General features: G+C 46.8%; 1 long non-coding RNA gene across 1 annotated transcript; it reads left to right on the top strand.

Annotated features, from left to right (window-relative positions):
• The first annotated feature begins 39,370 nt into the window (after positions 1 to 39,370).
• Positions 39,371 to 57,915, top strand: LOC122680034. The gene is made up of 3 exons (XR_006336586.1): positions 39,371 to 39,381; positions 51,122 to 51,124; positions 57,820 to 57,915. It is a non-coding gene; the product is annotated as an uncharacterized LOC122680034 (long non-coding RNA).
• The last annotated feature ends 14,174 nt before the right edge of the window (positions 57,916 to 72,089 follow it).

The raw sequence follows: 72,089 nt of genomic DNA, 5'->3' as shown, positions 1-72,089 counted from the left end.
TGAGGGTGCAGTTAATAGAAGCTCTCTCTAAGGAGCCCAGACATGAGGCTTTTTAGACAGACTTTAAATTAGCTATCACAAGAAAAGAAAACTGCTTATCAGTATCCCTTATGACTATAAGGGCAAGTCTTCTCAGTGAAATACTAGCAAACCTGATCCACTAACATCCAAAATGGATTTTATACCACTACCAAATGGGATTTCAATATTAGTTAAATGCCCAAAAACCAATCTATATAATACATCACATCCACAGAATAAAGGACACGACAACATGACGTTTCAATGTGTGAAGAGAAAACACTTGACAAATCCTAACACACTTTCATAAGAAAGACACACTCAAGAATCTAGGAACAGGAGGACATTTCTTCATCTTGATGAAATTTATATATATATATCTCACAGCTGACATCATACTTAATGGTAAAATACTGCTTGAGATCAGGAACAAGATGGTGATTCTTTTCCCACTAGTTCTATTAGACATTTTACTGGAGGCCTAGTCAGGGCAATTAGGCAAGAAAAAGCAATAAAAAGCATTCAAATTGGAATAGAAGAATTAAAACTGTCTCTATTCACAGATAACATAATCACGCATATTGAAAATCCTAAGGAACACTCACACACACACAGAAACTATGAAAACTAATAAAGGAGTTCAGCAAGGCTGCAGGGTTCATGATCAATAGACAAAATCAATTGTATTTCTATACACTGAGAGTAAACAATGCCCTCAAATTAAAAACAAGTCCATTTACAGCAGCATTTTAAAAGAAAAAAATACTTAGGATTGTATTTAATAAAGGAAGTGTAAAATGTTTGCTGAAAGTCACAAAATATTGCTGGAAAAATTAGGAAAGATCTAAATAAATGGAAAAACATCCTGTATTTATGGATCAAAACACTTAATATTGCTAAGATGATAACATTCCCAGAGTGGATATGTCGATTTAATATGATCCCTATCAAAATCCCAGGCTTCTCTGGTGGCTCAGATGGTGAAGAATATGCCTGCAAAGCACGAGACCTGGTTTCGATCCCTGGGTCAGGAAGATCCCCTGGAGAAGGGAATGGCTACCCACTCCAGTATTCTTGCCTGGAGAATTCCATGGACAGAGAAGCCTGGCAGATTACAGTCCATGGAGTTGCAAAGAGTTGGACACGACTTTTCACTTTCTATCAAAATCCCAAATTCTTTTTTTTTTTTTTTGAGAAACTTAAAAACTGACCATTAAATTCATATGAATATGTGATAGACCCAAAATAGTAAAAACAACCTTGAAGAAAAGAACAAAGTTATAAGACTTACACTTTTAAAAATTCAAAACTTGCTTCAAAGCTACAGCAATCAATGTACTATGATACTTGTGTAAGGATAGAAACATGAATAAATTGAATAGACTTGAGAGTTCAAAAACGACCCTTTGTAGTTATGGTCAGCTGATTCTTTATAAAGGTGCCCAGGTCACCCACTAGGGAAGAAATAGTCATTTCAATCAGCAGTGATGGAACAAATATGTTCATGTGTTGAGGAACACTGTGAAACTCCTTACCTCACACTGTATACAAAAATTAACTTATTATTAACCCTAGATTATGAACCTTCTAAGTAAGAGTATCAGTTTTTCCTAGAGACAAAGCTAACAATCTCAGAAGGAAAAAAGTGGCGGTTGCTTGCTCAGTCGTGTCTGACTCTTTGCAACCCATGTATAGTCCATGGAATTCTCCAGGCCAGAATACTGGAGTGGGTAGCCTTTCCCTTCTCCAGGGGGTCTTCCCAACCCAGGGATTGAACCCAGGTCTCCCGCATTGCGGGGCAAATTCTTTACCAGCTGATCCACAAGGGAAGTCCAAGAATACTGGAGTGAGTAGCTTATCCCTTCTCTGGGGATCTTCCCAACCCAGGAATCAAACTGGGCCTTCTGCATTGCAGGCAGATTTTTTACCACCTGAGCTATCAGGGAAGCCTTAGAAGAAAACATCACTATAAAACATTGGGGTTTTATTTTAGGCAATTGTTTCTTAGATAAAACACCAAATTGGGTTGCATCAAAATTTAAAACTTTTGTGGTTCAAAGGTAAGTTAAGCGAAAACCTATGGAATAGGAAAAAATATTTGCAAATTATATATCAGCTAAAATACTTGTATTCAAAGTATGTAAACAACTACTATAACCGAACAACAAAAATATAATTAAATTGATTTAAAGATAGAAACATAATTTGAATAGCTATTTCTCCACGGAAGATATATGGATGGTGGGTGAGCATGTGAAAAGAGACTCCACTTCATCAGCCATTAGAGAAATGCAATTCCAAACCACAATGGGAGACTACTTCATACCCACCAGGTTGGCTAAAATTAAAAAAAAAAAAAAAGATAGGCAATAGCAAATGTTGGCAAGGATGTGAAGAAACGGTAATACTTATACATTGCTGGAGAGATTTTGAAGTGATGAAGTCAGTTCAGGAAAGCGTTGGCCTGTTTCTCAAAATACTTGGTAGCATAGGGTCACCATACGACTCTGCAGTGCCACTGTTTGGTAAAAACTGCCCCAGATTGAAAACACGTGTTTGCACAGAAGCTTATGTATGAATGGTCGTAGCAGCATTATTCCTAACAACCAAAGTTTGCAAAACAACCAAACATGCATCAATCAGATAAAGAGCATGTAAAAAGGAACATATGCATAAAATATATTTTTCAGCCATAAGCAGTATTGATATATGCTTCAGCATGTAAGAACCACAAGCATGTTATGTTCATTGAGAGAAGCCAATCACCAAAGATTCTGCTTACATAGGATGTCTAGAGTAGGTAACTCCATAGAGACAGAGTGTGGATTAGGGATTTCCAGGGGCTCCAGGAGAGAACAGATGACCGCCAGTGGGTACAGGACACAGATTTCCTTTTCAGAGCTATGAAGGTGTCCTCTGATGACCAGTGTGGTCACTGAAACCCACTGAATTTATATATCAAAAGAGTGATTTTTGTGGTATGTGAATTATAACTGGATTACACTATGTTATCTTACATAAATTACATTATGAAATGAAACTAGATCTTCAACATGCTATAAACTACACAAATAACGTTTGCATGTGTGGGTGAGGGGAAAGTTGAAGGAAGCTGTTATTCTATCAGTGAGGCTGTCCAGCATCTGTTTTTATCTGTGACGTCTGTCATCCTCTGACATCCGAGTATAGGAAAACCCATCACGGGTGAAATCCAGCAGCTCCAGTTGTGTGCTGTGATGTCCTGGCGTTACTAGGTAACTGGTGGGCCCATTCAGACAGCCGTCTTGGCCTCTGGGGGTCCAACTGCACAACTCATGTGCTTCCAGACCCCACCCAAGTTTGGTGTCACCTGGCGTGTCTGTGTGTTTAGCCACTCGTTCGAGTCCAGCTCTTTGTGGCCCCGTGGACTGTAGCCCACCAGGGTCCTCTGTCCATGGGGTTTCTCAGGCAAGAACACTGGAGTGGGTTGCCATTTCTTCCTCCAGGGGATCTTCCCACCCCAGGGATCAAACCCACATCTCCTGCATTGCAGGAGGATTCTTTACCGCTGAACCACCAGTGAAGCCGGCCTGGTGGCATCAAAATCAGTGGAGATGATCCTGGACCCTGTAGTGTGTTCTCAGGGCCATCCAGGGAAACAGAGCCAATAGGATATGAAAATATGAATTCCTGTAGGAAATTGGCTCACAGGGTCATAGGAAGCAGTATCCCCAAGACCTTCAGAGAGTGTAGAAAGGTGAACACCCAGGGCGACGGGTGTGTGATCCCAGTCTGAGTCCAGGACAGACCTGAGAATCAGGACAGGCAATGGTGTAGTTCAAGGCTGAAGGTGGGACAACCCATGCCCAAATTCAAAGGCCCTGGGCAGAAAGGATTCCATCTTCCTTGGGGGAAGGTTAGCCTTTTTTGTTCTCTTCAGGCCTTCATAGGATTGGGTGAAGCCCACCCACATCTGGAAAAGTCTACTGACTCAAATGTTAATCCCAACCAACCCAAATTACCCTCACAGAAACACCCAGAGTCACCCCTGACCTGATACCTGGGCCCCCTGTGACCCAGACAAGTTGCACACACAATGGACCACTGCACGTGATCACCGGCTTTCCTGCCCCGCCGCAGCCATCCTGGGAGTGTTCCGGTTAGGTGGCAATGTCCCCGCTGCTCAAACAGGGACCTCAGACCCAGAGAAGACTGCTCTGCTCCACCACCTGGACGGGGTGCCATCCACGTCCCCACCTGGCTGGTCCATGTCTCCCCGCCTGTGGAAGCTAAGAAAGTCAGCTCCTTTCCACTTGGGATCAGAAGCTGGGAGGAGGTGGAGCCAGTTTCTACTCCTATTACTTGTGTCCAACGTGACTGCAGTTGTGAGTGAGGAGTTTTACAAGTTTACCTGCGTTTGGTTTGTGTCGTTTTCTTCCCAACATCTAAGTTCTATGCGGGAAGACTGCCATTCCTTCTCTTTTTCTTTTCTTTATTTTTTTTCACTATTTTACCTACTTTATTTTCTTTTTTTAGCTTATTTTACTTTATTTAACTTATTTTACTTTATTTGCTAACAAAGGTCCATCTAGTTAAAGCTATGGTTTTTCCAGTAGTCATGTATGGATATGAGAGTTGGACTATAAAGAAAGCTGAGCCCCAAAGAATGGATGCTTTCGAACTGTGGTGTTGGAGAAGACTCTTGAGAGTCCCTTGGACTGCAAGGAGATCCAACCAGTCCATCCTAAAGGAGATCAGTCCTGAGTGTTCATTGGAAGGACTGATGCTGAAACTGAAACTCCAATATTTTGGCCACCTGATGTGAAGAGCTGACTCATTTGAAAAGACCCTGATGATGGGAGGGATTGGGGGCAGGAGGAGAAGGGGACGACAGAGGCTGAGATGGTTGGATGGAATCACCGACTCAGTGGACACAAATTTGAGTAAACTCCGGGAGTTGGTGATGGACAGGAAGGCCTGACGTGTTGCAGTCCATGGGGTCGCAAAGGGTTGGACACGACTGAGCAACTAAATTGAACTGAATTGTTTTTTCTGCTTGGGGTAGGGCATGGTATAAGTTGATGTTTAATAATATTTTGATTAAATAGAAATAATAAACCAAGCTGCATATGGAGAACAACTAAAAATACAGTAAGTCACTTCCCTCTGGTTGAATTTGGGTTTCCACTGTGATCAGTGTATGCAGTGCTGTTCCTGCTAGCACCCATCAAAGCCCAACTCATCGCCTCTGAGACACTCAGCCTCTCCTAGAGCGGCTGTCAATGCCAGGGCCGCTTCTCGGTCCTGGGTTCTGGCCTCCCAACCTCCGACCCACTGAGCCCTCTCTGCCCCCGCATGTCAAGACCCTGCTGGCAGCTGAAGGTGCCTGGGGGCCAGGGGGTGCACAGAACAGGGGGTCATCGGTCCCCACTGGCTCACCCTTCCCTCTGCCTTCTGTCCAGCTCTCCACTCCTACACGAGCTCCTAGAACATTCCGATCCTTCTCCTTCTGCCCAGAACAGCACGGCTCTCCCACCTACCAGCCCCACCCCAACCCAGCCTGGCCTCAGCAGAGAAAGAACCTTTATGTAACAGGACCTGCTCTCTGTGGGAGACGCTTAGACTCGGCACTTGGCATTCTTGTTTTTTTTCCTGTCACTGTATATTCGGTCCATTTCTGTATTTCCCAATTTATTCACAATGGGTGCATGTTACTTTGTGTTTGAGAAAAAATCAGCATTTTTAAAAAATCTCCCCAAAACTCTCTATGATTTGAGTAATTTGCCCAGGTCTAGTAAGTGATGGGGGGGATGGGAAGGAGGCAGCTGGACCCCGACCAAAGCCTCGCCTGACAGAGCCCACCGCCCCCATGTGACTTTTCCTTCCAGCAGGCATTTGCCACAGCACACTGGCTCCTTCTCAAAGTCATCATTTTCTTAGCCAGTCAAGATTTAGCATTTCCACCCTCCCTGCTCCTCCCCGTGGATCACCTTACACAGTCTCCATCCCGGCTCTCTCACGTGGGACCATGTGCCGCCCCCTTGGACTGGAGCCTCCCTGCTTCCAGGGCCTTCATTCACCTGTTGCCAAGAAAAGCCAATTCTGACTCCATGTTGCATCTCTTACTTTAACCTTTGCTTCTTGTTGCTTTTGTTCACTGAAAGGGTACTGTCCATACAGAATGGCCTGCCTTGGGGACCTGTGGCCCTCTGCCTGAATGTTAATCCAGAGTGTCTTTTTGCAGGACCCTGTCTACCTGTGGGTGGCTATGGGAAGGAAGAAATTGACATGTCCCCTCCTTGAGCCTGGCCATTCCAGGTGACATTTGCAAGATGAATGACTTTTTACTTTACTTCCTCACCTCATTCCCCCACCTCTGTTCTATGAAAGAACCTGGCATCCAGACCCCATAAGATGGTTGTTTTGAGACAGTAGTCTGCCATCTTTTCTGTCAGCGGGCTCTCTGAATGAAGGTGTGTCCCTTGCCTCAACACTTTGTCTGTTGGATTTATTGGCCTGACACGCAGCAGGCAGAGAGAGCTTGGACTTGACAACACACTTGCCCATCACTGTGGAGGTCTCGTCTTCCTTCAAAGCCTGTGATGGATCCCTTTTCCCTTGAGAAGGCCTCCAACCCCACCCTGCCCCATGGCCCCAAGCCCTCTACCTGCACCATTCATCTCTGCTGAGTCCTTTGACCTGAATCCAGGAGCATCCATCGAAGTCTGGTGCTCTCAAGCCAGGACACCCCTGCGGTGATGCATCCTCCCTTCCACTTTGGTGCATTCACATCTGCAAGCGGTCTCTTGCCTGGAAAGCTCCTCTCACACTTCTCCACGTTCCAAAACATAAACCATTTTTAAGACCAAGCTGAAACTTGGTCAGAGCTTCTACAAGCATCTGTTTGTCCTCCACCTGGAAGGAATCTGTATACACTTTGCAATTTATGCCTGGCATAGTGGCCCTGCCCTTGGCCCTGGAGTCTCTCTCTTTTTTTTTTTTTTTTCCTTGGGCTGTCCTGCTCTCAGGCCTCCCCTCCTGGCCAGTCCAGGCCTGGCACAAACACAAGTGAGGGAGGCTCAGGGCAGTGGGGCCAAGACTCCCTCCAGGAGGGGCTCACCAGGGTGCTGGCTTAGCTGCCCCACAAGCCCTTCCTTCCTCCCATGGACTGAAGGGCAAAGCCAGATGCCACAACTCCTGAGAACGCCAGCCTGCAGCCCGCCCCCTCCTGACTCCTCTGCAGCCCTGATCAGGACCTCCCCCCATCCCTCGGGGGCCTCCCTCCCCCTTCGGCGTTCACACCTGCAACTTAATCAGATTCCACCCGTTCTTCCTCATCCCCTGCCTCTCAGCACACTTCTAGGAATATTAAGCATAGGTGCTTAATAGATGCTCTCTGATAAAAAGGATTAGATAATTTATGGCCAAAGATAGAGAATAATTGCCCATGACAATTACACACTAATAACACAAATAGCTCCGAGTTCATCTTGAAGTTTCTCTCTTGACCTGTTCTCAACAAGGGGGACATAAAATCAAAGGTCGGCCTAGTTAGCTGGATGGCACTGAACCGCGAAGCTTCAGTTGGCAGCCGGGGAAGCCTGGTTACATCGATTAGAAATGCGCTTCTCCTGGGCGCCTTTATCCAGCCCGGAGGAAGGTGGGAAGGGAGCTCATGAATCCTTTGAAGTCTCTGTGTCTTTCCTTCCCATCTCCACCCAGCACGGCTGGGCAGCTGCCCTTCTCATATGAGCTGAGTTTCAGTATTTGAGCATGGGCTCTGCCTCCTCGGAGATGCCTGGTCTCTCTTCTCATAGGTGGTCCTCGGACCCTTCAGAGGGGCTGCTGTTGGCTGAGGTTGCCTTCCACATGATTGGGAAACACACGTGTCACCACCTACATGCTGACAGGAAGCTTCAAGGGAGGGTTGAGCCTGTGATTCTGGTCTGCGTCCAAATACAGGATGATGTGAGGTTGGCTGTTTTCTCCCCTAAGTCATAAGGAAACAGAGCAGGATGCTGTGGTCCATGCCCCTTCACCTCCACCGTGATCTCTGCCTGCCTTCTGTCTGGAAAACTAGCCAAAGAATGAGTTTAATGAGAGACGTGAGAAATGCGGAAGCAAAGGAGAACTGACAAAAGGAGACTAAATAATAGTAAGGCAGTCATTGAACATAGTCAAGGACCCTCAGCTCTTTCTCAAGAGCTGTAGACAGTATTCTGAGCCACATCCTGTGGGCTGTCTTACAGATATTAAAACACCAGGTGGAGAAATTAACTACATGATGACTAGACTGTACCCAGGACATGAGCTGCCACAATGCTGAGGTCTGACCACAGGGACGAACGGACCCTGCAACTGAAGAGTCACTGAGCCCAAAACGATCAGGATGCCTCTGGCCAGACCACTGAAGACCGATTTGAAGATGACTGTCAGAGCTGACTGTGCTGGTTTTGCATGTAAGCACCCCCACCCCCGCCCACTCTGTCTATAAAAGCTCTCACCCCCTGCTTGTTAGTGATGGTGAGGAGTCAGCCTGTGGACAGATGTCCTCCCCCATCCCCGCCCGGTTGCCGGCATCCGAAATACAGCAAACTTTCCTTTCCACCAACCTGGCCTGTTTATCGGCTTTTGAGCAGTGAGTAGCCAGACCCAACAGACACCCCATCAGTGACAATAACTCTGTGTTTCTCAATCATTTACACGAAATCCCTGCTGCCCAGACACCTGCTCCAGTCCCTTCGTAGGAACACTCCACTCGCTGTGCTCTCGAAGCTCCCAGCCTGGCTTGGAGGCACAGCCTCCAGCTCCCCCTGCACGTTCTAGGCCCACTAATTGTGACAATTAGTGGCACGGACATTTGGTGCCAGCATAATTCATGAATAAACAAAAATGCCCTGGGAATCCATCACTGTTTGGCTGGGAGCTCTGGACAGTCTCTGGGATCCATTTTAGCATCCCAAGCCCTTGGCAGGGTGTCTCATCACCCCTTCACCAGGTAAGTTTGTTTATGGAAGGAAGGGGAGCAGAGGGGAGGAGGAAGGTGGGGGCAGGAGTGAGGAGGGGAGGGGACTTGCGGGGCAACCCTTCCAATAACTGAAACTGGACGGCCTTTCCTGGAGCCATGAGGAGCCAAGGACCCCAACTCCAGAGAACAGTCATTGATGAGAAGTGTGTGCTACCAACTGTGCAGAAGTAATTATATGTTCTTAATCATGCACACTAGTTGTGTTCACACATGTGGACATATTATATGTTCTTAATCACACACTCTGTGCACACAGGTGTGTACATATTACATATTTTTAATCATATACACTAATTGTGTTCATGCATGTGTATATATTATATGTTCTTAATCATATACACTAATTGTGTTCACACGTGTACATATTATACGTTCTTAATCACACATGCTAATTGTGCACACACGTGTGTGCATATTACATGTTTTTAATCATATACACTAGTTGTGTTCATGCATGTGCACATATTATATGTTCTTAATCATATACACTAATTGTGTACACACATGTGTACATATTATATGTTCTTAGTCATACACTCTAATTGTGTACATGTATGTGTACATATTACCTGTTTTTAATCATATACACTAATTGTGTGCACACATGTGTACATATTATATGTTCTTAATTGTACACACTAATTGTGTACACACATGTGTACATATTACATGTTCTTAATCATGCACACTAATTGTATGCACACATGTGCACATATATGTTCTTAATCATACACACTAATTGTGTACACATGTGCACATATTATATATTCTTAATCATGCACACTAATTGTGTACACACATGTGTACATATTATATGTTCTTAATCATGCACACTAATTGTGTACACATGTGCACATATTATATGTTCTTAATCATACACGCTAATTGTGTACACACGTGTACACATTACATGATCTTAATCATACACATTGTGTACACACATGTGTACATTTGCACATAAACGTGGCACCTGGCGAGCACCATTTCTGATGAGACCAGCTCCCCCGCCTCAGGAAGCCACACTGTAGCCCTGAGGGGTCGGAAGGGAGGGGTGAGGCGGGTAGCTGATGCCCTCGCCTATGCAGCATTCCAGAAGACCTGGTCCTTTATTACAGAGGATCAATATTTGTCCAGTTGGTTCGTCGTAAAAGTTTATAGTTGTGAGGTGACACAATTTCCTAACAGGTCCCCAAAGGGATGTAAAACCCAATGGCTAAAGTTACTTGATGATTGACAGCCATAGGAGGCAACTATGAAGTGCTTAGGACCCACAGGGCCGTGTCCCACATGGCCCCACAGATGGCACGAGCCGCCAGCCAACTCACAGAGGAGGAGAGGGAGGGCAGGGGCTGAGGACTTTCCCCGAGGGGCGTGCTCCCGAGTCTGGCCCCTGAGCGGCTGGACCTACGCTCTCAGACACCATCTTCCTGACGTCCCAGAAAGACATGCTCTAGAAACCAGAGGCTTCCTCCCACCACCTGGGTGATTGTGGATGGGCACTAATAGGACTGAACATTGCACAGTCCTAATTTGAACGTTTTCTCTCCCCAGACTTCACTCCATATGTGGAGACGCTGACGTTCCAGGGCACTGAGGGTTGGTCCACCGCCGCAAAGCTGGAGCCAGGGCCTGGTCAGCAGCCCTCCACGCCTCACAGCAGCAAGCCTCCCCGTCCAGGGGCCCCTGGGCCTTTGCATACCCTCCCTGGACCCTGCCACCCACCCTCTCCTACTTCATCTGCCTGAATTAGCCCCCCACTAGACGAGGCTCCAGTTCTCAACTCAGAGGTCACTTTTCACTTCTAGTTTTAAAAGACATATTTTAGAGAGAGTAATCTTTTCTAGAATAGTGAGAAGGACAAACCAAAACCCCAAACATGGGGTCATACATAGTCCCAGGTCAAGCCTGAGACAGGGTAGCCAGCCAAGCACAGTGGAAGTCAGAGAAGGCTAGGGGGCGTCCTGAGAGGACACCCACAACCCCCAGAAAGCTGGTGGCCCCACAGGGACAGGCAGCTCCAAAGGGGCAGGTGGAGAGAGGGACCAGCTCTGAGTCAGGACCCCCAGGATGCAGCATCAGCCACCGGCGGTCCCACCGGCTTCTCTGCCTGTTCCGAGCAGACCCAGGGGAGCGCCTTACTGGAGAAAACTCGGAGGGCCTCCCCGAGTGGGCACTGGCGGGGCCAGCCCTGGCTGGGGGGGATGACTCCCACTCTTGCTCCACCGGGAAGCTCAGATAAAGAACCCAGAAGGAAACCATGGAAACACGCTTGTTCCCTTAAGACACTGAAAAATGCTACCAGAGGCTGTAAGTTCCAGAGAGCAGAGAGTAATAATAAGGACAGCGGCCTCCTATGGCCCCTCCTCCCTGGGGCCCCAAGGAGGCAGTCGGCCTTCACTGTCAGATCACCTGTGTCTGGGGCATCCCACCCCGGGGTTCACTCACCACCCCATCCTCAGAGCTTCCTGAGCTAATAAGGACAGGGCCTGACCTTTCCTCTGGGGGAAATGAGCTGAAATAACAAGGCATCTGAGTACAACTATTTCAGAGAAAAAAGAAAATGTAGAAAATGGATTTCAGATGACATTAGAAATAAAAATATGTGAACTGATCACAAATTTAAAATTCATCTAATAAATGTATTTCCTGCACCCAGGGTTACTTTTGAAAAATCTATTAATCTTATTCTTGTTTCTTTGTAAGTGATCTGTTCTTTACTTTTGTAAGCTTTTAAAATTTCCTCTTTATCCTCTTTATGCATTAATGTAACTATAATACATGAATGTATAAGATGATGACAGGGTAGTGTGCTGAAAGCATTAAAGGAAAGCACTTCAAATTTGGAAAATAGTAGTTTTCTCCAAACAGGTTGTCATTCAACTATGAGGGCATGATAAGATATTCTCAAGAATTCAAGCACTCAGAAGCTTTGCCACACAAAGAACCACAATGAAAAGAGTCTGGTATTTTTTAATAAATGAGGAGATGTTAAAGGAGCTATCTGAAGTAAAGGTTCAGTTCAGCTCAGTCGATGAGTTGTGTCTGACTCTTTGCGACCCCGTGGACTGCAGAACTGCAGGCCTCACTGTCCATCACAAACTCCCAGAGTTTACTCAAACTCAGGTTCACTGAGTCAGTATTGCCATCCAACCATCTCATCCTCTGTCATCCCCTTCTTCTCCCACCTTCAACCTTTCCCAGCATCAGAGTCTTTTCCAACGAGTCAGTTCTTCACATCAGGTGGCCAGAGCATTGGAGTTTCAGCTTCAGCATCAGTCCTTTCAATGAATATTCAGGACTGACTTCCCTTAGAATGGATTGGTTTGACCTCCTTGAAGTCCGAGGGACTCTCAAGAGTCTTCTCCAACACCACAGTTCAAAAACATCAATTCTTCTGCACTCAGCTTTCTTTATAGTCCAACTCTCACATCCATACACGACTACTGGAAAAACCATAGCCTTGACTAGACAGACCTTTGTTGGCAAAGTAATGTCTCTGCTTTTTAATATGCTGTCTAGGTTGGTCATAACTTTCCTTCCAAGGAGCAAATGTCTTTTAATTTCGTGGCTGCAGTCACCATCTGATTTTGGAGCCCCCCAAAATAAAATCTGTCACTTTTCCCACTGTTTCCCCATCTTTTTGCCATGAATTGATGGGACCGGATACCATGATCTTAGTTTTCTGAATGTTGAGCTTTAAGCCAACTTTTTCACTCTCTTCTTTCACTTTCATCAAGAGGCTCTTTAGTTCTTCTTCACTTTCTGCCATAAGGGTGGTGTCATCTGCATATCTGAAGTTACTAATATTTCTCCCCAATCTTTATTCTAGCTTGTGCTTCCTCCAACCCAGCATTTCTCATGATGTACTCTGCATATACATTAAGTAAGCAGGGTGACAATATATAGCCTTGAAGTACTCCTTTTCCTATTTGGGACCAGTCTGTTGATCCATGTCCAGTTCTAACTGTTGCTTCCTGACCTGCATACAGATTTCTCGAGAGACAGGTCAGGTGGTCTGGTATTCCCATCTCTTTCAGAATTTTCCACAGTTTATTGTGATCCACACAGTCAAAGGCTTTGGCATAGTCAATAAAGCAGAAATAGATGATTTTATGGAACTGTCTTGCTTTTTTTGATGATCCAGCAGATGTTGGCAATTTGATCTCTGGTTCCTCTGTCTTTTCTAAATCCAGCTTGAACATCTGGAAGTTTGTGGTTCATGTATTGCTGAAGCCTGGCTTGGAGAATTTTGAGCATTACTTTACTAGCGTGTGAGATGAGTGCAATTGTGCGGTCGTTTGAACATTCTTTGGGATTGCCTTTCTTAGGGATTGGAATGAAAGCTAACCTTTTCCAGCCCTGTGGCCACTGCTGAGTTTTCCAAATTTGCTGGCATGTTGAGTGCAGCACTTTCACAGCATCATCTTTCAGGATCTGAAATAGCTCAGCTGGAATTCCATCCCCTCCACTAGCTTTGTTCATAGTGATGCTTCCTAAGGCCCACTGCACATTACAGGACATCTGGCTCCAGATGAGTGGTTACACCATCGTGATTATTCTTAGCCATGCTCAGTAAATCTTTAATCCAATTTCCTGTTGATGGGTGGAGCTGTGTTCCCTCCTTCTATTTACCTGAGGCCAAACTATGGAAATAGACTTAAGGGACTAGATCTGATAGACAGCCTGATGAACTATGGACGGAGGTTCATGACATTGTACAGGAGACAGGGATCAAGATCATCCCCATGGAAAAGAAATGCAAAAAAGCAAGATGGCTGTCTGAGGAGGCCTTACAAATAGCTGTGAAAAGAAGAGAAGCTAAAAGCAAAGGAGAAAAGGAAAGATATTCCCATTCGAATGCAGAGTCCCAAAGAATAGCAAGAAGAGATAAGAAAGCTTTCCTCAGCAATCAATGCAAAGAAATAGAGGAAAACAATAGGATGGGAAAGAATGGAGATCTCTTCAAGAAAATTAGAGATACCAAGGGAACATTTCATGCAAAGATGAGCTCAATAAAGGACAGATATGGTATGGACCAGACAGAAGCAGAAGATATTAAGAGGTGGCAAGAATACACAGAAGAACTGTACAAAAAACATCTTCACAACCCAGATAATCATGATGGCGTGATCACTCACCTAAAGCCAGACATCCTGAAATGTGAAGTCAAGTGGGCCTTAGGAAGCATCACTATGAACAAAGCTAGTGAAGGTGATGGAATTTCAGTTGAGCTATTTCAAATCCTAAAAGATGATGCTGTGAAAGTGCTGCACTCATTATACCAGCAAATTTGAAAAACTCAGCAGTGGCCACGGGGCTGGAAAAGGTCAGTTTTCATTCCAATCCCAAAGAAAGGCAATCCCAAAGAATGCTCAAACTACCGCACAATTGCACTCATCTCACACGCTAGTAAAGTAATGCTCAAAATTCTCCAAGCCAGGCTTCAGCAATACGTGAACCACAAACTTCCAGATGTTCAAGCTGGATTTAGAAAAGACAGAGGAACCAGAGATCAAATTGCCAACATCTGCTGGATCATCAAAAAAAGCAAGACAGTTCCATAAAATCATCTATTTCTGCTTTATTGACTATGCCAAAGCCTTTGACTGTGTGGATCACAATAAACTGTGGAAAATTCTGAAAGAGATGGGAATACCAGACCACCTGACCTGTCTCTCGAGAAATCTGTATGCAGGTCAGGAAGCAACAGTTAGAACTGGACATGGATCAACAGACTGGTCCCAAATAGGAAAAGGAGTACTTCAAGGCTATATATTGTCACCCTGCTTACTTAACTTGTATGCAGAGTACATCATGAGAAACGCTGGGCTGGATGAAGCACAAGCAGGAATCAAGATTGCTGGAAAAAATATCAATAATATCAGATATGCAGATGGGACCACCCTATTGGCAGAAAGTGAAGAACTAAAGAGCCTCTTGATGAAAGTGAAAGAAGAGAGTGAAAAAGTTGGCTTAAAGCTCAACATTCAGAAAACTAAGATCATGGTATCCGGTCCCATCAATTCATGGCAAAAAGATGGGGAGACAGTGGAAACAGTGGCTGACTTTATCTGTGGGAGCTCCAAAATCACTGCAGATGGTGACTGCAGCCACGAAATTAAAAGACATTTGCTCCTTGGAAGGAAAGTTATGACCAACCTAGACAGCATATTAAAAAGCAGAGACATTACTTTGCCAACAAAGGTCTGTCTAGTCAAGGCTATGGTTTTTCCAGTAGTCGTGTATGGATGTGAGAGTTGGACTATAAAGAAAGCTGAGTGCAGAAGAATTGATGTTTTTGAACTGTGGTGTTGGAGAAGACTCTTGAGAGTCCCTTGGACTGCAAGAAGATCCAACCAGTCCATCCTGAAGGAGATCAGTCCTGGGTGTTCATTGGAGGGACTGAGGTTGAAGCTGAATCTCCAGTATTTTGGCCACCTGATGGGAAGAGCTGACTCATTGGAAAAGACCCTGATGCTGGGAAAGATTGAAGGCGGGAGGAGAAGGGGATGACAGAGGATGAGATGGTTGGATGGCATCACCGACTCAATGGACATGAGTTTGAGTAGGCTCCGAGAGCTGCTGATGGACAGGGAGGCCTGGCGTGTGGCATTCCATGGGGTCACAGAGAGTCTGACATGACTGAGCGACTGAACTGAACTGAAACTATGGCAGAGGTAATGAAGTCAAGGTAGTCCAATATCTTAGAAAACTTTGATGGTCTTATCAAAATAAGAGAGAACTAAGACCAATCAAAAAGAGAAAACATATCTAAAATAACATGGACTTAGGTATAGATACATCAACATGATCAGGGTTTTGACAGAGCCTCAGACATAAGGACTTGCTGAAGCCCATGTCTGTGATAAAATAAAAAATAAGAAATGTTGGTCTCCCCATCCCCCATCCAGCTCTTTAAAAACCTTGGCCCCTGTATAGGCTCAGGATGGGAGTTTGCTCCCGGAAAGACTAAAGCCTGGTTAGAGTGTGGAATTTTCAGCCCAAACCTTAACCCCAGGGTGGGAAGCAGAGCTGGAGATAGAGTTCAATCACCAAAACCCAGTGATTGAATCACTCCTGTGGACACATTGATGTCTCCATAAAAGCCCTAGTGACAGGGCTCAGGTCCTGGGCAGGTGGTTTGTGGAGGTGCTGGGGGGGGGAGGGTGCTGTCCAGAGCAGAAGTGGGGCTCCACACACCCTCCCCCTCCTCCCACCGGGGTCCTCCCCATGTGGCTGTTCCTGACCCCTTATGCCCTTTGTAATAGCCCAGTAACAGTAAGTGAAGTGCTTTCCTGAGTTCTGTGGGATGGGAACCACAAATCTGTAGCTGGCTGAGTGGAATTGGGGGTATCCTGGGCACCCATTTTCAGCTGGCACTTGAAGTGGGGCAGTCTCTTGGGTCTGAGCCCTTCACCTATGGGGTCTGCAATGACTCTAGCTGGTTAGTGTCACAAATGAATTCTAAGGCGCACAACTGGTAACAGAGAGTTGAAGTGATGTTGGAAAGGACACCATGTATTTGGCATCAGGAGGAAAAAATCTTACTGTCTTATTAGAAAATGCTAAATATGTTAATTTTTAAAAGAAGAACAAAGGGAAATGTATAAATAATGGACAGATTTTAATTAATTATGATCAATGGAAATGATCAAATATGTCAACAAAGCATAATAAATGTAAGTAAACTCATTGCACCAATTATGAAATGACAAATTGTCTTAGAAACAGAAATCCATCCATATGTATGTTATTAATATTAATAAACCTTAAATATGACTGAGGTCTGAGAATAGAAAGAACTTTTTCTGGCAAATATTAGCCCAATAAATTTGGCATGGCAACATTAATATATGATAAAGTAAACCTCCATGGAAAAAATGTGTCACTGGAAATGGTGTTTCCTACACAGCTTTGGACAGCCTTACTTCACCAAGAAAACTCACATTATTATTTTACTAGATGTATGAGGAACTTCAACACCTATTCATGTTAAAGAAAAAAAAATACAAGAAAGAAAAAAACACTCAGCAGACTAGGTATAGAAGAGAACTTCTCTAATCAAATAAGGCATATTTGCAAATATTATTTAAATACTATACTTCAGGCTTCCCACTGAGATAAAAATTGAGAATGGGCCAAATTTTACATTAAATAGTGGCCACAGCTAGAGCAATATGGCAAGAAAAATAAATAAAATTCACATGAACTGAAAAGGAAGAAAGAACTGTTGTTTTAGATGAAATGATTAAGTATTTGGAACAGACTCTGAGCTATTAGAACTAAGAAGTAAATTTTACAAAAATTCTGGAAAAGAATTTATAAATCCAATTCAATATATTTTGCATATCAGGAACAAAGAAATAAATAAATGTTAAAAGATATTTTTTAAAAGACAAAACAGAAAACTAGTTCTTCACTACCAAGAGTTTGAGAATCATTGTTGCATATTAAAACCTATAATTTTTTGAGAATAATTAAAAGTCTGCATAGAGAAGTACTCCATGTTGGTTAATGAGAAGACTCAATCAAGTGAACATGACCATCCTCCTAAATCAATCAATCAATGTGCTCAGTCACATCCCACTCTTTGTGATCCCATGGACTGTAGCCCACCAGGCTCCTCTGTCCATGGAATTTTTCAGACAAGAATACTGGAGTAGGTTAACATTTCCTACTCTAGGGGATCTTTCCAATCCAAGGATTGAACCCATGTCTCTTGTGTCTCATGCATTGGCAGTTGTATTCTTTACCACTGCCCCACATGGGAAGCCCAAATCAATCAATAGGTTTACTGCAACTTCAATAAAAAATTCCAGGATAATTTTGAGTGTGCAGAGAAATTGATACATTGAATCTGAAGTTTGTATGGAAATACAAAAGCTCGAGAATATGGCTACTAGAAGGACTAGGACCAAACTGGATCCCTTGAAATTCTACATGAGAAATTTTATTATAAAACTATATTAATTGAGACAGTGTGGCACCAGTGCAAAGGTGGATAAACACACCAATGGGACCAAACACAGCCCATAAAGCAATGCACACACTTACAGTCCCCTGATCAAAGTCCTACTGCAGCGACATAGGGAAAAAGCATAGGATTTGTAATAAATAATGCTTGGCAAACTGGATATCCATGAGGAAGTAAATCTTACATCATATGCAAATATCAATTAGAGAAGATTTTTAATGCTAAATATAAAAGGTTAAAACAATAAGGCTTTTGGAAAAAAGCATAGGACATCCGTATGACCTTAGAGCAGGTAAAGATCTTAAATTTGACAAAAATATTGTTAAACCTAAAGGAAAAAGAATGGCTATATTTGAGCATCTGCAATTATGAGCATCTGCACACTCGAGGAACCATGAGAAGTGAAAGTCAAGAAACAGATTGGAGAAAATTCTTGTAAAACATATAACACATGCACTTGTGTCTAGAACATAATGAAAAATACATACAAATTAACAATATAAAGGCAGGCAACTCGAAAGCAAATTAGGCCAAAGATTGAAGAGACACTTCATAAAAAGAAGCATTCCAATAGTCAATAAAGCATACAAAAATCCACTGCTCTTCATTAGTCATCCTGAAAGCGCAAATTAAAGCACAATCCATCCCCAATAAGTATCTACCAAAATGCCCAAAATACAGACTACGGCAGGTTTTGACAAAGATGTGGATTAAATGAAACTCACGTGCTGCGAGCAGAGTATGTAATTGGTCCTATTGCTCTGTGAAGTCATTTGGAAGAACCCTCTGCAGCTCAATCAATCTGTACCTTTTGCAGAGCAATTGCATTCCTAGGCCCATGCTGGACAGCATGTGTGCACAGACTCTTCATGAGACATACAGTTTACAGGGCACACTCACTGTAGTCCACAGTCACACGTTTCTCAAGTAGACTCCTGCAGCGAACGAGGACACTCACTGGACGACATCTTTGCAGCAGGAAGCTCACCAATCCACAGTGATGCTCAGAAGTACAGATGTGCCTTTTATCGAGCAAAGCTAAGGCACAAGGGCGTGTGCAGCACGATTCCACCGACACGAAGACACAAAACGCAGAACTGTGGGGTTAGGACTGGCTCTCCCTGAGGGAGACGTGCTCACTCGTCAGGGGAGCAGGGCAGGTTGTGGGACTGGCAACATTGTTTCCTGGTCTTAGGTGCTGGCCACACGTGTGCGCTCGTCCACACACGTGTGAAAATCCATCAACCATTCTGCGTTTATGTGAGAGGTCCCTCCTGTAGGAAGGTTATACTTCAGTGAAGAGAAGTGCTAGTCAGCCGTGTCCGACTCCTTACGACCCCATGGACTGTAGCCCACCAGGCTCCTCTGTCCAGAGTTCTCCAGGCAGGAATACTGGAGTGGGTAGCCATTCCCTTCTCCAGGGGATCTCCCTGACCCAGGGATCGAACCTGGGTCTCCCGCAATGCAGGCAGTTTCTTTACTATCTAAATCACCAGGGAAGCCATACTTCAGAGAGGAGTTTACTTAAAAATATGAACCCTCATTTATGTTTGTTGTTTTTGTTTTGTTTAAATTAATTTATTTATTTAAATTGGAGGCTAATTACTTTACAATATTGTAGTGGTTTTTGCCATACATTGACATGAATCAGCCACGGGTGTACATGTGTCCCCCATCCCGAACCCCCCTCCCACCTGCCTCCCCATCCCATCCCTCAGGGTCATCCCAGTGCACCGGCCTTGAGTGCCCTGTTTCACGCATCGAACTTGGACTGGTGATCTGTTTCACATATGGTAATATACATATTTCAGTGCTGTTCTCTCAGATCATCTCACCCTCACCTTCTCCCACAGAGTCCAAAAGTCTGTTCTTTAAATCTGTGTCTCTTTCGCTATCTCACATATAGGGTCATTGTTACCATCTTTCTAAATTCCTATATATGCATTAATATACTGTATTGGTGTTTTTCTTTCTGACTTACTTCACTGTGTATAATAGGCTCTAATTTCATCCACCTCATTAGAACTAATCAGATGTGTTCTTTTTAACGGCTGAGTAATATTCCATGGTGTATATGTACCACAGCTTCCTTATCCATTCGTCTGCTGATGGGCATCTAGGTTGCTTCCATGTCCTGGCTATTATAAACAGTGCTGCAATGAACATTGGGGTGCACGTGTCTCTTTCAGATCTGGTTTCCTCAGTGTGTATGCCCAGAAGTGGGATTGCTGGGTCAGATGGCAGTTCTATTTCCAGTTTTTTAAGAAATCTCCGCACTGTCATAGCGGCTGTACTAGTTTGCATTCCCACCAACAGTGTAAGAGGGTTCCCTTTTCTCCACACCCTCTCCAGCATTTATTGCTTGTAGACTTTTGGATAGCAGCCATCCTGACTGGCATGAAATGGTACCTCATTGAGGTTTTGATTTGCATTTCTCTGATAATGAACGGTGTTGAGCATCTTTTCATGTCTTTGTTAGCCCTCTGTATGTCTTCTTTGGAGAAATGTCTGTTTAGTTCCTTGGCCCATTTTTTATTGGGTCGTTTATTTTTCTGGTATTGAGCTGCATGAGCTGTTTGTATATTTTTGAGATTAATTCTTTGTCAGTTGCTTCATTCGCTGTTAGTTTCTCCCAATCTGAGGGTTATCTTTTCGCCTTGCTTATAGTTTCCTTCATTGTGCAAAAGCTTTTAAGTTTAATTAGGTCCCAGTTGTTTATGTTTGCTTTTATTTCCAATACTCTGGGAGGTGGGTCATAGAGGATCTTGCTGTGATTTATGTTGGAGAGTGTTTGCCTATGTTCTCCTCTAGGAGTTTTATAGTTTCTGGTCTTACATTTAGATCTTTAATCCATTTTGAGTTTATTTTTGTGTATGGTGTTAGAAAGTGTTCTAGTTTCATTCTTTTACAGGTGGTTGACCAGTTTGCCCAGCACCACTTGCTAAATAGTCTTTTCTCCATTGTATAGTCTTGCCTCCTTTGCTAAAGATAAGGTGTCCATAGGTGCATGGATTTATCTCTGGGCTTTCTATTTTGTTCCAGTGATCTATATTTCTGTCTTTGTGCCATGTCTTAATGACTGTAGCTTTGTAGTATAGCCTGAAGTCAGGCAGGTTGATTCCTCCAGTTCCATTCTTCTTTCCCAAAATTGCTTTGGCTATTCCAGGTTTTTTTGTATTCCCATACAAATTGTGAAATTATCGTTTTACTTCTGTGAAAAATACCATTGGTAGCTTGATAGGGATTGCTACATCTGAACCACCAGGGAAGCCATGCTTCAGAGAGGAGTTTACTTAAAAATATGAACCCTCACTTATGGTTTAAAAAGTCTCTTTCTAAATAAGAAAATGACAAGAAAGTCTTATCTGTGAAATAATGTGTATTACAATAAAACAATCGAAAAACAGAAATATGTAGAAAGAGATTATCCTACAGAGGGGCATCTTAGAAACGATTCTTTCAAAATCAAGAATGAGGCATAAGCGTCCGCTGTCAGGACTATTTTTAAATTACTTTTTCTTGGAGTATGGTTGGTTCACAGTGCTCTGTCAGTTTCTGCTGTAGAGCAGGTGGATCCGCCACGCACGTACATGCATCCGCTCCCTTTCGGATTTCTTCCCCGTTAAGGTCCCCACAGCGCGCTGAACAGAGCTCCCGTGATGTGCAGCACATTCTCTTTGGTTACCTATTTTATGTACAGTTTCAGAACGTTTGTTAACTCTGTGCTGAAATTTTGAATCAGCCCAAATACCAATAAACAACAACAAAAAATAAGAACACAATAAACGAAAGAAAATACGAAAATCATTATTAATTTCAGAGTAAATAATTGTTAGCACAGAAATCTATTTAATCTATAGAAGGACTTTTAGAGATTATAGAAAAGATTTGCAAAGAACAGTAAGCAAACACTAAGGAAATATGAACCTACTCTGTGAGGTGAATGATGACGGCTCTGGGGGGGCAGCCTCTGGTGCTCAGGGCCGAGGAGCCCGCCTGCCGTGCAGGAGACGCAGGAGACGCAAACGCGACCCCGAGTCGGGAAGATCCCCTGGAGGAGGAAACGCAAACCACCCCAGTATTCTTGCCTGGAGAATCCCATGGACAGAGGACACTGGAGGGTTACAGTTTACGGGGTTGCAAAGAGTGGGAGATGACTGAGCCATTGAGCACAAAGTAACAATATCAATTTATTAATTCTAAAAATGTACCATGCTAGTGCATTTAACGATGCCAAAAAACTAAACTTTAAAACTTCTCATAGTAAATAGGGGTAAGGGCAAGTGGAATAAGGACCGGTTTATCAAATAAGACACATAAAATGCATTAATTGAAACTTCAAATGAAGACATTTGGGTATATTTCAATTCAAAAATTTTGTTTATTAAAATAAACTTAAGGAAAATAAGAAAGTGAGCTACAGTTTGGGAATAGTTTGGAAAACATAGAAATAACCAGTTGATGACAGAAATGCACAAAGAAGTCTTTTTTTATTTCAATGGCAGAAACAAAATGTCCCAAGGCAGCAGTGGGTCAACATTAGGGAATGAATGTTTTATTCAAGAGCAAACACATAGAACCAATAAATATATGAACACTTTGCCATCCTGAGCAAACAATGAAATGCAACTGAAGACTGCATTCTACACAGTGTCTGACTGAGGATGATTTTTAAAGACTGAAATGATGCAATTGGAAAACATGGATGCACAGAATGATTTCTGCTCTGCTTGTAACTGTTGCAATTTCTTGTGCAAAGAGTTCGGCATTGTATTTTAAAGCTGAAGGTTGATATGGTCTCGGCCCCCCATATTCTACTTTGGAGTGTTAATCCAAGTGACACTTTCGCATGCCTGCACCAAACGTGCTCAAAAGCATCCCTGCGATCTCATGACAGCCATGCTGGACACGGATTGATGAGTGTTACTAGGTGGGTGGACAGGGAAATCGTCTGTAAGTGTCAGGATGCATGGATCATGGTCACGTGAGAGATATTGACGAACACTGGAAATAAGATGAGCAAGGTGTTTAGATTATGATGATGACATACGTGCTTTAAACTGAAGATGAAAAAAACAATGAAAATTGAGCACATGCTTCTATTGGGAACCTTAAAAATAAAGGGATGGATGCAACTTTTCTGTAAGTTTAAGTGTTTCAAAAGTAAACGTTTATTAAAAACAAAAAACAGGGCCACACAGCTTAGGGATAAATCAATCACCCCCAGGGAAGGGTGTGCGGACTGATGGCCTGGGTGTCCATGGCCCCGGTTTGGCCCTAAGGACACAGGATGATAGCACTGACCAGCAGTCACCTGTGAGGCTGGGGGAGGGGAGAGAGGAGCCGAGCTCGTAGAAAAGAGGGGAGGGATGAGAAGGCTGGAACCAACTACCGACGGCACGGCCCTGCTCCCAAGGCCCATCTCCAGGGTGATTCTCACAGCTGGGACGTTCTCCGAGCGACTCTCCCCACTTTACGTTGTCTGAGAAAACCTCTCTCATTAACAAGTAGAGACAATCAACAGGGAACCAACATCACGTGTGTGCAAAGAGTGAAAAGTAAAAGACTAGACAAGAAGAGGCAGACTAAAAATATTAAAAAAAAAATTGCGTAAAGAGGATAAACGTTCTAACCAAGCACATCACCACAAAGAGAAGAAAAACAACAATGAACAAAATGAAGTGACTCATTGAAAGAAACACAGTGGGGTGGGGGGGAAGCTATTATAATCAGAGATGCCGCAACAGGACAAGATGGCCTGGCAGAGCTCAGGACAGACAGTGAAGACAAAAATGAAAACATGACAAAAATGAAGAGTGGGGTAAATGCCAGGTAGAGGAGGCCAGACAGGCCTGCGTCCCAGCTTTTAACCTCCCAAACCAGCCTCCCATGCACATCTGGCCTAGCTCTGCCCAGACGCTAGAATCCCTTCCTCCCCTCCCCCTCTCCCCATCCCTGTGGTCCCCATGAAGACTGCTGAGTCTGACTCTGCCCCCATGATGTGCTTGGGGCAGAGGAACCAGCCACAGAGAGATGGACAGCTGGGCGTGAACTGGCACCTACATCCACGTTCATGAGCCTCGGGCTGACGCCCACCCTCCCCAGACCTCTTGGTCCCAGACTGGGTGCTCAGCTCTGCTTTCATCCCGATCAACTCACCCTCCCATAGGGTGAATTTCCATCACCTCCTTCTCCTTAAACATTTGATGTTATCCAAAATGGCTCACCCCATCTTATGACCTCATTTATTTACACACAGAACACTGAACCGATCCTAAGGTCCTCTCCCCACCACCGAGAAGCTAAGCGTCCCGCCCCAGTGGCCCTGGGCGGAGCCCTGCCCCCAGCCCTGCATCTGCCCGTCTCCAGGCAACGCCCCCGCCACCTCTGCCCCTGCCCCTGACCCCCGTCCCCCTCCCAGGACTTCGCGTCGTCGCCTCCAGCATCGCTAGTTTTCCCTTCTCTTCTGGATAGTCCCTCATCCGAGCAAGTGTTCTCTAAATGACTCTTCGAAAAAAATCATATCACATCACATTTCTTTCCAGGTCCTGACCCATTTCTTTGCTCCTCTTCATGGCAAACTTCTTTACAAGAGTCCTCTCTCTGCCTTCTCTCCTCACGGTCTCTTTTGAACTCTCTGTTCACTCGCATTTTAGAACAGAATCAGCATCTGTGTTGCTGCGTCCAACAGGATTGCCCTCAACCTGGCAGAGCCCGAGGGCACCCACCGTACCCTCCCTACCATGGCTCCTGCTCTTGGGTCCAGGGCACCTGGGCAGCCAGCCCCCCTCCCGCCTCCTCGGCCAGCCCTTCCCACCCCTCATGGACCCTCCTCCTCATCACAGCCCTTCGCGCCGGCTTCTCTGGGGTCCCCTCCCTAGGCCCCCTTTCTCCTCTGTTCCTGCCATCCCAGGAGACCTCTGAGATCCAGTCCTGGGTTTCTATCACCCATTGCCCCCTCATCTTTAAGCTCAGGAACTGTGCACACAGATGTCCACCCCACACCCCCGCTTGTCATCTACGAGTTTCTAAAACTCAGCACACCCAAGGGTAAAATTCTTGTCTCTGCTCCTTTAAGATTGCTCCTGCTCTTTCTCAGTGAGCATCCAAAATTCACCAAGCTGCAGAGGCAAAACCTTAAAGTCACCCATGACTCCCCTCCCCTTTCTAACCCCATTGCCCATCATCATCTAGACGGAAACTGCAGCTGCCCCTGACTCGGAGCGTTCTCCTCACTTCTTACTGCAGGGGCTGTATCTCCATTTGGTCTATTCTCTACCCAGTGAGAACACATCATATCCCCCTCCTACCTGAAGCCTAGTTAGGGTCTCCTTGTATTTAGAACAAAGTCCTTAGCCCTCTCCTGGCCTAAGACCCTACACAGTCTCTCCTGGGGTCCAGAATTTCAGGAGGCAGGCTGGTTTTAAAGATGGAAACACAGGCTTTTGTCTGGGATGGGCTGGGATATCAGTGTTTCAATCTTAACAAAAATACCACTGAAGTTGAACAATTTGTATCTTGAGATGAAGATCAATGACTTAATCATCCAATGTAAGCAAAAACGCTGAACAAAGCGTAGTCTACAAGTCTCGGGGGTGGAGAAGCACATAGATACATATATTGCAAGCAGCACCATAAAGTTTCTATTTCCATAAAGGCTCTTTCCAAAGGCCAAAAGCTTTCTGAAGAAATGGAATACAAACAAGACAGATTGAAATAGGTACGGGGCTGCGGAGAATGTCCATCTATACAGGAGAGAAACAGAGAAGATACAGATGGACGGGAAGCATCATGCCATCAATAAAAAGATAAAGATATCATGGCAGCAGTAACAAGATTCCAGTCTTCGGAAAAAAAAATACCTCGTCAAAATAAGCTCGATTATCAAATGACAAATGAGTTACTTGCAGATTAGAAAGTTCAAAAAAAAAAAAAAAGTTACCGTTTAAGTATCTCCTCACTCTTATCTTGAGTCAGAAAGAGGTTTTCAACAGACGAAAATATTTTCACCAAAATATGTAAAGCAACTCAATATTCAGCCATCATGAAACCAATAGTAAATAATATTTCGTATGATTGCTTTAAAGAAATAGATTTTTTTATATTTGTGATTATTTTTATCCTATGCAGTGTTTATTTTACTTCTAATACTTTAATCTTACTAACTTTTCTCCCAATCATTTATAGAACAGCAATGTGTACTTAACTACATTTAAAAAATATTTTATATTTCAGTTTATTTTTTTAAATATGCTTTATCATTTTGGGTATATATCATTTATATCATTTAGCTGCTTTTTTTTTTCTCAGTGAATCTTGAACACTTAGAGTATCTGCACTTTAGTGACCCTGAAGTCACTCAGTCGTGTCCGACTCTTTGCGACCCCACGGACTGTAGCCCACCAGGCTCCTCTGTCCATGGGATTTCCCAGGCAAGAGTACTGGAGTGGGCTGCCACTTCCTCCTCCAGGGGGTCTTCCCCACCCGGGGTGGAAGCCGGGCCTCCCGCGCTGCGGGCAGGCGCTTCACGCTCTGAGCCCCCGGGGAGCCCAGCGGTCTGCACTTCGACTCCGTGTCAAACACTCTGATGACAGCGTCACTCCTTCACTGCAACCTCGGCATCGCCGCTACCCCTCCCTGGACGCCCCAGCCCCGCCGGCCGCCTGTCCGGGCCTCCCTGTGCCCAGCGGCCACTTTCTGGGCTGCTGGCGCTTGCTCTGGGTGGTGCCTGGCATGTTCCTGGGGCGTTCGGGTGTCTACTCACTGCATCTAATCATCTCAGAGGAGCTTTCCTGACCATCCTTCCTGGAGAGGCTCCTTGCCACCCTCCTCGCCGGTGCCCTGTTTCACTTCTCTTAATGGAAGGAAGTGACCTGAGTTTAAATAATGTATTTGCTGCTCATGATCTGCCTCCCTTGTTAAAATTAATCACCATAAACGCAGGTAAGTTGTCAGGGTTGTGATAGAACAGTACCTGGCATGGAGTGAAATTCAATATGCGTTTGTTAAATAAATGAATGAATATCACCCAGTTCAGGGACGTGGGGAGGAGGCACAATGAAGTGGAAAAAACAGAGCTCAGAAACGGAGAGAAAATCAGAGACGTGGAGGGAAGGAAAAAAAGTGAATTCCAACATACAGATAAGTGGTGTCCTTTAAAAAAAGAATCCAAATGATGGATTTGAAAAGGCAAAGAAATAATTCCAAACATTATTTCAGACATTACAGGAATCTTTAATACATCCGTTAAAAGGACACCTCAAAACCTGAGAAAAATTGATGTTGAACAAATCATCACTGAATCCTTTCATAATAAAATTCACTGAATTTAAAATAAATAATGTTTGAACATGCATGCTGAAAGATTGATTCATTTAAAGAGGGAGAGATATTTAAGACTTCTCAACTATAATATTCAACTCAGTGAAAATAGATTCCTCAAAAAAGAGAAAGAGACCAAGAACCTACTGCTTTTATAAAAATAGAAACAACAGACACCCAATCTTAGCACCCAGGACCCATGGCCACTTGACATACAACAGCATAAGTTTTTCAGATTGTGGGTAAGAACTGCTCTTCAGTGAATTATGCTAGGTCACTGATAACTACAGGAAAATAATAAAATCACCAGACCTCTGCTATGATATGAGTACACAGGTGATTTAAACACTCAAATGCAAATGACAAGCTTTAAACGTCTGTAAGAAAATATAAGAGAATTTCCAGGAGAGGTTTTAAAAAATAATAACAAGTAAACATACACTTAAAATTAGCTCATTGTAAGTTAATAACACCTCAATTAAAAATTAAAAATAGTAATAACAGTGCAAATCATAAAAGAATATAACTTTTTTTGAAAAGTTACGATAAAAGGAGGAAAAATTCAATCCACAAAACTCATTAGCAATTCATGTGGTTGATAAAGAACTAAAATCCAAAATATAAAATGAAAATCTTTTAAACAGTCAATAGTTTAAAAAAACCGATTGGAAAAATATATGAATAAGCATATAGAAGAAGAAATGAAAAGGATAGCTGACACATTAATCAACAACATGCCTGATTAATAATCAGAGAAATGAGAATCTAAAATGATGCATGTTTTAAGCCAAAAAGATTGACATAATTTTGACATTTGTAGACAAATATATGAAATAATAGCATTGCTTAAATACTGTTTGTTATAAACACTTTAGTAATGAAAAAATTAGATTTTATCTTACAAAAAGTAAACATATTCATAACCTATGACTCAACAAAGCCATTGTAATCACATACGCATGAACCAAAAAAGAAATAATCAGAACACAAAAATGTATGTGAGCACAGCAGGAAACCTAAGTATTCACCGTAGCGTGACGTGCAATGGCGTAAAACTTGAAAACAATCCAAACGTCAGTAGGTCAATGAATGAATAAACTGTTATAAAAAGATTCTGCACTATATAATCAGAATGTCGAATAAAGCAGTTATGTCCGTCTACATGCATGAATCTTAGACCTTCACAGGCTGAGTGACAAAAGGCATACGCAGAAGACTGCGGAAGCACTGGCCCCATTCACATAAAGTGCACAGGCGAGAAAAAGTACACGGTTTGTAGCTTAGGGATATATGCTAACTGGGAAAAATGATTAAAGACATGGAAAGGCTAGTGAAGCCAAGACCAGATTCTTCGGTCTCTTGGTGGGTGGACTGGGTGAGGGGGCAGCGCAGCGGGGAGTATTAGGTCTGCCGTATTCTGTTTCCAAGAAGGGAGGTGAGTGCAAAGGCACGCTTTTATTATTAACATTTGTAATAGAGCTTACTTTGCATAAAGATTCATGTGTGTGTGTCTGTGTGTTCAGTCACTCAGCCGTGTCCGACTCTGCCATCCTATGGACTATAGCCCACCAGGCTCCTTTGTCCATAAGATTATCTAGGCAAGAATACTGGGGTGGGTTGCCATTTCCTTCTCCAGGGGATCTTCCCGGACCAGGGGTCAAACCCATATCTCCTGCATTGGCAGGTGAATTCTTTACCACTGGGACAACTGGGAAGCCTATATGTGGACATGGATTTGAGCAAACTCTGGGAGATAGTGAAGGACAGTCAGGCCTAGCATGTTGCAGTCTGTGGGTCCACAAAGAGCTGGACACGAGTTATATACACACTGCTCCTAGAACACTGCTTGTTTCAATGTGTGCTCATGAATGCATGTTGGGTGAATGAACGATATGAATACATTTTCTCAGGATGACCTCCAGAAATCCAGGGGGTAGACCACAGGAGGCCTGTAATCCAGGAAGCTGGGGACCCATCGTGAGAGCAAGCTGAAGACATCTCGGAGGACCCGGGAGGCCCATCTTCAGGAGGCGGTGGTGTGCGGGGCCAGAGATGAAATGCACACACAGAAACTGGTGTCTGCCTGTGCTGTCACGGTGGTGGGCTTACAGCTCCGAGGCGATCTCTGGAAGGATTCTTGGTCATACTTAGTACCGTGAGGGAGACTGCAAGGAAAATAACGATTGTTATTGTAGAGAAATCAGTCATGGCCCGTGGTAGCACTGACATGATCGTTACGGACCAGGTACTGAAGGATGGCTGGACCCCCGCATGGCACCACCAACGCTGCTGGGCAGACAGCAGGCGGGAAGCACGTACCTAGAGCGGGGAGGAAGATGGAATAGGAGGCTGGTGGAGCCTCGTCTTCCGGCTTTTGCCACATCGGACTTGAGGGCTTCCCTCATAGCTCAGTCGGTAAAGAAATCCACCTGCCAATGCAGGAGATATAAGAGACCCAAGTTCTATTCCTGGGTCAGAAAGATCCCCTGGAAAAGGAAACAGCAACCCACTCCAGCACTGGAGTGGAGAATTCTTGCCTGGAGAATCCCATGGACAGAGGAGCCTGGCGGGCTACAGTCCATGGGGTCATAGAGAGACACGATGTAGCGGCTAAACCACTGCATGAGGCTTGGGAGTGAACCTCTGAAAATGCCTACAGTTTACAAACTAAGACAGGGCAGCACGATTACATAACTCAGCAACTTGGAGACAAATAAATGAAGAAACAGCTATATGGGATGAAACCAGCGGCCTCTGGGGAGACACAGAAGGAAATAAAGAAAGAAAGAAGAAGAGAAAGAAGGAATGACGGAGGGATGGAAGGAAGGAAAAGAGGAAAAGAGAAAAAGAAAGGGGAAGGGTTAGAGCAGGCTTGGTGGTTTGGGTCATAACTGTTATTATAACAGCATCTCATTAACCACATACACTCATTTCTTTATTTTAAAACTTAAATCTTTCAGCTATATAACTCAGGAAAACAAAAGCAAAAGAGAAAAAAAAATCCAAAATATCACCAGAGGGAAAAAATATATATACATGTATACAATATATATATATATATATATTTCATCATCCAGAAAACTAGTTTATTGCTGTGGCAGTCTTACCCTTTTGCAAACTATCTGGCAGGCTGTAACATACTTCACTCTGTAAGGATTGGATCTTACCTGAATTTACTACAAAATTAATGGTGACCCTTTAATGAAAAAGTGCTCAGATCTTGGTACAACCTGGCTACCTAACAACAAAGGTGTCTCCTAACATTTTAATAGCACTTTACGGCTTTCGAAACCCTTCCCAGCATCATGTCATTTTGTTCTCAAACGCTGCTTTTTAAGTGATTTTCATGTTGCCCATATTTGGATTTCTCCCAAAACCAAAAGAGAATTATCACACAATCCTCAGACAAGTTCTTGATGTGAAACAGGAACACAAAGCTTTGCTATTTATATTACTTCTCTTGAGTTTATTCTATCTTCCATTTTCTTCCAAACGTTGTTTCTGACTCTTGAACAATAATGAGTCTCAGCATTTTTCTCCGGAAACTTTCTTCCTAAGACCGTGTTGCCTTGTTCTATTTTCTCCCTCCACGCTAATAAAACACAGCGTGCTTCCCACAGCTTGATCGCCGTTCCCTGTAACCCTAATTGGCTCCAGAAGCCTTCTTTAGGGCACAAAAGGGTTCCTTTCCTCTGACTCAGTCGCTCTTGCTATTTAAACAGTCCAAGAGCACAGAGGAAAAATACACACCAATCTCACTTATCGACATAGATGTGAAAATGTTACCTTCACATACGGCTTTAAAAAAAAATCTTTTATCTATCATGTCCTATTCTGAATCCAAAAATCTTTTCTTATGGAACATTCTATTCCCACCTTTCATTTTCCAGTATGAGCAGGTGAATGTTGGAGTTCACTTTCAAATTGTTCAGTCTGCTTAAAGATAAAGTCCAGACTCATCACTGACTGGGCGTCTCCACCCCTTGATTCAGGAACTGGCCACACACAGTCACTTACAAATGAGCCTCGAGTTCCTCGGGCCAGCCAGAGGTCCCGTGGAGAGAATGAGACAAAGTCTGCTGATAAAAACCGCACATAACTCATACCCAGGAAATTACCACCAGAAACTGCCTGCTCAGATTCACTGTTTCCAGACATGAATTCCCAAAGCTCCCATGTCGAATTTCTTTGCTCATAGATTTATTTGCACCTCCAAGAATGCTGATATCTCTTTTCCTGTCGGAGTGATGCTAAAATTTTCACCTGCCCATCTTCTATTTTCATATTTTCATAATTTAATGTCTCTATTCTCTCATTTCTGTAATTTTTCTCATGATTTTCTGTCTTTCATATATGCATGTGGGTGTGTTACATCATTTTGATGTGTCAAAATTCATATTTTAAAAGTATAGACAGATAAAATTAAAGAAAGTATTCTATTTTTATTAGGAGCATAAAATTATAAAAGTGTGTAGGGATAAACCCAAATAGAGATGTGCAAAATTATGCAAAGAAGAGTGTTAAACAATGCTAAAGGATTCACCCAGAGAATTTTTGAACAAATGGAAAGTCAAATGATGATCTGGGAGAAGCAGCCTAGACGCACCTAGATGTCTGGGAAATACATGATTTTCTTGAGAAATATGTGAGTTTAAAGTGATCTCACAAGTGTATACTATCCTAGTCATGATTGCACACTCATTTATATCTCCAGTGCTGTGAGTGTGGAGTGTGTGTGTGTATACACACATACATATACATACATAATACATGTAATAAATATGTAGTCTCAAGTTGAACTATTTGCATAGACTAGCAAGAATATCTAAGAGAGACATGTTTTTAAAGAGAGTCAGAATTTTCACTACTTACCAGCTATCATAACATAAAGCTACACTAATTAAAGCAATGTGGCATTGGAATATAAATAGATCAATCAGTGCAGTGAAATGTATACTATAGAAGTTCACCCAAGTGCACATAGGAGATTAACATACGATAAAGGCATCATTTTAAAGCAGTGGGGGAAATGGAAAATTCTATAAATGTGTGGAGGATAAGCATGGCTACTTGTAAAGAAAAAGTAATCAGATGAGATTTTACCTTATGACTCACATCAAATAAATTCTCAGTGGATTGCTTAAAGATATAAAAGAAAGAAAGCTAGAAGGGAAAGGAGGAAGGAAGGAAGGAAAGAAGAAGGGAGAGAAGGGGAGGAGGGAAAGAGGGAGGAGGGAGGAGGAGGGGGAGGAGGGAAGGAGGGAGGAGGGGAGGAGGGAGGAGGGGAGGAGGGAGGAGGGGAGGAGGGAGGAGGGGAGGAGGGAGGAGGAGGAGGGAGGAGGGGAGGAGGGAGGAGGGAGGAGGAGGGAGGAGAGGAGGAGGGAGGAGGGGAGGAGGGAGAGGGTGAGGAGGGAGGAGGGGAGGAGGGAGGAGGGGAGGAGGGAGGAGGAGGGGGGAAGAGGAGGAGGAGGGAGGAGGGGAGGAGGGAGAAGGGAAGGAGATAGGAGGGGGGAGGAAGGAGGGAAGGAAAGAAGGAGGGAAGGAGATAGGAGGGGGGAGGAAGGAGGGAAGGAAAGAAGGAGGGGGAGAAGGGGAGGAGGGAAAGAGGGAGGAGGAAGAGGGAGGAGAGAGGAAGGAAGGAAGGAGGAGGGGGAGGAGGAGGGAGGAGGGAAGGAGGGAGGAGGAGGAGGGAGGGGGGAGGAGGGAGGAGGGGAGGAGGGAGGAGGAGGGAAGGAGGGGAGGAGGGAGGAGGGAGGGAGGGAAGTGTGGCTGACGGAGACCTCCCCAGGCCCCTGTGCCAGGCTGTGCACACCTACCCGGCTGCTGCAGACCTGGGTGCCGAGGGTCCCCACTGACTTCCCTAGAGGGTCCCCTTGTCTGTGGGGACCCAGGGTGCCTGGGAGCCACCTGCAGCCAGTGTCCTTTGGGGATGGACGGTGCACTCTGTCTGCCCCTGAGCGGGGCAGAGGCGCGTGCTGCCAGCTGCATTGCAGAGCCTCCTGTGGGGCCCGGCGGAGACCAGACCCTCTGAAAGCAGGACTCGGGGGCCTCTCCCGCACTGCCCCGCCCACACCCGCAGGCAGCAAGTCCCAAACAACGCCCGCCCTCAACACGCCACGTGGGACATGTTAGGAAATGGTTTTAGAGTAAGGGAGCCCTCTCCAAGAGACTACCGCTGACACTAAGAGCCGGAAGAAAACACGATGAATCCCACCAACATTATTAATGTTCTAAACAGTATGGCAAAAGACATAAAGAAAGAAAACAGAAATAAAATTTAAAAGTGTAGATATATGTTGCTATACAGATAAAGATTTATGTCTATATTCATTACAAAGGGATAATTTTCTTAAAATGTAAAGATAGTTATCAAAACATTAAGAAAAATTCTAACTCAATAAACAGTGAAAAGACATAAGTGAAGATTTGGCCAAAAACGGAGATGCAAACATTGCTTAAGCAAAAGAAGGGATTCTCAGTTCATCACAAAAGACTAGAAAAAGTGAAACTATAATAAGATATTGTTTTCAACTCAGCAGGTTGGAAAGACAAAAAAAATAAATAAACCAAAAACCCCACTGATGTCTCCGTAAGTTGGCAGGGTGCTGGTAGACAGTCACGCTTATAAATCACCCAGGAGAGTGTAAAATTTTCCAACCACTTTGACAGTCTGGCAACACTCGTGAAATTACTGAGTTTTCTCCCTTTGACTCAGCAGTTCTGCTTCTAGGAATTTATTGCACAAACATTCTTACACATGTGCCATGTAATATACGACAGGGGTATTCATGGTGGCAGGCTTCACCAGGGTATTCATGGCCGCAGAAGGCCAGGAATCAAAGGGAATGTCTGTGAACAGAGGGTGCTGGAGTCCCACAAGGAGATGCTCTCCAGTCATTAATCTGTAAAAAAAAAATAAAATAAAATAAAAGCAAAAGCAGAGTACTGTCTTTACTGCAGAGGAAACTCCAGGAAGCTCCGGGAGGCAGAGGGGGTGCAGGGCAGCGCCCCGTGAGGCACGCGATCCCAGGTCGGCTCGCGGGAGTCGGCAGGAGGGGTGCCCGGTGAGCTGCTGCCCACGGTCTCCCCGGAGCTGGGGTTGGAGGCTGGGGCAGGGCCGGGGGGAATCCGCACCTGACCCGAGCGGACTCCTCTGAGCGAAGGACCGGGGCTCTCTCTCCTGGAGGGTGGGGGGAGTGCCTCTCCCAGGCTGCCTGCTCGGCCCCCTGGGAGCCCTGCTGGTCGGCCCCGGCTCCCTTCTGCTCGCCCCTCTCCACCCTCACGGCTGCGGCTCCTGGCCTTCTGCTGTCCTCTGCTCGCTCACGATGGTGACAGCTCACGCTCCGTGCCCACTTGGCTTGCCAGGCCCGGAAGCCGCAGCTTTACCATCATCATCACTGTCTCCATTTAGTCCCTCAGCAGCAGCCTGCTTGTGCAGATGGGCGAATCCAGCTCAGAGAGATGAACCGATCGACCCAAAGCCCCAGGGGAGCTCACGGCCCGCTTCGAGCTCCGCCCGGTCGCCCTGGGGCTCCAGGGTCAGGGGAATGAAGGACGTGGTCCTCCGCCCTCAGGGCGGTGGACTGGCTTTTAGCCGACCAGCCTAATGGGAGCAGACTGCAGCCATTTCTACATCTGCAGTTTGTTCCTTGCCACAGTGAGAAAGCCCCAGGCCTGGGGGGATCCCTCCAGTTCCACAAGTGGGAGCCAATGGCTCAGAGACTAGTAAAGGCCAGAGCATGGAGACCAGCATCAGCTGGTGCATCCTAAGAGGGCGGGGAAGCTGAGACTTAGGTCCTGGAGCCCGCCAGGACCTCCACCTCCAGGGCTCTGGGCACGCAGCGGAGCAACGCGCCATGGGCCGGAGGATCGGGTGAGTGCAGGTGGCCGACTTCACCTGCCCCCCAGCTTACTCGGGCCCGGGAGGCTGGACAGCGTGTGAGGCTCCCCCGCCAGGCCTGGCCTGCGCTGTGGGCATTTTCATGGTGAGTTAATGCCTGAATGGCTGTGGTGCAGAGCGACCGAGGCAGGAACGACATTAGGGTGAAGCCGGGGTCCCTCACCTGTGGATCCACAGCCCCCAAGAGCACCGGGCCCACTCTGACATGCGTGTGCACATGCTCCATCCTGATCGTGGGTGGGGAGGCCTGCCCCGGGACCAGGGACCCTGAGCAGGGACGGAGATTGAGGGCTGGCAGCATCCCTGGGGAGTCCCAGTGTCAGCCACGTGCCCCAGGGCGGTCACCCCCCAGAGGCCAGGGCAGGCACGCAGGGGTAAGAGGCTGGCTCTGAGAATGTGGGTCTGTGACCCAGAGAGGCTCAGGTCAGCTGCTCACCCAGAAGACAGAGTCGGCCCACGCAGACTGGGAGCAGGACGCTGTGCCGAGGCTCTCACCCAGCTGGCCTCTCAGGAAGGCCTAGCCAGGGGACGAAGGGCCTGGCCTCGAGGTCAGCCCACAGGCTGCTGCCTGCTGCCCTGCGGGGCGCCTCTGGTCCGGGCCAGCCTCCCTCCCCATTCTGGACGGCAGCACCGTCCACAAAGCCGCGGCTGGACTTCCGACAGAGCATCTTTCTCCTGACCTGCCGCTCTGCGGAGCCAAGTCGATCTGTTTTCCGACTGGGTACATTTCCACGCAGGGCGGGGTCCTGGCTGCTGCTGGAAGGAAGCCTCCCGAGAGGGAGGCTCTGGGGCCATGTTGGGCCCACGAGCCTTCCCGTGGCTGTCTCTCTGCCGCTGTGAGCCTCGGGCCACACGCATGGGCCTCTATCTCCGCCAGCCCTGGGTGCTGCCTTCTCCAGCCGTGCACAGTCTTTCTCCAGAGGCTGCAGCTCTTTGGGACGGTTGTGGCCGACGCCAGTGGGGCCCTGCATGGGAGCAAGTCCACCTGGACTCCGTGCACGGGCCAGCAGGGAGGCCGCAGGCTGGCGGGGGACAGGGGGCACAACAGAGTCCTCCACCTGCCCGACAGACTGAGGACCGTGGTTCCAAAGGGAGATGCGCACAGCCTTCCTGCCTATCCAGGGTCACCGGCACAGCCCCCGGAAGGGCTCCAGGCATGCTTGGCTGCACGGGGACCACACATGGTGGGTGATGATGGCTACTGCATCTCAGGGTCAGCCCGCCCCTCTCGCCACCCTTCCGAGCATCTCTGGCTCCTGGAGCTTGTCTGTGATGGCTGGCTAACTGTCTTCACTTGCCGCTCTTGGGGCACAGTGGCCGGTGCAAACCTCTGCTGTTTGTGGAACCCTGGAGGCACTCAGCCTCCTTCCCAGCTTCCCCCAGGGCTTCCTGCCCCCCACCTACCCTCCTCCACCCCCGTGTCAGCAGTGCAACCCTCCCCGGCCCCTGGCAGATGGACACCTTGTCTAACAGCCAGCACACCCGGGACGCCCAGCGAGGCTCCCCGAGGCCCCAGGACCTCCGCCAGCCTTGGGAAGAGGCCGGACAGGAGGGGAACGTGGTCCCAGCACTGCCAGCTCAGGGTTCCTAGAGGGACGATTCTCTCACTGACAGCGTCACTGAAGTCTGTGGCAGGCTTTCCCTCTGTAACTGATCTCTCGGCAACGACAAGACAGCAAAGGGTTTTTGCCTTATTAGGCTGCTGCTATTCCCGGCAGCACTCAGAAAGGCACCGTGGGGTTGTCAGGCGTGGGCTGCCCCTGACGGGGAGCCCGTGGGGACTGTGAGCCTCTGCAGGGCCGCCCTCGCCCCTGGCGCCCACACCACCCTCCCCATTGCTCTGGAGGCAACCTCCCGCCTGCCCCCTCCCTGCCACCCCGCGGCCCAGAACCTTGGAGGGTCCTCCAAGTCCTGCGGGAGTGTCTGAGCCCCAGGGCTGGTTCAGCAGGAAGCCCTGGGGGCGATTCAGAAGCTGCCAAAGGACCAGCTTCAAGGCGGAGCCGGATGGCACTTCCCAGGAGATTCCTCGGGACAGCCGGCCGCCCAGATCCGGCCCCCCCTAATTCAGGACCTACAAGTCACGTGTGGGCTTTCACCTTGAAACCATCAGCCCTAAAGTGACTTCAGGATTGTGCAGCGAACACTGAGGCTCCAGCCTGTAGGTGTAGGGAGGAGGGTGGACAGGCCCGACCCAGCTCAGCCGCGCTTTGGGAATCCAGACACTGCCGCTGCTTCCTTGGGTTTCAGTGCCCGTGTCTAGAGGAGCTCTGCCCTGAGGAAAGGTCTGGAAGGCTGTGTGAGGTCTTTGAAGCTTGACCCTGACAGGGGTGGGGGCGGAAGAGGGATGAGTTGGTGGCAGAGGAGCCGTTCCCCGCGGGGCCCAGGGTGCCAGCATCACACGGGGATCTGACTCTCATAATCAAGGCGCCCCAGTGTTCTCGTCCTGCCGAGCTCAGGGCTTGAGGATGGGCTTTGGGCAGAGCTGGAACGCGGGGACGTCTCAGGGTGGCCGATGAGCAGCCGCGGTGACCGTGGCCATCGTGTGCAGCACGTTCACCACTCGGGGTGTTCCGCGCATGCCATGCCCTTAAATCCAGCGATGCTATGAGGAAGGATACTCGTCTCCACTCAGTCATCAGTGAGCTAAATCTCAGGAAAATGGAACCAGATGATGCACATGAGATGCTTGCAACGCTGCCTGCATGTCGCAAGCTCTGAAAAGTCTCCGTTAGCAAAATCATCCTCTTGATCGTCTCGATCCCCTGCAGCCCTGCCTCTCCGGGTGTCCAATGAAGCTGCCAAGCAAGACTCGGGCTGTGAAATGTGAGGGCGTTCCCCGACACCACCCGCCTTCTCGGAAGCGTGTCCTCAGGGTTGGGGGGTTCCCTGGGCAGGCTCTCCCTGGGGGTGCTGAATCCACGCACTGTCCACACCCCTCACCCCACTTCCTGCTAGGATTTGTCCGGAGGCTCTGTCGCCTCTTCCATGCATTCATTATTTTTTTCACCCCTAAGGAAATTTCACACCTTTGCTGAGAACGACATTTATTTTTATCTGTTATTTATTCTCCTGACTCATGAAATTGCACCCTTCAGGATGCCAGTAAAAAATGTTAAAAAAAAAAAATTAGTAAGAATGCATAAAAGTGGATGAAAGATGTTAGGCTTCTTTTATCTCCTGAAATATGAATTTAAATACTTTCACTTTATGATCCCGAGAGAAAAAATTAAATAAAAAAGTAAGTGCAAATATATATATATATATCAAACTCTTACTCCTTCAAATTTAAATTGAAAAAAAATTAAAAAAAAAAACAAAAAACAAAACCCAAAGCATTGGCCCAGAACAATAGTTTCATTGTTCTTTGAAAGGGCGACAAGAAGTCATTTGCTGAGTGGTAATTTCTCCACCTTTAGCCCAGGCCCAGACGCTGCAGTCTGCGAGTTCCTGACCCCTTCCCCTCCACCCCAGCCTAGACCTCCGCCTGCAGTCTGAAGCCGAGGCTGGAGGGGCCGGTATCCTCCGGCAGCCTCACCCACTGACGCTCTTCCCTAGCCCCGTACTGGTCCTTAATGAAGCCAGGGTCAGGCTGCGGGGGACGCCTGGAGGGGCTGTGTCACGCCCCACGGTGTTGCCCAGCAGAACAGGGAGAGAAAACCAGCCTGAAGCAGAATCACCCTGGGCGGTGTGGACGCCGGCTCAGCCCCGGAGCTCTGGCCGTGGAAACAGTGTCCTGATCCAGAAAGAACTGACCTGATTTCAAGTCAGTCCCCCCACTCGCACACATTGAAAGGTCAGTGCTCGCTCCCCGCTAAGACTTCCTAAATTTTACATGAACTGAAATTGATCCGAGCAGAGCCGGCCTCACTGATTGGTGTGGGGCGGCGGCGGTGGTCTTGGGCGGAAGGTGAAGATGTCCGAGTGTGGACCCAGGGCACACACAGCAGCAGCAGGCAGGGAGCTGGAGGGGGTCCTGCAGGGTCGGGGGCTGATACCAGGACGTTCCCGTCACAGCAGCCCTGATGACCTCTGCACGCTCCGCCGAGCTCCATGGCCCCGGCCCCAGGGCAGACGGTCTCAGGCCCGGGGACCAGAGGACTCAAGCTCTGCCCCAGCCTTGCCACCGGCCACTGAACCTAAGCGCTGGGTTCCGCACTTGTGAAATGGGACATTCGTGTGCTTCTGGGGAGTCGTGGTGAGGATAGAGGGGGGCACCCAGAGAAGCACAGAGCCTGGGGGACACCCCACGAATGCCAGCCCCTTCCTCTTCCCCCTTCTCCTGCTCTCTTTTACTCACAGGAACTTTTCGAGACCAAGTTCAAGTTCCTTTGGATAACCCAGGTGTCACTGGGGGCTGATGGCTGACGCCAGAGCTGGACATTCTGGGGGGCACTCTGGCTGGGCACCTCGATGTGCCAGTGACATGTACGTCCTCCTTCCTGCTCCTGGATGCTGATGACGGGCTCAGGGAGGGCGCTTCCCAAGCATAGACCGACCCGGGCCTGGGGCCTGTATGCACCTGGTCTGCCCCACCGCGAGCCCGGGACCGTGTTTGCTGGGGACTCAGCCACGTGTCTAGTTGGGAACGGGAATTGAGTAATGGTTCTTTCTCCCCCACAACTCTGGATGCGGCTGGTCATGCAAAACTAAAGCAGGGGACACTCGGTGACCCTAAGGTGTGCTTCTGATTAAAGTAGGAAACAACGGCCAGAGAAAGGCGTGGGGGCCTTCCTGGACGTCAGGCCACAGGCCTGTGTGTGAGGATGGGGAGCCTGCGAAGAACCATAACAGGAAGGAGAGGGGCCAGGAAGTCACAGGAGGAGTGGTGCTCGTCACCTCGGACGCTCACACGTTAGAGCCTCATCCCCGACGTGACGGTGTTGGGGTGGGCCTGCGGGAGGGGAATAGTTCGTGCAGGTGCAGCCCCAGACGTGGGGTCCGTGCCCGTCTAAGAAGGGGCAGGAGAGAGGCTCTGCCTTCGCCAGCTGAGGACACGTGAGAAGGCAGCCGTCTGCAAACCAGGAAGAGCCTCGCCAGGCACCAAGGTTGCTGGGGCCTTGATCTTGGTCTTCCTGCCTCCGGGACTGAGGGAAGTAAACACAGCTCATGGCCCCTCGTGAATATAACAAGCAGCCTGAGCAGACTGGGAACCTGGGGGTCTTGAGGACGTTTTCAGAAGAGCAGGCCTGAGCTGAGTCTTGAAGGATGGAGAGGGTCTCCAGGGGCAGAGCCACCATTTGAAGCAGAGTCTCACAATACCAGGGGGTGGTTTCTCAGGGGTCCCCCCTCCTAAGCTGATAAAGGGTCCATGAAGAAGAGACATGGGCTCTTCTGAAGGGCCAGTGAGGGTCACAAAGGGGTCAGACTTGGGGATCAGTGGAAGCTGGGTGGATTAAATCATAGAAGGGGGCATTTGAGGAAGACAAGGTAGGACCAGAAAACCATGGGCGTGCAGAGACTGGCTCATGCCAGAGGGAGAAGGGGAGGCCTGCTGAGACCCGCGAGATGGGCTGGGAGAGGATCTGAAATCTTGAGGGCTGGCTCTCAACACCATCGGCAGGCCTTCAGGATTTACCAAGGGAGGCAAAGAGGGGCTCGCTGGAATCTTTAAACGGAGGAGAGAGCTCACCTACGGTCCTGCTTTCTCTGCATGCCCCGCGGGGCCAGGCTCACCAATGGCCACGGAGCTGGTGCCAAAATCACCAGGTTCAGTCTGGAGCCTGGAGGACAGAGAGGAGGAGGTCAGGGCTAGGTGCTTCTTGGGGGGCTAACTCTGGGGAGGAACAAGCATTGGGGAGGGTACCGATGCCTTCTCTCTGAGCCTCTCCAGGAAGAGAACCTCTTCTGCAGAGGGCTTGGGTGCAGGATGACAGGAGATGGCTATTTCTGAGCCCCAAATCCAGGATCTCTGATGATGACTACAAGCCCCTATGTGAAGGAGAAATCGTTTGGACACTATGCTATTTCCATCCCAGACTGAGGCCTATTTGAAAAGAGACAAATTGTGATAAACGATGTGCAGTTGTGTGCTCATGGGCTTGATTGTTAAAACCACGTGAATTTCCTTAAAGGTCTTCCCTAAGAGGGAGCCGTATTTCTCATGGATAAGGAGGCACGTGTTTCTTTGCATCAACCCGCTGCCTCTCTGCCCCTGACCCTGGAGCCCCTTCCCCACGCTGGAGCAGGAGTGATGAGGACGGGAGTCGCTGTGGTCTTCCTCACGGCTGCCCACACTAATTGACTCGCCGCAAATGGAGAGGGGCGGGCAGGTGACACTCTAACAAGGAAACAGGTGCTTCCATCTTAATGGGGCTGTCACAGCCACCTGCAGAGCCTGGGGCTGGAGTGCTTCATTAACAAAAGGAGAGCAGCCCAACTTTGAACTTGAAAATCATTATGGAACTTGGGCTTCAAATACTTCCCCTGAGACCTGAGGTTTTTCTCTGCCGTCCTTCTAATAAGGAACATTCTTCCAAAGAAGTTTTTATATCTTAAAAAAATCTTTAAAAATCTCAAAACCATGTGCATTCTTCAACCCCTCTGCTAGGTGAAAAATAAACCTATTTTTCAATTTTTGTTAATTGTGCAGTTCTGTGCCATCCGCTGAGCAGTCAACAGAGGGACAGGCGCTTAATGATCCTCACAGGAAGGCTGGACACAGGTTAGGTGCCAAGCTGGCAAAGGTCAGTGGCCAAGGTTCAACCAGCCCAGGCCTGATGAACAAATCATTTAGAGGGATTAAAACCAAATGAAGAGTCATTGCTTTGAATGTGGTCCAAGAGGGGAACAAAAACTCTTCCTCAGAGGTGTGCAGGCTAGTGTCTGCTTCTCTTCTTGAATTATAGTTGATTTGCAATGCTATGTTAATTTCTGCTGTTCACCAAAGTGATTCACATATATATATTCTTCTTCATATCCTTTCCCACTATAGCTTATTATTGCAGATACGAATATGGTTCCCTGTGCTATAAAGTAGGACCTTCTTGTTTATCCATCCTATATATAATAGTATATATATATGATAGTTTGCATCTGCTAATTCCAAAATTCCACTTCACCCAACCCGCTCCCCCCTGGCAACCCCAAGTCTGCTCTCTATATCCGTGAGGCTGTTTCTGTCTCAGAGACAGGTTCATCTGTGTCATATTTCAGATTCCACATATATGTGATATCATATGGTATTTGTTTTTTTCTGACTTCACTTAGTACGATAATCTCTAGTTGCATCCATGTGGAACAGAATGTTTTCAAAGAACCCATTAGGGAGAACTTTCTTGACTAAAGTGACAAAGGCTGGGCACGCCTGATGACAGGTGTATCTGAGGACATACCTCAGTCTCCAAGATGTCCCATGGATCTTCATGTCCACAGAGTGTCCAGAGACTGAGCTCTGCGGTATCCAATGTGCCATGCATGGTCTGTAAGCCAGTGAATAAACAATCAATTCTAACTCAGGCACTTTATTCTTACTTGTCTCAAGCCGGAGTGGATTTGATGAATGGTTTTGAAACTATGCAGAATTCCCTGCATGTGTCAGAAGGCTTATGCTTGAAATATTGGTTATTATCTTATTTGAAAATAATTATTCTGATAAATATTAATCTTGATGACAAAGAAGCCAAGAAGCACATGGAATATCAAGAGAAGAGAGATCACTTTGAACACACTTTTTGTTTTGTACAGAATCGGAAGCACACACATGGTTACATCTTTTAATGTCTGTGCCCGACTGCCTTAGCCAGACCACTGTCCTGACATTGGGAACCTTTTGTTCCCTCATCAAACGTCCTCTGAGCACTTGGGTTATTCTGTTCTTGGAATTCTGCCTTGTGCAGGAGATACAGTCAATAAAGCATAAGGCTGGCCCTTAAAGTCATTTGTAGGACACAGGGGACAAATAAGTAACTAGACAAGTGACGTGCAGAACAGTTGGTGTGGAGGGAGCAGTGAACAGAGCGCGCCTCGAGCACCCATATGGGTGCTCACAGCTGTGGTCGTCTGCCCGGGCTGCTGCGAAAAAGCGCCAGACGCGGATTGCTCACGGTTCTGGAGGCTGCAAGGTTGAGAGCCGGGTACCAGAAGGGCTGACTTCCGGTGAAGACTTTCCCTTTGGGTAGCAGCGGCCACCTTCTTGCTGCATCGCACATGCTCTCCCCTGGTACCTGTGCCCAGAGAGAGAGAAAGAGGAGTTTTCTTTTCCTATAAGCACACTAATCCTTTGGGTTTAGGACCAAACCCTCATGATCTCAATGAGCATTAATTGCTTTTGGAAGATCTTGTTTGCCAAATATGGCCATATAGGGAGTTAGGGTTTCAACACATGAATTTTGGGGACACAAGCATTGTTCTGTAACAATAACTCAGACAAGGAGGGGCAAAACGTATGCGGGGGTAGGAGTTGCAGAGGATACGAGGGTCTCTAGGGCCTGGGTGGTGGAAAGAACATTGACAATGGAGGGAACCAGGCAGTATCATCACGCGTGTGTGTTTGTGTGAGTCCTTGCCTGTGTGTGTACATGTGATCATGCATGCAAGCACCCGCGTGTGGGTGTCTGTGTGCACACACACTTGTGTGTTGGAAGAGAGCTGGGCTTGGGGACCAATCCCACAGTTGGGAACTGAGCTTGGGAAGACTGGAGGACAGAATTCAAGAGCCACGAATGCCAAGGAGCCTAGACTTGACCTTGAGGATAGAGCTGCTCCCTCAAGGCAATTTGCTGACAGAAGCTACTCAAAGGAACATGACTGTGAGGAAGAGACTGCATGGAAAACGTTGAGGAAATGGGCAAGGCTGAAAGACAGAGGGACCAATCCCGTGACATCCCCACAGGAAGTTCTCAGGAGTCCTTGTGAGCACTCGTGGGGTCAGCCGCATGAAGCAAGAGGTTCCAAACATCCCATGACGTGAGCAAGAGTGTCGCCAGTCACCCGTCTGCAAGTTCTTCACCTCTGTGGGGTTTGGGTTCTTCAAGGGAAGGGCCAAGGTGCCTTCCCTCTCTGAAACCCCTGTACCTGGTGCAGGGCAGGTACCCCACCACCCAGTTTTACAATTTTTCCTCCTTTCTGGTGAATCACACCTGTGTGCCTAGGAGATATCTTCAAATTCTATTTTGATGATTAATTAACAGCACCGTAGCTATAGAAATTACCCATCATGATTATCCTCTATAGTCAATGTTTGTTTAGGCTTACCATTTACTTTTTTCTCTCTCTCTCTTTTTTTTTTTTTTTTTTTGGTCAGTAATCCTTTATCCACCTTTTCCCTTCCCCCTGAAATAAATATACTAGGCATTTCTTTAGGGAGATAAACTCTCCCAGTGTTAATTATCTAAGAATGTCTTTTACCTTCATTGTTGAATAGTGGTTTCCCAGGTGTAAATGTGAGTGTAACTCTGTGGAGACAGAATTCCACTTCCCTTTGGTTCCCATTGTTACTGTTGAAATATAAGCTGTATTTCAAGCCACCTCCTTGCAGGTGATCTGGATGCTTCTGCAGTCTTCTCCTTTTCCTTTGAGTTAGGGTTCTCCACTGATGTATCTTGATATTAATTCATTTCACTTATCTGGATTAGGATCTATTAAGCTATCAGCATATGTTAATTGTGTTAATTCTGAAAAAGTCTTTGCCATTATGTTCAGTTGTGCCTTTTTCTACTTTTTCTCCCTTCCTTTCTTCCTTTCTTTCCTTCCTTCCCCTTTTTTGCTGTTGTTGTTCAGTCACTAAGTCTGGTCCAGCTCTTTGAGACTTCATGGACTGCAGCACGCCAGGCTTCCTTATCCTTCACCATCTCCCTGAGTTTGCTCAAACTCATGTCCTTTGAGTCTGTGATGCCATCCAACCATCTCGTCCTCTCTTTGTCTTCCCCTTCTCCTGCCTTCAATCTTTCCCATCATCTGTATTTTCCAATGAGCAGGCTCCTCGCACCACGTGACTGAGGAACTGGAACTTAAGCCCCAGCATCAGTCCTTCCAGTGAACACTCAAGGCTGACCTTCTTCAGGACTGACCGGTCTGATCTCCCCGACATCCGAGGGACTCCCGAGTCCCCTCCAGCCCCACCATTCAAAAGCATCAGTTCTTTGGCTATTAGCCCTCTCTGTGGTCCCCTCTCCCATCTGTACGTGATCACTGGAAAAACCATAGGCCCAACTATATATTTTTTCTATATATTTTTTGAGAAGTCAAGTTTAAATGTAGCTGGTTTTCTCACTCTGTCCTCCACTCCACTTGAACTTTCTTTCATATTTCCTGTATCTGAATTGCTCTGTGTTGAATTTCTGGTGGTTTATTGAGACCTATTTTGTATTCAACTGTCTTCTGCTCAGATAGTTTGAACCTTCAGTATAACCCATTCTTTAAGAATTAAATTCAATTGATGAGATGCTTCACTTTGAAAATTCTATTTGCTTTTCAAATATGCCTGATCTTTTTTGATTTTCTCATTCTTTTAATACATTTTTACTCAAAAATTTATTTTCTTTAAACGTATTATACCTATTTATTTAAATATTAAACCTGTGTATATGTCTTCCACCTCTCCGCCCACAAACCATATGTTTCACTGTTGGTGTGTTTTACCTGATTCTGGTGATTTTGTGCCCTTTGAAATCCTGGGAACTCATGGATGGTAGTTTTGTCTTTTTTGTTTTGGTGTGGCAGCACCACCAGGGCGGGTGTGTGTTTTCCTCAGCCACGTGCCTGGGAGTGAAAGCTACTGAGTGCAGAGTTAACACACACAGCCCCTTGAGACCTAGCCTCCCCTTCTCAGGGGCAGCTCCTGTTTCATCCATGGTCTCCATTGGGAGGCAGTGTTTTCTTTGCTCATCCGCTCCCTCTACCAGGAGGTGGCATTTTTTAAGGGTCTTGATCCCAGCCCCTCTCCTAGGGCCATCCCCCTGCCTCCCTCAGGACCCAACTCTCCAGGGTCCAGGGTCATCGAGTCCCTCTGAGGCAGTCACAGCATCAGCACAGCGTGGATTTGGGCCATGAGGACTCCCTGGGATATTATGCAAGCTTGACTACACCCCTAACATGCTGTTTTTACATGTAGTTCAGCATGTTTAACAGTGGGTCACAGGAGGTTTTCCAGGGTGGGAAACCCACCACGTGCCCCGCATGTCTATACTTGGAAGCCCCTCCTGTGTATTTCAGCCACGTCTCAGCCGTGGCTCTGCCCGCATCTGTTTACCCTCTGTTGTCAGCAACCCAAGTACAGGGACTGTAGCTTTCCCAGCTCTGAGGCTCCTGCACCAAGTGCAGGACCCTCTCGGGGGAATGATTTCATACTCTGAGCATCTTCTCATCCATCATGTCCTTGCAGCTCCCAGATACTCTACACTCCAGGCATAGCAGATGCGTTCTCACTTTATCATGTGGATAACCTGAGACTCAGAGATTTTTAAGTGACTTGCTTGTGATCACACATAACTGGCTTGCTGACATCTTGAATTTTTTTTCATGAGACCCTGATCGCTGTCTGCATGCTCTGCCTTCATGACGAAGTTCTGTCTGTGTCTGTGCAATGTGGTGTATTTATTTTACCACCTGAGATGGGTACACAATAAATTGCAGACATTAGGTTTACAGCCAGAGGGGCTGTTCATTCCTCAGTGCTTTTAGAGCAGAACTGCTACTGCATTTTGCTGCAGAGGGAAAGTTCTTTGAAACTTCCTGGAAAGTTTTTGCAAGCTTTGACTGAGAAATAAAATTTGATGAGTGGTGCAGGGGATTTAAAATAGACCATCATATTCAGTGGCTTCAGCCAGAGGATCTGCAATTGCCTGTCCCTCGTTTCCTCCAGGTCTCTGCTCGGTTTTACTCTTCCCGTCAGACCTTCCCTGATGGTCCATTTAAAACAGCAATCCAACCTCCACCCGGGGGCTCCCCACACTAGTTACCATGTTTTGTTTTAATCTACACTTCTAACATTGTCTGTATATTTTGTCTGTCTCACCCACAGCAGAGAGGAGAGTTGCAAGCTTCATTCACGTGTTTCCAGAGCCACCATCTATGCGTGTGCCGTGCTGAGTCGCTCAGTGGTGTCTGACTCTTGGCGACCCCAAGAACTGCAGCCCACCAGCTCCTCTGCTCATGAAGAGTGCTTAATAAATAACTTAGTAAAAGCATGACAGTGACATGATTTACAAACGTGTAAATCTGTTATGTGGGCTGAGGCTGGCGCCCGCGTTCTAGATTAACAATAGAGAAGTGACGGACGGGAGGGCAAGCAGGCTCAGACCAGCCTCTGCCCAGCCTCATGACCGAGATGGCGGCCAAGCTTCATGGCAGCCATCGGCAGGCCCCAGACTTCCCCTGCTCCCCCAGGACAGAAAACCCAGTTAGTCACTGAGCGGCTTTGGGGGGTATTCCAGGCTTTCCTTACCTTAACGTCCTCACCTGCAACCTCGCAGGTGGTTTCCAGGTCAGCGTCATTGTGAGTGGTGTTGGAGGCTTCTAGACTGCTGGCATGGTATCAGATCCTGAATGTATTCTTACCCATTGTCTCTGACATTTGCTTGTGGTCTCATTGTTACTCCCCGTCACCTCTGCCCACAATTTATGCCCCTCAATGTCACACACAGTGTTTATATGAAGCCACCTATAAGGACCCTAGACTGTCTACACAACATGATGGGGTTAAAAATAGCAGCATCACGTCTCAGGGTCGGTCACTGGGTGCTGGAAAGACACTGACTATCTAGTCTGAACTTCACAAGACCATGAAGAGTTCCATCCAAAGGGTGAAAAACCTGTGTGTTAAGTCGCTTCAGTGGTGTCCGACTCCTTGTGATCCCATGGACTGTAGCCCGCCAGACTCCTCTGCCCAAGGAATTTTCCAGGCAAGAAGACTGGAGTGGGTCACCATTTCCTTCTCCAGGGGGTCTTTTTGACCCAGAAATCTAACTCACATCTCCTGCATTGACAGGCAGGTTTTTTTGTTGCTGTTTATTTTATTTTTATTTTATTTATTTTTTTTTTAACCACGGTCACCACCTGGGAAGTCTCTAGATGTTGGAGTAGAACCTTTTGCCTGTTAGGATCCTCTCTGATGTCAGAGTTTTAGCCCAGTGTTCTCCAAATCAAGACTGGTTACTAATGCCAGACAGGTGTTGATGCCCCATGGATGTGGACAGGTTTTCATAGCCCAAGGGCCCAGACTAAATAGCACACAATACATAACATGAAGACTGTTCTCGAGTTTGTTTTTTGTTCTGGCCAACTGAACAGAATAAAAACTTTCACAAGATTTGCTTTTAAAAGTACTATAGGGATTCAAAACTGTCAAAATAATCAACCAGAATGTATCAGTATTCCTTATTTGTTCTCACCCTCCAAAATCCACATGTTCATCCTTATAGGTTTTCTCAAAACACAAGGCATTTAAAATTCCCAGCTGGAGAAGGAGCCAAGAAGTGACACGTCTAAAAATGAGCTGCTCCATAAGAAAGGAGAAAATAATGCCATTTGCAGTGACATGCATGGACCTAGAGCTTATCTTACCGAGTGAAGTAAGTCAGAGAGAGAAGGGCAAATGCCGGATGATATTGCCTATGTGTGGGATCTAAAACACGGCACAAACGGACTCTGTTTATGAAACAGAAACAGACTCGTGGACTAGAGAACAGACTGGTGGTCGCCAAGTGGGAAGGGGGCAGGGGAGGGATGGAGCAGACGTTTGGGGCTGGCAGAGGCAAACTCTCATACATAGAAAGGATAAACAGCGAGGTCCTACTGAACAGCGCAGGGAACTGTATTCAATATCCTGTGATAAACCATAACAGGAAAGAATATGGAAAAGAATGTACATACATGTATAACTGAACCAACTGAATCAACATTGGAAATCAACATACTTCGGTAAAAAAATAAAAATCAAAGTAAATATCATAAAAATGAGAGAGCTGCAAAGATGCCTGCACAGCCATACATACGTTCTTACAAATGCATGTACACACCTGCACACACTCCACTGGGTTTGGGTTTGGAGCATGCAGTTAAGGACAGCAGGTCAGCCAGATTAATGTATTGTGATCCAGGAAGGAGGCCATTGTTTTATGAATTTCAGCGTTTATGACAAGGCTGTCATGACGGAGGAGTTCACAGCATGCCCAGCTGGGCTCGCATTCTCAATATTTAAATATCATTCACAAGTTTATGAAACTGTCTGAAAATGTTCATCTCTCTGTTGCCTCTAAAGATTTATTCTTCCTGGAACTTTTATTTATGTAGCTGAGTCCTGGAACGGAGACTCAGAGCAGGATTGTATCATACGTATTTTGGTTGGGGGGGCGGGGAGTCTGTGAAGCAAGTAGGTGGTTTCTGCTGCTCTCGGCGCTGTGCTGAAGCATCTGGCAAGGCTGGGAGCACTCCAACCAGTGGTTTTCAACAATTTCACATCAAGGATGGTGTTCATCTCTTCCTTCCTGGTAACTCAGGCTTTCAAATAAAATGGGTTCTGACAGAACCTGACTACTGAGTGATGTTTTACAAGTTGCTGTTTTCCTGCTTGGGGCCGCGAACCTCCAGGCTGGGCTCCTGCCCCCAGCCTTCTGCATGCTCCTCTCCTCCATGTTTAGACTTTTGGTGAAATTTGACCCATAAACACTCCACGAGCTTGGTTTCATCCTGGCATTCCCGACACTTTCTGGTGCCTGGCTGCTCCGTGTGCTCAGACATAGCTACGAAACGGATGCAGGGAGAAGTGGTGTGTATATATAATGAAATATTACTCAGCCATAAAAATGAATGAAATGTTGTCACTGGTAGCAATCTGGATGGACTTAGACATGATCATACTACGTGAACTAAGCCAGACAAAGACAAATGTCATATGCTATCACTTGTAGGTGGAATCTAAGAAAATAGTGCAAATGAACTTACTTACAAAATAGAAATAGCCTTGCAGACGTAAAAAACAGACTTGTGGTTATGAAAGGGACGGTAGTGGGGAGGGATGAATTAGTTTGGAATTAAAAGCCATACAGTACTATACATAAAGTAAACAGCGAAGATCTACTGCACAGTGCAGGGAACTCTACTCAATATCCTATATGAACAGCCTATAGTGGAAAAAATATGAAAAAATGCAAAAGAATATGTACATATGTATATATATTTGAATCACTTTGGTGTACAGCAGAAATAACACAACATTGTAGATGAATTATACTTCAATTTAAAAAGAGAGAAATAACTATCGAGCTGAAACCCAGCACATATTAGAACTTCACAAGCCTGGAAGATAACCAGGGTGTCTGTCTCGAGTCTCAGTCTTCAGCTGCAGTAAACGACATCAACAGCGTGGTTCCAAAACACCAGTGTTTCTTGAGGACGAAGGTGGTTGCTATTCCATGCCCTACAGTCCCCGAGATCCTTACTGCTTCTGCTCCTCGACATGCTTGGGAAAAACCCGGTTTGGGAAACATACTTCAGGGCTCGAGGCCTTTGGAGGAAGCACTGCCTCTCTGCAGTCTCTTCCATCAGGTCCCCCTGTCCTCTCAGCCCCAGGGCTTAGGACACAACGACCAGACTTCAAGTGTACAGACAGGGAGCCTCGCTCTCTGGGTTTTGTGTGTAAGGAAGAAGGCACGCAAGAAAAGGTGAGGAGGTGAGACCAGGGAGGTGTTTTCCAGCTGAGCCAGGGGTATTCAGGGAAGGTGTCCAGCCCAGGAGAGGTCACCCCAAGCCAGTGGGGTGGGTGAGGAAGCCTAGAATGTCATCCATAAACATCACTGGAAAAAGTGGAAGGATTATGCCATCCTTTGGTTGAACAGATGGAATTGTCTAAATGCAGCCAGGAAGACTATTCTGTATTGTTTTCTACCTTACCCTAAACACGCCACCTCTTATTTCTTGTCTTACCTCAAGTATTATGGTGTGATGCTTTATTCATCGGAAGAAAGTTGCTGGAAACCATTAGAGAACAGATCCCAAGCAGTATGCACTGCGGGATGCAGAAGGTGACTTTTCTTGGGATTCAGCAAAGACGGCTTGAGCTGGCAGCGGAGACCTTTGGGAGCTGGAGGACTCCGGGACAGACACTTGTCCTGGGGATGAAGCTGAATTGATGGTGGTCCCACGGGGTGGATGTGCTGACAAGCTGTCAAGGCTGCAAAAGAGGACAAAAGGGGGTGAGAAACAGGGCAGAGTGAGAGACGGAGGGTTTGCTCTCAGCCTGCAGGGGTGAAGATGTGTTCTTCGCAAACCATTGTTCAGAAATAGCCCTGATATGACATTTGCATTGATCTGCGTGTAGGAATTGAGAGCAACACTGTGTACGTGTGAGGGCACGTACACCCACGCTTACGTGTCTGCATGCCTGAGGCCCCACACACCTATTCCCCGGCACACTCTCATTCACCCGAAGCAGAAGCTCTGGGTCAAATGATTGATATTGTTTACAATCGTGTTTACAATGCACAGGATCTGTGCCGAAAGTCTGTTTGCTTTGCTGCAGCGTCGGTCCCTGGGGCGCTGCAGAGACACGCTCCCTCCGGAGCAGAGACACAGCAGACGGGAGGGGAGCAGAGACAGAAGTGTCAGGAGGGGCGCTCAGCGAGGCCGCGTGGACGCTCGGGTCCAGGGCGGCGGGTGGGCCTTTTCCGCGACTACATTTCCTCGCCGGGCCCCCGAGCCCAGGCCCCCTCCTGCTGCTCAGGGCGCTGTTGGTCTCCCAGGGGACCCAGGAGGAAACCTGCCTGGTCTCCTGCCATCGGACTATTTGGGCCATGAGCTAGGATCTTGTTGGGGGTGGATTCCGGCTCCTCCGGGAGCAGTCTTCTTGTCTGTAAGCCTGGCTTTTCCAGAGGTGGTGGTCAGCCCGGCAGTGCAGCCTCTGCAGATGGAGAAGGGTCAGATGCAAAGGGCATCGTTAATTCACTCACTCAGTTGTTCAGCAGACGCTTATTTGGCACCTACCAACAGGACTGGTAGGACGGCGGGAAGGGACAGGCTCCTTGCTGTCGTGGGGAACTCGGAATGAGGCCCCTGAGAGCCAGGCGCTGAGCAGGACATGGACTCTGTGATCCTGGGGAAATGACCTTTAACAGTCTCGGATACCTCGTCTATCAAATCAACAGACAGGCTCCTAAGCTGCTCCAGTTTGTCTGAAGGGCCAGGACCTGGTCATTGAGTCCTGAGAGACCATGCCTGTTGGGGAGATGGACTGTGGACCCCTGAGCCGTCACATGAAGAATTAGGGGTGAAAGGAAGATGTAACCTCAGAGAGGACATACTCACAGGTGGAGATACTTAGGGACGCTGCTGAGGGCCCCCCAGTCAGGATACAGAGAGAACACAGGTCCCAAGCCTGTGCTTCCTGTTGGTCAAGATGTGTGTGTGTCTCTTTTCTTGTTTCTAATAGGATGGAGTAAATGTAATGGCCATAATGAAGACTGAAGGCTGAAGAATTAATGTTTCTGAACTGTGGTGCTGCAGAAGACTCTGGAGAGTCCCTTGGACTTCAAGGAGATCAAGCAGTCAGTCCTAAAGGAAATCAACCTTGAACATTCATTAGAAGGACTGATGCTGAGGCTGAAGCTCCAATGCTTTGGTCATTTGATGCAGAGATGACTCATTGGAAAAGGTCTTGATGCTGGGAAAGATTGAAGGCAGGAGGAGAAGGGGACAACAGAGGATGAGATGATTGGATGGCATCACCAACTCAACGGACACAAGTTTGAGTGAACTCCAGGAAAATGGTGAAGGATGGGGAAGCCTGGGTGCTGTAGTCCATAAGGTCATAAAGAGTCAGACACAACTGAACAACAAAACAGCAATAACAAAGGTAACCGGGAGAGAGAACCCCTTCCCAGCCACGTCCAGAGGAGCGGTCTCTGAGATCCTTGTGTGCAAACAGCATGCTCGCCACAAACCAGCCCACGGACTACACCAGGAAAGACCACTGCCCCTGAATAGTGGCAAGGACCCCTGAGAAAGCATTTTCGATTTTGGTCCTCTTTTTTGCTTGGGGTCCCTGTGTGCCCTTCAGGGGAAAGGCCAGGAGAAGCCCAGATGTCAGAGGGCTGCAGGCACCCTTGGACACGGGTTTCTGGGCTGCTGTCTGAGGCTCAAGGACAGGTGGGGTCTCTGCAGTAGAGCCAGGCTGCCTCATGCCTCATAGCAGAAGAGCCGTGTCTCAGGAGAGCAACCCCCCAGGACCCCTGCTCCATCAGCATTTCTGGAAGGCAGAGGGAGATAAATGGCTGAGATGGTGGGATTGGGGACAGTTACAGTGTGACTTCTCTAAGCATGGCCTGGCAGCTCCCGAACCCCGAAGACAGAGAGCATCGGCAACAACAGGCAGGTTTAAACAGAGTTAAGCCATGTAAGCACGGCTAGCCCTCTGATGAGAGGCTGCCTCCCCTTGGAACCAGCTCCACAAAGCCTGGCAGGAGACGCTGGCCCAGCACTGTGGGGGCCGTGGTGCCCTGAGTCCTGTGGGCAGGAGGCGGGGGGCCCTGCGGATTGTCTCCACTGCCCCCCCCACCTCTTCCTGCCCTCCTTGGCAGCCCAGGTCCCCTCAGGCCGGGGGGAATCACTGCACGTGGGCAGCAAAGCCCTCTGCCCGCTGTGGCTGTTGTTCGGTCGCTAAGCCATGTCTGACTCTTTTCTACCCCGTGGACTGCAGCGTGCCGGGCCCCTCTGTCCTCTGTCATCTCCCGGAGTTTGCTCAGGTCCTTTGAGTTGGGGATGCCATCTAATCATCTCATTCTCTGTCCCCCCCTTACCCTTTTGCCTTCAGTCTTTCCCAGAATCACAGTCTTTTCCAATGAGCTGGCTGTCTGCATCAGGTGGGCAATGTATTGAAGCTTCAGCACCAGTCCTTTCAGTGAGTATTCTGGGTCGATTTCCTTTAGGCCTGACTGGTTTGATCTCTTTGCTGTCTGAGGGATTCTCAAGAATCTTCTCCTGCACTTCTCCCATAATGAGTTCTGTGGGGCCCCCCAAACCACAGAAAGAAAGTAGAAAACACCTTAAGGAAACCGAGCAAAATGATGAAAACACAAATACATATTTTCAGGAACTGCTGGCAAAATCATCCAGTCTAGAGATGGTAACAGCTGAAGCTGGAACTCAGAAACGCTGACAAGATTGGCGAAGAGGAACCGGGGAAAACACAGGCGGTGCCATGACCTCAGAGAAATGAGCGGCTTCACAGCAAACACGCTCTCACTGAAGCGGAAAGGTGAGGGCAGAAGGCTTGGTAGCCCGCAGGAACCCGAGTGTGCAGATAACGACCTTCTCTCAAGACCAGCCCTTGGAGCTCCGAACCTGTAGGCCCAGTGGGTGCTTTCTTTTTTTTATGTTGAATTTTATTGAAATATAGTTCATTTACAATGTTGCTAGTTTCTGCTATATGGCAGTGACTCGGTTATATATATATATATATATATATATATATATTTATATGCATTTGTATGCATGCTTAGTCATCCAGTCGTGTCAGACTCTTTGCAACCCTTTGGATTGTAGCCCACCAGGCTTCTCTGTCCATGGGATTTTTCCAGGCATGAATACTAGACTGGGTTGCCATTTCCTCCTCCAAGGGATCTTCTAGACCCAGGGATGGAAGTGGGTCTCCTGTGTCTCCTGCATTGCAGGTGGATTCTCTGCCCGCTGAGCCACTGGGGAAGTCTTACACACACACGCACGTGCGTGCACACACACTTTTTCATATTCTTTTCCACTATGGTTTGTCACAGGATATTGAATACAGTTTCCTGTGCTGTACAGTGGGACCTTTTCATTCACCCACTTATTAATAATAGTTTGCCAGAGAGGAGACCCAAATAAACACAATAAGACATGAAAAAAGCAACCACAAGTGATACTGCAGAAACAAAAATATAAGAGGATGCTGTGAACAGTTATATTTCAGTAAATTCGGCCACCCAGAAGAAACTGTCAGCTTTCTAGAAGCATACAGCCCACTAAAACTGAACAGCAAGAGGAAATAGGTAACATGAACAGTCCAATCACTAGAAATGAGGTCGGGTCTGTAATTTTATAAAGGCAAAACCAAACCTTCCTACAAACAAAAGTTCAGGACCAGAGGGCTTCACTGGGGAATTCTACCAAACACATGTGGACCTTTCCCTTGGGATGTTGCAGACACGTGGGGCTTACCCGGGAGCCCTGCTGTGGTGCCCACGGCCCTGATCCTTCCCCGACCTGTGGCCCCAGCATCGGCTTTAGGAGCAACACCATGGTCCACCCCACCCCCAACCTTAAAGCCCCAGGCACGTCTGTCCCTCACCCCTCACATCCTATTGTCTCCTTTCTAAGAGTGTCTGGACTCTGGCCCTGTCATCCTTGGCCCCTGTGGTCTCTTTCCTGGGATGTCTGTGATGCTTGATCAATACCCGGGGATGCTCTCCTCCCCCATAAAGCAGAGGTCTTGTGCTCTGACATCACACATGGTGTGGGCTGCTCTGGGCAGGACCCTTCCTCTCTCCCTGGGAGTGGACTTAGCCCAGCTGCAGGTCGGAGACAGACCACACAACCTGAGGAAGTTTCAGTGTGGGGAGAAGTAAACCTGATCCTCTGTAGTTTGTGGCTGAAGTAATGCACCTGCCAGGACCTATTTGCCTGGAAGCACAGCTGCGCTGACCTCTCACCTTCCGTGAATCCACCCGAGTTGGTGTTCAGTGATGAGACTTAGTCTATGTGCCTTTCAGCAAATGACCAGCTCTCCTCCCAAACACCATCCAGTTTCCCAAATCCAGCTCACTCCTTGGTAATAAATCTGTTTGCTGCTCTTCTCACTGTGAATTTTAAGCCCTTCTAAATTCTTTGGGAATTCCAAATCCCAAAGAAAGGCAATGCCAAAGAATGCTCAAACTACTGCACAACTGCATTCATCTCACACACTAGCAAAGTAATGCTCAAAATTCTCCAAGCCAGGCTTCAACAGTACATGAACCATGAACTTCCAGATGTTCAAGCTGGTTTTAGAAAAGACAGAGGAACCAGAGATCAAATTGCCAACATCCGCTGGATCATCAAAAAAGCGAGAGATCTCCAGAAAAATAGCCACTTCTGCTTTAATGACTATGCTTAAGCCTTTGATTGTGTGGATCACAACAAGCTGTGGAAAATTCTTAAAGTGATGGGAATACCAGACCACCTGATCTGCCTCTTGAGAAATGTGTATGCAGGTCAGGAAGCAACAGTTAGAACTGGACACTAAACAACAGACTGGTTCCAAATAGGAAAAGGAGTAAGGCAAGGCTATATATTGTCACCCTGCTTATTTAACTTATATGCAGAGTATATCATTTGAAACGCTGGGCTGGATGAAACACAAGCTAGAATCAAGATTTCAGGGAGAAATATCAATAACCTCAGATACGCAGATGACACCACCCTTATGGCAGAAAGTGAAGAAGAACTATAAGAGCCTCTTGATGAAAGTGAAAGAGGAGAGTGAAAAAGCTGGCTTAAAACTCAGCATTCAGAAAACTAAGATCACGGCATCCGGTCCCATCAATTCATGGCAAATAGATGGGGAAAGAATGGAAACACTGACAGACTTTATTTTTGGGGGGCTCCAAAATCACTGCAGATGGTGACTGCAGCCATGAAATTAAAAGATGCTTGCTCCTTGGAAGAAAAGTTATGACCAACCTAGATAGCATATTAAAAAAGCAGAGACAGGAGGAGGAGCCAAGATGGCGGAGGAGTAGGACGGGGAGACCACTTTCTCTCCTACAAATTCATCAAAAGAATAACTGAACGCAGAGCAATCTTCACAAAACAACTTCTGATCGCTAGCTGAGGTCATCAGGCGCCCAGAAAAGCAACCCATTGTCTTCAAAAGGAGGTAGGACAAAATATAAAAGATAAAAAGAGAGACAAAAGAGCTAAGGACGGAGATCCGTCCCAGGAAGGGAGTCTTAATAGAGGAAGTTTTCAAACACCAGGAAACCCTCACACTGGTGGGTCTGGGGGAAGTTTTTGAATCTTGGAGGGCAACCTGACTGGGAGGGGAACAATAAATAAAAATCACAGATTACGTGCCTAAAAGCAACTCCCAGCAGAAAAGAACCCCAGACGCCCACATCTGCCACCAGCAAGTGGGGACAGAACAGAGAGGAGCGGGTGGCATTGCTTAGGGTAAGGACCAGGCTGGAGTGCCCTGAGGGCAACCAGAGGGAGCTTTTGTGAGTTACCAACTTAAACTGTGGGATAGCAAAAGAGAGAGAGAAAATTAACCGGCCCGAACATACTGCCGGCCGTTCGCAGAACAAAGGGACCCAGCAAGTCCAGAGAAGAGCTCGCAGGCTGCGGACCGGCCCAGCCCTGCGGGAGGCAGGAGGCAGCGGGGAGGGGAAGGGGGCAGGCTCGGCCCCAAGGACCGCATCCCCTACCGCACTGCAAACAGGCCCCCAGTTTCTAACCAAAGACCTCCTGAGATTCTGGATGGTCGACATCCGCCGGGAGGGTCGCGGCGAGACACAGGGCTCAGGCACCTGACTGGCGCGGGTGGGGACTGGGGCTGGGGAGCGGGGGGCAGAAGGCGCGCCGCACCCGGGGAGAGTGCGCCCGTCAAGCCCCTGGCTGCCTGAGCTGCTCCGACGGCGAAGGCACAAAAAGGCAGGCGCAGCTTTGTGTTCCGCGCTTTTGTGGAACACCCGGGGGCTGGAACCGCACGCAGCGCAGGGCCCGCTCCATATGGAGCAGCCGGGAGCCTGAGCAGCGCAGACGGAGAGAAAACGGCACCAGCCCCTCCCCGCAGCGCGACGGAACTAGCAGCCTGAATAGGAGACCACCTCCACCCGCCTGTGTCAGGGCGGAAATTAGGCACGGAAGAGACCGGCAAACAGAAGCCAAATAAACAAAGGGAACCGCTACAGAAGGGACTGGTGCAACAGATTAAAATCCCTCTAGAAAACACCGACTTCACCGGAGGGGCCTGTAGATATCGAGAAGCGTAAGCTGGAACGAGGAGCTATCTGAAACTGAGCCGAACCCACACTGACCGCAGCAGCTCCAGAGAAACTCCTAGATATATTTTTACTTTTTTTTTTTTTAAGTAAAAAAAAATTTTTTTCTTTTTTCTTTTTCTTCTTTTATTTTCTTTTAAAATTCCCTATTACTCCCCCATTACTCCTTAACTTTCATTTTCATAGATTTTTACAATTTTTTTTAATTAGGAAAAAATTTTTTTTCTTGTGTTGTTTTTTTTCCTTTTTCTCTTCTATTTTCTATTTTTCTTTTTCTCTTATTTCCTTTTAAAGTCCTCTATTACTCCTCTACTACTCCTTAATTTTCATTTTCAATACACTATAACCTTACAAAAAAAAAGAGAAGCCCTATTTTTAAACCAAACTTCATATATATTTCTAAAATTTTTTGTGTGTGTTTTGGTTTTTGTTTTTAATATAGTATTTTTAAGAGTCTAACCTCTACTCTAGATTTTTAATCTTTGTTTTTCAGTATATGATATAAATAGTGGACATTTAAGAATCCAATATTCAGTTCCCATTTTTATTCAGGAGTGTGTTGATTATTCTGTCCCAATCTTGACTCTCTGTTTTCTACCTCAGAACACCTCTATTTCCTCCTTTCCCCTTCTCTTCCCAATCCAATTCTGTGAATCTTGGTGGGTGTCTGGGCTACGGAGAACACTCTGGGAACAGACAACTGCATAGATCGGTCTCTCTCCTCTTGAGTCCCCCTTTTTCTCCTCCTGCTCATCTCTATCTCCCTCCTCCCTCTCCTCTTCTTCATGTAACTCTGTGAACCTCTCTGGGTGTCCCTCACAGGGGAGAATCTTTTGCCATTAACCTAGAAGTTTTATTAGCAGTGCTGTATAGTAGGAGAAGTCTTGAGACTACTGGAAGAATAAAACTGAAATCCAGAGGCAGGAGACTTCAGCCCAAATCCTGAGAACACCAGAAAACTCCTGACTACATGGAACTTTAAGTAATAAGAGACCGTCCAAAAGCCTCCATACCTACACTGAAACCAACCACCACCCAAGAGCCAGTAAGTTTTAGAGCAAGACATACCACGCAAATTCTCCAGCAACGCAGGAACATAGCCCTGAACACCAACATACAGGCTGCCCAAGGTCACACCTAACACATAGACCCATCTCAAAACTCATTACTGGGCACTCCATTGCACTCCAGAGAGAAGAAATCAAGTTCCACTCACCAGAACACCAACGCAAGCTTCCCTAACCAGGAAACCTTGACAAGCCAATCGTCCAACCCTACCCACTGGGTAAAACCTCCACAATAAATAGGAATCACAGACCTCCAGAATACAGAAAGCCCACTCCAGACACAGCAATCTAAACAAGATGAAAAGGCAGAGAAATACCCAACGGGTAAAGGAACATGAAAAATGCCCACCAAGCCAAACAAAAGAGGAGGAGATAGGGAATCTACCTGAAAAAGAATTTAGAATAATGATAATAAAAATGATCCAAAATCTTGAAAACAAAATGGAGTTACAGATAAATAGCCTGGAGACAAAGATTGAAAAGATGCAAGAAATGTTTAATAAAGACCTAGAAGAAATAAAAAAGAGTCAATTAAAAATGAATAATGCAATAAATGAGATCAAAAACACTCTGGAGGGAACCAAGAGTAGAATAACAGAGACAGAAGATAGGATAAGTGAGGTAGAAGATAAAATGGTGGAAATAAATGAAGCAGAGAGGAAAAAAGAAAAAAGAATCAAAAGAAATGAGGACAACCTCAGGGACCTCTGGGACAATGTGAAACACCCCAACATTCGAATCATAGGAGTCCCAGAAGAAGAAGACAAAAAGAAAGGCCATGGGAAAATACTTGAGGAGATAATAGCTGAAAACTTCCCTAAAATGGGGAAGGAAATAGCCACCCAAGTCCAAGAAACCCAGAGAGTCCCAAACAGGATAAACTCAAGGCGAAACACCCCAAGACACATATTAATCAAATTAACAAAGATCAAACACAAAGAACAAATATTAAAAGCAGCAAGGGAGAAACAACAAATAACACACAAAGGGATTCCCATAAGGATAAGAGCTGATCTATCAATAGAAACCCTCCAGGCCAGAAGGGAATGACAGGACATACTTAAGGTAATGAAAGAGAATAACCTACAACCTAGATTACTGTACCCAGCAAGGATCTCATTCAGATATGAAGGAGAATTCAAAAGCTTTACAGACAAGCAAAAGCTGATAGAATTCAGCACCACCAACCCAGCTCTTCAACAAATGCTAAAGGATCTTCTCTAGACAGGAAATGCAGAAAGGTTGTATAAAAGTGAACCCAAAACAACAAAGTAAATGGCAACGGGACCACACCTATCAATAATTACCTTAAATGTAAATGGGTTGAATGCCCCAACCAAAAGACAAAGATTGGCTGAATGGATACAAAAACAAGACCCCTATATATGCTGCCTACAAGAGACCCACCTCAAAACAAGAGACACATACAGACTAAAAGTGAAGGGCTGGAAGAAAATATTTCACGCAAACGGAGAACAAAAGAAAGCAGGAGTCACAGTACTCATATCAGATAAAATAGACTTTCAAATAAAGGATGTGAAAAGAGACAAAGAAGGACACTACATAATGATCAAAGGATCAATCCAAGAAGAGGATATAACAATTATAAATATATATGCACCCAACATAGGAGCACCGCAATATGTACGGCAAATGCTAACGAGTATGAAAGAGGAAATTAATAGTAACGCAATAATAGTGGGAGACTTTAATACCCCACTCACAACTATGGATAGATCAACTAAACAGAAAATTAACAAGGAAACACAAACCTTAAATGACACAATGGACCAGCTAGACCTAATTGATATCTATAGGACATTTCACCCCAAAACAATCAACTTCACCTTTTTCTCAAGTGTACACGGAACCTTCTCCAGAATAGATCACATCCTAGGCCACAAATCTGGTCTTGGAAAATTCAAAAAAATTGAAATCATTCCAGTCATCTTTTCTGACCACAGTGCAGTAAGATTAGATCTCAATTACAGGAAAAAAATTGTTAAAAATTCAAACATATGGAGGCTAAATAACACGCTTCTGAATAACCAACAAGTCATAGAAGAAATCAAAAAAATAAATCAAAATATGCATAGAAATGAATGAAAATGAAAACACAACAACCCAAAACCTATGGGACACTGTAAAAGCAGTGCTAAGGGGAAGGTTCATAGCATTACAGGCTTACCTCAAGAAACAAGAAAAAAGTCAAATAAATAACCTAACTCTACACCTAAAGCAATTAGAGAAGGAAGAAATGAAGAACCCCAGGATTAGTAGAAGGAAAGAAATCTTAAAAATTAGGGCAGAAATAAATGCAAAAGAAACTAAAGAGACCATAGCAAAAATCAACAAAGCTAAAAGCTGTTTTTTTGAAAAAATAAACAAAATTGACAAACCATTAGCAAGACTCATTAACAAACAAAGAGAGAAGAACCAAATTAACAAAATTAGAAATGAAAATGGAGAGATCACAACAGACAACGCTGAAATACAAAGGATCATAAGAGACTACTACCAGCAGCTCTATGCCAATAAAATGGACAACTTGGATGAAATGGACAAATTCTTAGAAAAGTATAACTTTCCAAAACTGAACCAGGAAGAAATAGAAGATCTTAACAGAGCAAGGAAATCAAAACTGTAATCAGAAATCTTCCAGCAAACAAAAGCCCAGGACCTGATGGCTTCACAGCTGAATTCTACCAAAACTTTAGAGAAGAGCTAACACCTATCTTACTCAAACTCTTCCAGAAAATTGCAGAAGAAGGTAAACTTCCAAACTCATTCTATGAGGCCACCATCACCCTAATTCCAAAACCAGACAAAGATGCCACAAAAAAAGAAAACTACAGGCCAATATCACTGATGAACATAGATGCAAAAATCCTTAACAAAATTCTAGCAAACAGAATCCAACAACATGTTAAAAAAATCATACACCATGACCAAGTGGGCTTTATCCCAGGAATGCAAGGATTCTTTAATATCTGCAAATCAATCAATGTAATACACCACATTAACAAATTGAAAGATAAAAACCATATGATTATCTCAATAGATGCAGAGAAAGCCTTTGACAAAATTCAACATTCATTTATGATTAAAACTCTCCAGAAAGCAGAAATAGAAGGAACATACCTCAACATAATAAAAGCTATATATGACAAACCCACAGCAAGCATTACCCTCAATGGTGAAAAATTGAAAGCATTTCCCCTGAAATCAGGAACAAGACAAGGGTGCCCACTCTCACCACTACTATTCAACATAGTGTTGGAAGTTTTGGCCACAGCAATCAGAGCAGAAAAAGAAGTAAAAGGAATCCAGATAGGAAAAGAAGAAGTGAAACTCTCACTGTTTGCAGATGACATGATCCTCTACATAGAAAACCCTAAAGACTCTACCAGAAAATTACTAGAGCTAATAAACGAATATAGTAAAGTTGCAGGATATAAAATTAACACAGAGAAATCCCTTGCATTCCTATACACTAACAATGAGAAAACAGAAAGAGAAATTAAGGAAACAATACCATTCACCATTGCAACAAAAAGAATAAAATACCTAGGAATATATCTACCTAAAGAAACAAAAGACCTATACATAGAAAACTATAAAACACTGATGAAAGAAATCAAAGAGGACACAAACAGATGGAGAAACATACCGTGTTCATGGATTGGAAGAATCGATATTGTCAAAATGGCTATTCTACCCAAAGCAATCTATAGATTCAATGCAATCCCTATCAAGCTACCAATGGTATTTTTCACAGAACTAGAACAAATAATTTCATAATTTGTATGGAAATACAAATAACCTTGAATAGCCAAAGTAATCTTGAGAAAGAAGAATGGAACTGGAGGAATCAACCTGCCTGACTTCAGACTCTACTACAAAGCCACAGTCATCAAGACAGTATGGTACTGGCACAAAGACAGAAATATAGACCAATGGAACAGAATAGAAAGCCCAGAGATAAATCCACGAACCTATGGACACCTTATCTTTGACAAAGGAGGCAAGGATATACAATGGAAAAAAGACAACCTCTTCAACAAGTGGTGCTTGGAAAACTGGTCAACCACTTGTAAAAGAATGAAACTAGAACACTTTCTAACACCATACACAAAAATAAACTCAAAATGGATTAAAGATCTAAATGTAAGACCAGAAAATATAAAACTCCTAGAGGAAAACATAGGCAAAACACTCTCTGACATGAATCACAGCAGGATCCTCTATGACCCACCTCCCAGAATAGTGGAAATAAAAGCAAAAATAAACAAATGGGACCTAATGAAACTTAAAAGCTTTTGCACAACAAAGGAAACTATAAGCAATGTGAAAAGACAGCCCTCAGATTGGGAGAAAATAACAGCAAATGAAGCAACAGACTAAGGATTAATCTCAAAAATATACAAGCAACTCCTGCAGCTCAATTCCAGAAAAATAAATGACCCAATCAAAAAATGGGCCAAAGAACTAAACAGATATTTCTCCAAAGAAGACATACAGATGGCTAACAAACACATGAAAAGATGCTCAACATCACTCATTATCAGAGAAATGCAAATCAAAACCACAATGAGGTACCATTACATGCCAGTCAGGATGGCTGCTATCCAAAAGTCTATAAGCAATAAATGCTGGAGAGGGTGTGGAGAAAAGGGAACCCTCTTACACTGTTGGTGGGAATGCAAACTAGTACAGCCACTATGGAGAACAGTGTGGAGATTCCTTAAAAAACTGGTAATAGAACTGCCATATGACCCAGCAATCCCACTTCTGGGCATACACACCAAGGAAACCAGATCTGAAAGAGACACGTGCACCCCAATGTTCATCACAGCACTGTTTATAATAGCCAGGACATGGAAGCAACCTAGATGCCCATCAGCAGATGAATGGATAAGGAAGCTGTGGTACATATCCACCATGGAATATTACTCAGCCATTAAAAAGAATTCATTTGAATCAGTTCTAATGAGATGGATGAAACTGGAGCCCATTATACAGAGTGAAGTAAGCCAGAAAGATAAAGATCATTACAGCATACTAACACATATATATGGAATTTAGAAAGATGGTAATGATAACCCTATATGCAAAACAGACAAAGAGACACAGATGTACAGAACAGACTTTTGGACTCTGTGGGAAAAGGCGAGGGTGGGATGTTTCGAGAGAACAGCATGTATATTATCTATAGTGAAACAGATCACCAGCCCAGGTGGGATGCATGAGACAAGTGCTCAGGCCTGGTGCACTGGGAAGACCCAGAGGAATCGGGTGGAGAGGGAGGTGGGAGAGGGGACCGGGATGGGGAATACGTGTAACTCCATGGCTGATTCATGTCAATGTATGACAAAACCCACTGCAATGTTGTGAAGTAATTAGCCTCCAACTAATAAAAATAATTGGAAAAAAAAAAAAAAAGCAGAGACATTACTTTGCCAACAAAGGTCCATCTAGTCAAAGCTATGGTTTTTCCAGTAGTCATGTATGAATATGAGAGTTGGACTGTAAAGAAAGCTGAGCACTGAAGAATTGATGTTTTTGAACTGTTGTGTTGGAGAAGGCTCTTGAGAGTCCCTTGGACAGAAAGGAGATCCAACCACTCCTTCCTAAGGGATATCAGTCCTAAATGTTCATTGGAAGGACTGATGCTGAAGCTGAAACTCCAATACTTTGGCCACCTGATGCAAAGAACTGACTCCTTGGAAAAGACCCTGATGCTGGGAAAGATGGAGGACAGGAAGAGAAAGGGGCGACAGAGGGTGAGATGGTTGGATGGCATCACCAACTCAATGGACATGGGTTTGAGTAAGCTCCAGGAGTTGGTGATAGACAGGGAAGCCTGGTGTGCTGCAGTCCATGGAGTTGCAAGAGTCAGACACAACTGATCGACTGAAATGAACTGACCTGTAACCTAATTTTACTGTTGTTGTTGTGCCTCTCAGTCATGTCCAGCTCTTTGCAACTCCATGGACTGCAGCGTGCCAGACTTCCCTGTCCTTCATGGTCTCCCAGAGTTTGCTCAAATCCATGGTCATTGAGTAGATGATAGCACCCAACCATTTCATCCTCTGCTTCCCCTTTCCTCCTGTCTTCAATCTTTCTAAGCATCAGGGTCTTATCCAATGGATCTTCCCATCAGGTGGCCAAAGTATTGGAGCTTCAGCTTCACCATCAGTCCTTCTGATGAATATTCAGGGTTGATTTCCTGTAACCTCATTGTAGAGCATGAACTCAGAGGTGTCATTTAAACGGATATACCACCTGGGCGAGAATAGCCAGGGTTTCATTCTGGCTCCGTCCCAAGCCCTCTGAGACATCCCCCAAGGGGCAGCGACCTGCAGGGTGACCAGGAACCCACCAGGGGCGGGGGAGTTGGCCAGCGCCCAGATCCTGGATTCTCCGAGGACATGCTGGGTGGACTTACATGAGCTGCAGAGGGGTCTGAGCCCCTGTGGCCTCCATAGCAGAAAGTGGGCAGGAGAGCAGGGAGACGGCGCCTGCCACACTCACAGCCCTGTGCCTGGCACGCAGCACGCCTGCTTAACAAATGTTCGATGCGGTACCCTGCCACGGTTGGGCAGCTCTGATAATTTTTCCTCTTTCTGCATCTACATCTGCTCCCCTGCAGCTTCCTTCCATCTGTCTTGCTCCAGTCCCCACGGCCGCTCAGGAGGCCCGTTCCCCCCTCACATGACAGCCCGTCAGCGATGCCGTGAGACTGGCCTTGTCTTCCTCCAGATCTTCGCCAGCCTCCCTGCAGGGACCCGATCCCCCATCAGCCGCATCCCTGCTGGAGTCTCTGTCAAGCGCCTGGTGCTGTTACGCGACTGCCAACAAGGCTGGACCCTTCTTATCACCGTTCAGGCTGACTCGGAGTCAGCACTCAGCTCCCAGCTCCCCTGGAAGACGTTATTTCCCCTGAGAAATGTCTCTGCACCTTTAAAAGGTAATCCTATTATTATTTTTTTTTTAATTTGTTGTGAGCCCCAGAGCTCCTAGTGAACTGCAGAATACCAAAACCTTTTTTTTGAGGGGAATAACATATTTTAGTCAATAAATCAGAAATAGATCCTTTCAGTGAGATGCCGATGCTGGGCTGTGGGAGAGAGAGGCTTGGGCATAAATTTCTCCTGGGGGACTGTCTCTCCCATCACCAGGCGCTGAAGACAGCATCCTTGTCAGACACGCATCCTTTCCGGGAGGACGGCAGTGACTTCAGTTATCTGGATGTGGACCTGAGACGTGCCAAGTCCTCCCCAAGTTTTCCAGTGTCGGAGTCACTACAGCGGCTGCTCTGCGTGTGCTGAGCCCTCCAGGGACGGTCCTGCCACCTCCTGAGTGGCCCCGGGGTCATCACGGGCTCTGACGGCCATACACGGAGTCGCTCAGTCTGCACAGCACGAGCGCTTCTGCTCCATCGGACGGTCGGTGCTGGCCGAGCTCTCCCAGCCTCCACCGTGGTCCCACTCCTGCCTCCTTCTCTCCGCTGCAGAGCCCCTCCTCACCTTCCCAGCTTCTGGAGGTCCCCTCCCCTCCACTCCTGCTTCCACGGAGCAGATCATCCCGAAGGAGGACTTTTGTGTCCAGGAGGGTCTGAGGATGAGATCCATGCAAACACGCATCTTTCCTTTTGGCAGTGAGATAGCGTCACCCTCCAGCAAACCTCAACACACACACGATCTCATGTGAAGCCTTTCCCACAAAGCGAGGGGGAGTTGACCCACAGCCTTATGAGGCACAGACAGCTCTTTTCAGATGAGAATTCTGAGACTTGGGGAATTTGAAGACTTGCCTAAGGTCACACGTCGAGTTTGTGGCAAGATTCAAAAGCGACTCTGTCAGTCCAGATTCTCACAGGCTGGTCCACACTGATCCTAGGCACGAGGGCTCACCAGTATTCAGAACCCACCAACCTCTTCCTTCCCCACCGCAGATGTCATAAACACAGGTCTTCAGGTGTTAGGGTGTAATTTCCCAATCACGGACAACGGTGGACAGAGAATTCTAACCTGGAGGCCCTGGCTCCCAGTTCAGATCAGAGCCCTTTCAGCAAACCACAGTCAGTGTGAGTTGGCAGCAGAGTCCCCTTATCAGCCCACGAGCACACACACACTTCTGAGCAAGTCCTGGGCGCCAGGTACCACATGGGGCAGAGACGGGAAAGGGCCCCCTGACTTGGGCAGGCAGTGGGTCTCTGTGGGGGTGATGACGGGGGTGGGGGGGGGCGGGCGGTGAGTCAGAGGGAGAAACTGACGTCGTGGGTGGAGACAGCTTGCTAAGTCCCTGGGTGGACTGGATTATTATTTTTTTTTTCCTTTCTCTCAGCACATACACACAGCAGTCTCTTCCAAATACCGTGATAAACACTTTAAAAACTAGGGTATGACCCCTTGGGGTGGTGAGAGGGCTCTCCTTACCCCTTTGCGGATGAGCTGAGCTTCCAGCAGGTTCTAGGCCGTGGGGAGGGTCAGACACACAGGCAGGGGTCCCGCACTCCTCCCCAGAAGCCTGTGCAGCGCTGCTGCCTCGGGGCTTCCTGCTAAGCGTCAGGACCACGCATGATGGTGACAGTCGACCCCGCGTCACCTCGACCCCGCTTCCCCCTGAGCCGCGAGCCTCGGAGCTCCCGGTCCTGCCCACGTTCCGCCAGCTTCAGCACTTTGCCTGTGGACAGGGATAGGCGACCACAGCCACAGAGACGCTGCCTTCACCCCCGCTCAGGAAACGCTCATCATGCGTGCAGCCCGCGGGGTCCTGGGGACAGACTGGAGGTCAGCCATGCAGAAAGGGCAGGGGCGGCCTCGCAGACACCAGCGTGAGTGAGAGATGGAGGAAGAGGGCCCGAAACGGCCCAGCTGAGGCAGGAGGGAGTGGGGGGTCCTCCCTGCCGGCGGCCCCTCCCTCCCCGGGCTGTGGTGAGTGGGGGTGCGGAGCGGGGAGCCGGCTCCCGGCTGTCAACACAAGGGCTTTGACAAGACCGGTTCTGACAGCCCCAGAGCGCCGCAAACATCCGGCTCCGTGCCTATTTATAGCTCTGCGCCTCTCCTCACCCAGAAACAGGGGAAAGGAAGCTGAGCCATTCGGCAAGAGGTTTGGGCAGCCTGGTCGCGGGGGACGCATCCTTCCAGGGGAGGAACCACCGCGTGGGCACCGGGGCCCTTGAGGTCTCTCCCTGGATGGGAAGCCAGCTGGTGCCCCCGCTCTGGAGCCCAGACGGCCCCAGGCACCTGGGAGCAGGTGCAGGAGCCAGCACTGAGCTCATCCAGGCAGGTGCCCGGCTCATCCCTGGGGATCATGGTGGAGGGGGTGGGTACTGACAACTTCTGGAAGCTTGGGTCCCACCCCCAAAGCTTCTGCATCTGTGGATCTGCGCTCTGGCCTGAGCATCAGGGCATTTTAAACTTCCTACATGACTCAGCTAATCAGAATATCAGGGGACCTGGAGACAGAACATGTGGTTTAGAGCAGGCTTTTTCTACCTTTGAGCCTCAGAATTCCTCTCTGCACAGTAAACAGCTCGGACTACGTAATCCACAATTTACTTGTTTGCCTCTAAGGCTTCTCCACGGTTTAAAAGCCACCATCCTCCAATTTGTAACTCTTGCACTCACTGCTGGGGAAGGGAATACCCAGCATGGAAAGCGGGCTCGTCTTTCTGGTTCCCGGGCCAGTGGTACCCCCTTCCTCACCCTGCAGGCCAGGGACCACCTGACTGCCAGTCAGAGGGTGGCCCGATCCATCCTGGGAAGCGGTGACGCCGTTACAGGCTTGGGCGGAGATGTGTTGATGCAGTCAGTCAGTCTGAAGGATCTCCCCGCGCGATCTCAGGTGGTGTGTTTTGTCTGAATTGCTGCGTGCCGCTGATTAGGGAATTCACTGCTTCACTCCCTGGCGCCTAAGCCACTCTCAGAGTCTATTATCCATCATCTTTTCTATCCTGAGTGGGGCCGCACTGTCTTGAGAGAAGAAAGGATCCTCACGGAGAAGTGAAGAGACCTCTCTCGTGTGATGAGCTTACAGAGATGAAAGGGACCAAAACACCGGGAGGACCAGGAGGAGGGGGAGCAGCCAGCCCCACGTGTCCTCCTCCCCCACAGCCTCCCAAGCACCCCCTGCCCCCAGCATCTTCCCTTCCAGCATGCTTGCTCATTCCCAGAGGCATTTCTGGAAGATTAACACATCATGGCCTTCAACCCCTCCTCCAAATGATGCCTCGTGACTTCCCCCAAGACCCTCAGCAGGACCCCTGAGACCTACATCTCCACCCTTCATCTGTGGTCCATGACATTTCCACCTCCTCTGGAGGCTCCCAGGCTCCCTAGGCTGTGTGGGTGCAGAACTCCCTGGAAAGCCTTCAGCTCTCACTGTGGGCCAAGGCATCTCGAGGCTGGTCCCCGTATCAGGATCTCTGGGTGTCAAAAACCCATGCCCACTGGGTCCCCTGACCCCATCCGAGGATCTGCCTCTGTTGGGCATGGGCATGGCCCCAGCATCAGAATTCTCAATAGTGGAGGGTTATTCTAGAAGGCCCTTCCCCTGCTTCTTTGGTTGGTAGCCCTGCTAGTCCTCCAGTCCAGGTCAAGCCCCAGGGACTTGTGTATCCTTCTCCTCCCTCCCTCCTTCCCCTGCTCCCTCTCCCCTTAGTGGAGGGATGATTCCTCATGTCTCCAGCTCCAGGAAAACAGCAGTGTGTTTCTGCAGCTCTGGTCCCTGCTGGTTCCCCGTGAGCCTGTCCCCCAAGTGAAGACCCGAGCAGTGTCAGGTCTGACAAGGCACACCACCCCTTGTAGATCTGAAGATGTGTTTGTCTCTCTAGAATGTTGTTCAGTCTCCCAGTTGTGTCCGACTCTGCGATCCCACAGACTGTGGCACACCAGGCTTCCCTGTCCTCCACCGTCTCCTGGAATTTGCTCAAACTCATGTCTGATGAGTTGGAGATGCTATCCTTGCCATCTCATCCTCTGTCGTCCCCTTCTCCTCCCACCCTCAATCTTTCCCAGCATCGGGGTCTTTTCCAGTGAGTCAGCTCTTTGCATCAGCTGGAAAAAGTATTGGAGCTTTGGCTTCAGCGCCAGTCCTTCCAATGAATATTCAGAGTTTATTTCCTTTAGGGTTGACTGGTTTGATCTTGCCATCCAAGGGACTCTCAAGAGTCTTCTCCAGCGCCACAGTTTGAAAGCACTGATTCTTCAGCACTCAGCCTTCTTTATGTTCCAGCTCTCACAGCCATCCACACATGAGTCCTGGGAAAACTGTAGCTTTGACTACATGGACCTTTGTTGGCAAAGTGATGTCTCTGCTTTCTAATACACTGCCTAGGTTTGTCATAGCTTTCCTTCCAAGGAGCAAGTGTCTGTAGGATGGGAGACCCCAAATCCACATCATCTATCTTTGAGGATGATCTTCTTGCTCAGATAGAGCTCCCCTTTGATATTTTGTAGCTTCAGGGTTTTGTAGCTGAAACACAGGGTTAGTTCTGCTGCTCTGCCTAATAGGCACTAAGAGAAGGGAGAAAGGGGCAAAGCAACATGATCTACGCATTATATGTCTTAAGCATGCTTTCCTCCCAAATACTGTGGACTTCTGCCATCCTTGTTTCTTCACCATGTTATGTGACCACAGTTGATGAGTATAGCTTTATTCCTCCATTATCCTTGAAGGAGGCAGCTTTCCACAACTTCAGGAAATGCTTAGATAGTGGCGGAGGTGGGTAGTGAGGATGCTGAGTTTACGGCAGAATCCAGCTGGGGAGTAATTGAGCCCGTGGGGAGGAGCAGGGTTCGGGGAAGGAAGACAGGTTTGGTTGGGATGAGAAGGAGCACTAAAGCCTTCAAGGCAGGAAGAACAGCCAGCCAGACTCCTGCAGGCCCACCTCTGCCAACACAGAGCATCAGACTTGGGCTGGAGAAGAGGCTGCCCGAACAACAAGCTTCCAAAGGCTGGTGAGGAAGCAGCTGAAGGTTGATTCAGTTACTGGAGTGTCTGTCCCAGTTTTGGACTCAGAAACGTGTATGAACCCTCTTCCCTGACTTTGAAGATTTCCGGGAGGGACAGCATACACCTCCCACGCAGGGTGCCCCACCTCGTCTCCCCTCTTTCAAGTTCTTGCTAACAAGGAGCCTGCTTCCCCATCACGTTTTTTCATTTTACGCAAGTAAACATCCTTTAATTGAAACTCCTGGGCATTTAACATTATTTATAACTCCATGAATTAAAAGCCTCATGGAACTCCAGTTCCACCTCATAACTGGTGATTCCCGGACTGCTCCCTAATTATTTGGGAGATGTTGTGTAGCATCACTAATTATAAGGTTGAATTAAAACGAAGAGATCGGAGTTGCCATTTCAAAGAGAGTAGAACAGACAGGCACATTTGGACTTCAAAGTTTCCTCTTAAGAGGAGCACTATCCAGGAAGCTTCCGAAACTAAACTTCTAAATTTCCACCAAACCAGCAAGAGCTCTTGTGTTGGAATTCTGCCATATGGCCCTTGTAACATCATCTAGCATCATCTCTGTTATTTAATCTACAACAGCTCCCACACAGAAACCCCTTCCTCCACCTGTGAGGCCTCCTTCCCCCTGGAATTTGAGGAAGATGGGTGCTCACAGGCTCTTCTATGGGTAAGAACCACACTAAAGTGAAAGTGAAAGTTTTAATAGCTCAGTTGTGCCCGATTCTTTGTGACCCCATGGACTGTAGCCCGCCAGGCTTCTCTATCCATGGAATTCTCTGGGCAAGAGAACTGGAGTGGTTTGCCATTCCCTTCTCGAGGGGATCTTCTCAATCCAGGGATCAAACCTGTATCTTCTGCATTGCAGGCAGATTC

The sequence above is a fragment of the Cervus elaphus genome, chromosome 22 (genome assembly GCF_910594005.1).
Source record: "Cervus elaphus chromosome 22, mCerEla1.1, whole genome shotgun sequence".
Taxonomy (NCBI): domain Eukaryota; kingdom Metazoa; phylum Chordata; class Mammalia; order Artiodactyla; family Cervidae; genus Cervus; species Cervus elaphus.
The sequence above is the reverse complement of the archived record's forward strand: the minus strand, read 5'-3'. Positions and strand labels throughout refer to the sequence as shown.